The following is a 72089-nucleotide window of genomic DNA, read 5'->3' on the forward strand; positions in this document are numbered from 1 at the left end:
TGATTTTTACCAGTAAAGCAGCGGAATTACCTCCAGAATTTTGCTGAAGGTTTTTCCTCTGCCGCACCACCAAAGTTATGGTACAGTGGTGCAGTAACGTGGTGGTAATACACATGTAACCGAATTGCCACTCTATTACTGCTGTTTTTCCCCAATACTCTTGTACTTGTAATGAGGCCTTATATGTTTGAATGAATGTAACTTTCATGTTATCTTGCCAGATGTCCTCTATATAACTTAAGCCACTTTCCAACCAGTCTTGTCAATTAACAAGGTTACCGCCAAAGCATAATTTAATATTATTATTCCAGAGAGGGACAGGGTTGATAATGAAGGTGGGGATTTACCTTTGTTTTCCTGTGCAGACATTTCCAACAATATACAGCAGTATTTGTGATCATATGCTTAAGAAGTCAGGCTCTCTATAAAGAAATGTGGTTCTATGTGAAAAGACCTCTTTTTAAAGGTCTCAAGAGAAAAAGACAGATTTACATTGACTGCTTTTCCATTGATCGAAAAACTAGCAGTATTAAGGTAATTTTCTCCTGAGACCTTTAAAATGTGTTTTTCCTTTTTTCACCCCTGATCCCTCCATTGTTCCTCACTGCCCCCACCTACCCCAATCCCCCGAACCAAAACGCATACATTCACAGAGCACACACACCAACACACACGCACCCACAAACCCCCATCTCTCAGCCCCAGCCCCCCCCACCCACCACCCCCCATCCCTCATTACTCAAACAAAAACATATATACCAACAACAAACATACCAACACACACGCACCCACATACTTACCAGTTGTCCTGGTCGTGCGCTTCTGGGTCCTGACCTGCATGTTGTGTGCGGCAGGGGCGTGACAGTTCGATTTAGAAAGACTGCTCTGTGCGGTCACAGAGCAGTCTTTCTAAATCGGTCTTTTTGTGAAAAGATCTTTTTAAAAAGATCTTTTCACTTAGGACAAGTAATTCACTGGCTAGGGAGAAAATGTCAGTTCCATTTGCAACATAATGTGTGATAGGATTTTCCTCCTGGTATGCCTTGGTGGTAGGCACAATCAGAAACATTAAATGATATACTTCCTTGTTTGGAAGCTTCTGACCTCCAGGTCTTGTTACTGCATATAGTTTGTCAAAATCACGTCTAAGTTTGTCAAATATTCTATTGTTATTGTTAAAAAAGTGAATTGTAGGTCATAATGGCAACATTACAACTATATAATTGTATTTTGGAAGTTTTGTCACTGTAAACATTGCGACCTGTTCCTAGATGTAATGGTGTAGTTTGTCATCTGTCTAGTTCTAGGAGCAATGATTTCAATTTTGAGCCCAAGTAATCAGTGAGCATGGCTGTCAAACCTCTTGCGAGTTCAATTCCCAAGCATTTGAAATAATTAGGTGCTCCTTGAAAGAAATATTCAGAAAATGTCAGCAACAGTCATGCCAGTAGTGATAGGTGACTGTATCCCATGTTTAGGGAAAACAGAGCAACCAATCTCTTCAACACATGTATGGATTACATGGGATCCACTGGAGGTAATAAGATATCAGTGGAATATAGCATTACCTTTGTGACTTTGACCTTGATGTTGACATTGTGACCAGTAAAGATCTCCCACCACATCATAGCATCAAGAAAGGAAGTGCATTGCTTCTTATAAATTCATGAATCGAATTTAAATACTTTCTATCACGCACAGATGCCTGCACCAGAATGCCCTCTCCTACCTCATCTCTCGCATTTCTAGAAAACCAGTGACTCGTTCCCTCCGCACATCCTCCAGCCACACACTTCTTACTCCCAAATTTTATTTAAAGCGTGCGGGAGGCTCCAGCTTTTGTGCCACTGCTCCCACCCACCCTCTGGAACATCCTCCCTGGGCACATCAGAAATTAACTATCATACAATGGGGTCATTTTGACCTTGGCGGTAAGAGGTTAACAACGCCGGTAAAGGTGCCGGTGTCGTTATCCCCTTGCCACCGCATTACGAAGTCCTTTAGCGGGTCCCGCTAAGGGCGGCTGGTTTTACTAAGTGCCCTTAGTGGGAGCCGCTAAAGGACCAGCATGCTAATAACAGGCCCATTAACCTATTGGAGACCATGTAGTTGTGCAGTGCAATTTTCCTGTGGCATTTCTCCATTTGAAAAACTTGACAGAACTCCAAATATGTTTTCCTTTCATGTATGTTTGTGCTAGGAGACCTTGTGCCTAGTGAAATTGCCAATGCAGATTTGTAGTGCACCAGTGCAAAGTTTCTATAATTGGGAACCTGCTTGTTGTAGCACACCATGTACCAACATTGAAATAATAAAGATGGATATATACTAAGTTACAGTACAGTTTATCCAGTAGCAGAACATTAAAAAACAATTCTTTCTTTGAGGTGTCATTGATAGTAATATAATCAGGGTGAAAAAGGGTCACTGCGCTTTTTCCTAAGTTTCACTTTTTTTAATTTTTTGCTTCATTTTCTTTTCGTGTTCAGAATGATACTGACTTATAAAGGTTAGCCTTGCCATAGTCTGAATCTACACTACTTGTTCATATTTTAAAATATCGCTGAATCATATTTCTGCATTCTGTGAGACTAGTTTCCAATCACATGTCCTTTCCTTCACGTCTAAACCATAAAACACATTACATTCCAGAATACATAAATCATATATGTTGAAATCAACCGTTTAGGATTCATGACTATTATAGATGCATACTTGGTGTTTCATGTGTTCTAAAAAATAAAAAAGTGAGAAATGACAATGCTTCAGATGTGAAATGAAATAGTTCATGTGATGCAGCGAGCAGAGCGTGACGTGTTCCTGTACTGACAGGTCTTCCCTGGGGTGTCCACTGCGTGTTCAGATTATGCATAGTGTACATTTAAACGTGAAAAGTGATTAATGTCAATGAAACTAGCCTCACTCTTTTTTTAATATATTCTCTTCTCTGAGCCCGTAATGCGATCTTGAAAAGAACTGCAAATGCCAAATTCACAGTCCATAGAAGTGTCATTTAAAATTAGAAAAACAATCTTGTTTAATCAACGAAAATTGCTTTCCAATTTACCCATTACATTTTCTGTAGATAAGAAACTGTAATTGCACCGGGTGAAATGATACCATTTTTGTCTTCAGATATGTTTTCTAGTTAATTATAATATGTACTGCACAACTTCAAGAAATGTATTTGATGTATGTGGACTATCCGTAGGGTGGGTTTTATGCTTCCTTTGGCTGTGGATGCTTCTGTTACCACAGGGCGATGGTAGGACTTTTTGCAACAGAGACTGGCGTCATGGGAAAGGATCAATCAACTATTTTGTCATGCTGTGCATATTTCATGGCCTTGTTTCCTGAGAGACGATGATATTAAGCACTGGTGGTGCACTTTAAGGTTATAGTGTGACGAGCAGATGAAAGCATCTGTCCTAGTTTCTAGAAAGAAATCCTAACTGTGGACGCCAGACCACATGATCCATTGCTTTGATTGGCTGCAGATGTACATATGTAATAGGCATGGCTGATTCCAGGAGATTTGGTCTTAAATCAAAGGAGCTGACATTAGGAGCTTGAAGGTAGGCGTGGGGAAACAATCTAACACGTTCACCCGTTTGACCACGTTGACATTTTCAGGATTTTTTCGAGGTTTGACAAATGAGTTTTGACCGAGTTCGACCTCACATCGCTATAAATACATGAGTCCAAACTTAAAGCACTCTGTGTTTGGCATTTGAAGAGGCAGAAGTGGTTAATCGGATCTCTGGTTAGTTAAGGACAGGATTTTTTCTAGCTTGTAAGTAGTTGAGGATTATTGGTGTAGGTTAGTGCAGAATTAAATTGATATTAGGGCTAACTAGTGTTAGGGAGTTAGGTAGAATATTGTGTTGTGTTAAGGAGCATGATTTGTGAGTGTCAGGAAAGTACACCAAACGCAGCAACCCAGTGAGAGCCATACAGCTGAATTGACAGTACCTCTTTCCAGATTAGATTAGACACCAAGGACCATCCCGGAGCACCAATGCACTCAGTACGGGACTCGGACAGGGATGGATCCTTGCACTACACCCATTTAATTTATATTTATTGAAACTAGAAGAAATGTTATCACCTTGTCATGTTTTGCCACCAAAGATAAATAGTACTAGTATACCTGTACTATTAAATGCAGACGACATTTTGTTGTTAGATAGAACATCTATATAGGCTTGCAAAAAGCAATGATCACACTAAATATTAATCTGCACCAGAATAACATGATTCTGAATGTCAACAAAATGGCACTCATGGTGATTTCTGGGCGTACAATAAATATCCTAGGCGAAGTTGGAACATAGCAGGAACAGAATTAGGACTAAATAGAATGTATTATATTTAGGGTTTCCACTATAAAAACAAAGTTAGAAGAGGCGCAATAACAAATAAATAAAATCAAAACGTTCTCCACTATACGCTCAAATGCAGAAGATCCTATTTAAATTCTTGAAGTTCACATGAATGCCCGTAATAACATTTTATGTGGGGAAATTAGCCCCAACAACAATTTGATACAGTCTAAAAATATTGAGCTAATAAATAACCAAGCAAAAGTATAAACTTTTCACAGAAGTTGCTAGACATCAATGACGATACAACACCATGTTGGGTTATGTCCATAGATCCCCGAGCCCTAAATACAGATTGGTAAACATATATTTTTGTTTTAACCTCTTGGGTACCTTACAAAGGAGGGGTCACGTTCAAGGTTTAAAACAAAATGAGAAAATGTGCCACTTATGTGAAAGACTTGAGGCAGTAGAGAAGTACTTGCTAATAGACTGTACTGAAACAGCTAAAGTAAGGAAATTAATACTCTGAAAGTTTTTACTGCCTAATGAGAGTTTGGATAGTGAGTGGTTCTGGGACAGGTTGATGAGTGACAACTCCACTGTTCTCTCTACTGTACTGGTGCAAGTTGTAATAATAATCCTTTCGGAATTGGGGGAATATGTGTACAACATTTACCAGAGACACATTATGTGTTTTGTTTTGCAGAAAGAAGAGAAGGCAGATCCGATGAGGAACCTACATGTGTTTGTAGGCAGAGGAGAAGGCCAACGCATTGTTAGGCATACTTTGTTGTTTGAGAAGTAGGCTAAACTTGTTTTATGCATGCATACATTTTGTAGTGAGAGAAGAAGGGCAGAGCAGTGAGAAGCCCACATGCATTTAGTAAGTGGAGGAGAATGCCAAAGCTGTGTTGGGCACGAGTGTGCTATTCAGGTGAATGAGAAGGCCAAAACAGTGAGGACCTTACTTATGTTTCACCAGTGGAGGAAAGGCACTGGTCTCCATGAGCTCCCACATCTGTTGTTCATGGAAAGTCGGCAACACTGTAAATTCAGGCCTGCAGCTGGCTGATGTGCCTCAGATAATGTCCAAATTTGTCTCTGGTAGGTCTGCTGCATGCTTCTTAACCCATCCACCTGCTGTGTTGCTAGCTTCTCCTGCAAATCCTTGCCCTTATCCATTTCCTGGAGTTCGGGTATGACCACCTGGTGTGCACCTGTGGATCCATAGTCATTTCTCTTTGCTTCTGCTTTTTCACCTCCTCTCCCCTGCTGACCTCCTGGCTGTAACCAGAACTGCACTTGTTACCTGGACACCCTCTGATCTCGGGCCCAGGTCTCTCCCCCACCAGTCTCACACACCTGCACTGCCTGCATGTAAACCCCCACACTTGGGGACTGTTTCTGTATCCTTAAAGCCCCCCTACCAGCACTTGACACCTGATGTCTGCACTTACCCTTGCACTTGCTGGCCGTTACTTTTACTTATTGTTATTATCTATTCCCATGTACTGAACTGTCCCTTCCCCCATCCCATGCTCTTGGGCGAACTGAATGACACCTAGCCTAGTAGGATCGTTGTATGTCCTCCCTTTGTTCCCCCTCCCTTGCCTCGTCGCGTCTTGAAACACTTGTGTATAGGCGCGTAATAAATGCCATATCAAATCAGTATCCAGGCCCCAGTGCCTGGGCCCCGTTGAGCATGCTAGAACTATTTCTGTATGGAGGTGGTATGTCTGGGAGAATCATATGATTATCGCATAAACATCATCAGTACCTGTTGACTACACATACAGATGGTATTATGGCAGAATGCCATATAGATCATGATTCTCAAGGCCAGCTGCCCTTTGCACCTCCTCCTCTTTCAGGGCTGCTGGAACAGCCTCACCCGGTGATAGGAGGGACAATATCACAGAAACACGTGTTATCCATGCAGGAAGATCATCAGGTAGAAAAGTGATGGCAGAAGGAGGTTCTGGTGTTTTTGCAAGCAGTTTTCTTTCAGCATCGTGTTGTATATTTTTGTATTAACTGTTTGCCAGGAACAGCAGTACTCTATGGAGCTGTAGTTGAAATAGTGATGGTGGTGGAGGCACCTGTGCTGGTAGCAGAGGCAGCAATGTTGGTGACAGAGGCTGTGGTGCTGGTGGTGCACTGTGTTGTCTGTGTCTGGAGCTACAGGAAGAGGTCTCTTCTTGCTCCAGTTCTCTGCCATGGTCTTGTGTTGGAGAACCACACAGCACACAAAGACCTCCTATAAAAAGCAAATTTTTAATGTGCATGCAAGTCATGCCACACAAGGTCCATGAGTATGATCTGTCAATGGGAAGTGAGGCCGTACTGGTTCTCTGAGTTGTCCCTCAAAAAGGCGATGGAGGTGTCTGTGGACAATGTCATGAAGTGGAACTGCAGCTGACTACACATGCTTGTAATTTGGCCAATGCATGCTCATGTGATGTGTTCCCATGCTTACTTGCTGTCATGGTGCCATGCACATGGGTTTATAGAAATAGAGGGAGGTGAGAATGTGCCGCATATGTAAAAGTCCTGTCGCAGTAGAGAAGTACTGGCTAACAGACTGTACTGAAACAGCTAAAATAAGGAAATAAATACTTGGAAGGTTTGTACTGCCTAATGGGTTTGGATTGTGAGTGGTTCTGGGATAGGCTGATGGGTGACAACTCCACCCTTCTCTCTATTGTACTGGTGCAAGTTTTAATAATCTTTCGGAATTGGGGGAATACGTGTATGACAATAGTATGTATAGAAAATGATCTTGCAAGTGTAAAGTTTAAGGCCATTTTCTCTTAAAAACCGTGGATAATCTTAGGACTTTTTAGATATATTGTTGAAGATTAGCTCCTAGTGATACTCCTTTGATCACGCTCCCCTGTGCGGCTCCTTTTCGTAGGGCCTTTCATTCTCGATTTTGGTATTAGAATCGACAACACGCCTGGCAATCTCCTTGACCAATTGTGTTTTCTAACTAATTAGACCTGACTATGTGTTGAACGTACTCTGCATCTAGCTGAGATTTACTACGGTGCTCTTCTCCGGCTATGCTCTTATAACGAAGCTGTTTGGTGGAAACATTTTGTTACGTTCTGCGCATCACCGGCTATAGTGGCCATTGCTTTGGTATCTACACCCTGTCAAGCTTCCTGCATATTGCTGCTGGAATACCCCGCTGGTCACTGCAGATTTATTTCTTTGAGCCGGCAGGGCTGCTCACTTGTTGGGCATGTCAGTACTGTTTGTACTGTGTCACCATTTGGTGGTGCATCTTACCTCTACAGCACAAACCACAATATGAAGCTCAGAAGTAAGCTCAAAAACAATAAAAATAGTGAAAAAAACTCTAATAAGGGAAAATCCTCTGGGGCATCCGAAAATAGCCCACACAACTCTCTGGTTAGGGATAAGAAGATCACTGATTTCTTTGGTGACCAAACTGCTGTGGTAAAAATTCACCCTGAACCATTAGCTACTATTATTACCATGAGTGATGAGGCTGGTATCCCGGCGGAGTTTAACAACAACAACTCATTACTCAATCTATATTACAGCTTGGAGGGACACATCCTTCACCTTGAGAAGTCTGGGAGGCCGGACCTAGCCAAACCCAGGGAAGTTGTAATTGAACCTGACTCTCGTTCTGTTAATATTTCATCAAGTACTATAACCAACACGAACAAGGAAAGACTTTCTTGTTCTCCTTGCCTGACTAGCCTCATGGATGGGACCAACGTGGACGCTTGCGCTTCACATGATAATGTATCATTGACTCTAAATCATGATTGTGGTAAATGTAATATTGAATCCAAACTTAAAGATCTGGATGCTCATAATTCTGTAGCTAGCTTTGCCCGAAATAGTTTACTAAGGCTTTGCTATACTATCTCTGCACAAGCCAGGAATAATGCTGATTTACTAAAAGAATTATCTAAGGTCAATACTACTACTAAGTTGGCAGTAACTAATATAAGACCTGAAGTGCCATTAACGACTGTACCTATTGTAGATATGTGCAATGCCATCTTAGAATCCACTTTGGTTGAAATACTGGCGGGGAGCGAGTATGAGAGTGAGGAGGGATGCCCTCTATCCAAGAGAGAGAAACGTAGGCGATGCAGAGACCCCCAGAAAGCTTTAAAAGAAGGGGAAGCATTGGTAGCTAAGGAAAGGGTGGCCAATGCAGAAAAGAAAAATCGTACGAAAAGAGAAAGAAAGGGGGCGGCTAGGAATGCAAGAAGGTGCACCCTTGAAAAGGGCACATTAACATCATGGGTGATTGATGCTAATAAAACTAAAACCAGTGCCATGAAACCGCTTACTGTACAAGTGGGGGAGAACATGTCTGATGGGATCAGTGACAGTTCCACTGATGATGCTGATGTTTCAGTGTGGCTGAATCGATAGATATATCAATGCCCCTGACAAAATCAAAGGTTAAATTCTCTAAGATGGTTAAGGATACCTGGGTGACCCCCGGTAAAACTGAGAAGAAGCCTAATAGGCTGAGTAAGATTTTGAATTTGACAAATTATTCTCTACACAAAAATCAGTTTAATATCTCTTGTTTGAATAAAAGAAATGCTATGGCTATTAATAGAAATATGATGCTGGAAGCCCTACATATGCAACTGCAGCTAAGAATATTGAAAAGTGGGGATTTCAAATTTGTAGAGCCTTGTAAGGGTAATTCACAGGTACCCTGAAGCAGTGGTAAGTCTTGTGAGAGAATATAAAGATGAACTGAAGTGCAATGGTTATCTCCTACATGTCAAGTCCGATGAAGGGAAAGGCCCTGGTAATAAGCCTGGACATGCTAAAAATGATATAAATGATATAAATGACAAGCGGGTAAAAGCGTCAAAGTGGGTAATGATATAAACAAATCTCACTGGAAATGGATGTGCTCCTTTCTACCACCAGTATCTAGTAGTGGATGATTGGATTACACTATTATATCCTAGAATACCAAAGGACATTCTCACCTTTTCTCTGAAAATGGCTCTTTCAATTACTGAATGATGCACTGTTTGTTTTTCTGCAAGAGACGTGGCTGATGAAGAGTGCTATCTTTGATGAATTTACAGCATATCGAAATGTGGCAAAAAAGGTGTTAATGGTAGACCTTTTGGAGGCCTTACCACTCTGGTCTCCAATATACTAAAATCTCAAGAATGTGCACTGTCTCTGGCTAATTCGAATGTTCTAATGGTGGAGGTTGTCCTGCATAATGCCTGTAAAATGTTGCTGATAAATATTTATGATCCCCCAGGAAATGATCATACCTTTACTATTCAACAGACTATTTATGAATTTCTGGTTACTTACTGTGTGGTGGAGAGTGAAGTGACTATTGTACGTGGAGGGGATCTAAATGCAAACTTGCTATCTGATGATATAGGAATATTTACTAAAGCAGCACGTTGGAATACATGTATATCACTGATACTGAATTAAGGGTAGTAAATAGAAGTATTTATGACACATCTCCCAATACTATAACCTTGGCCAACAATGCCTATACTTCCTCTCTTGACTATATTTGTCTGAGTGATAAGTTGTTTGGCCAGACAAAAGGCTTTGAAACCTTGTGTAATATCTTTAGTGATGATCGTCTTCTACAATGTATGATCATAATGGATATTACTCCTCCTGTTCAGGATGGTGCAGGCAAAATCTACTCATGCGGTAACGGTACCAGAATTGGTTGGTCTGACACTAATTTGGCTAAGGCAAAAAGATGGTGTGACAAAATTGTAGTTGAACAAATGTTGCATATGTCTGCGGATAATATAGTTGATTGGATCTCTAATCATCTCTCTGATCTTATGCCTATTGCTGGGAGTGTTTGTCCCTTAATGAATTATGCTATTAATAGCAGATTGTTTGATAAAAACATAAAGATCTGAAAATGGAGATGCATTGGAAAATGTGACATTGCATTATGCCTGGTCAGAGCCCTGAAGCAAATCAGAGGGCTAGAAAGGTGATTCGGAACAAATATATAAATGAGATCAAATGTTACTGGGCCTCTGATAGGAACGCTGGTAGGCAACGTCTGGTTCGGCTGCTTAATGAAGATGATTATAGGAAGTTCTGGGCCAGCTTCAGAACCATCAATAATGCTGGTAGTCCAGAGCTCCTGGTACCCATTGACAACTGTACTTGGGCCTATTTCCTAACTGAAAAATTTAAAGGGGAACCCCTAAAGTTTGATATATGTCCGATATCTAATATGACCCTAAATAGGGACTATATTCTGTTAGTAATTAAGAGCTTAAAATGTTCTAGAGCCCCAGGACCTGATGGTCTTTGTAACATAATTTTAAAAGAAAACCCAGAAATTTGGGATGAGATCCTGCTAACACTATTCCAAAAGGATATTGAAACGGGGAGGATGCCAGACTCTTGGAAGACCTCCAATATTATACCGATCTTTAAGAGTGGTCCTCGTAAATCTCCCAGAGAGCTGTAGACTCCTTACCCTCACTCATGTTCCCAGCAACATTTTCTGTACTATCATTTTACAGGAAATTAACAAGTGGATTGTGAAGGATTATATTCTGGACAAGGCTCAGACTGGCTTTCGGAAAGGTTGTGCAATGGTTGACAATATTTGTATTCTAAATGCATTAATACAACAGACTAACTGCGATAAAAACCTACCATTGTATGTATTATTTGTCGACTTCTTCTCCGCATTCAACTCAGTTGAGCGGGAGAGGCTGTGGATGAAACTCAAATCCTTTGGTATGCCGGCTCACCTGTTGTACTTCTGTATGATGATTTCTGAAGATAGCAAGGCTAGGATACTTCTCGATAATTGTGGCACGTTATCTGACCCCATTTACATTCGAAAAGGAGTAAGACAGGGCTGTGCACTAGCCCCCATGCAATACAATCTGTTCATGTCTGATTTTGGGGGCATCTTTAAAAATAAAATTAATGCTTTTCCTAAAATTGGTCCACATAAGGTGGTATGGATCTGCTACGCAGATGACATCATAATTATGGACAACACATATGTGGGTATTTGTAATAGTGCGGCAGCCCTGTGTGATTACGCTAAAATAAATGGCCTTACCATGAATTTAAAAAAGACACAATTTATGGCATTTGGACCTCACTGTTCTAAAAAATGTCCATACCTTGCTCCCTTGGAATTATAAAGAAAGTTAACAGCTATAAATATCTGGGCCAGGAGATATGTGGAGAAAGAAAGAAAATTAATCCCGTAGTTCAACTTAGCAAAAGTACTAAAATAATGGCAACACTAACAGCTGTTGTGACCTTTTCTAACAAAACTGCTGGCTTTAGTTTACTGGGAGTCATTAATATATAGAATCAAAAGCAGGTTTTTCTGTATGCATTGGAAGCCTCCTTCTCTGATTGGTCTAACTGGGCGGATGTGACGGAGGGTCTGATTTGGAGAAGACTTGGATTTGGTTTCTCTAATTACATGCTGATACAGACCATTCGGTTAGAAATGGGGCTGATCTCTTTATCTGCACAAATTGAATATAACAGGGTGAAGCTATATATTAAGATAATGTATGCACGTCAAGGCACACTGTTATATATCCTACGTGAAGGACTGAAGGGAGGAAATATGATGGCTCTAAATACCTTTCAGAAGAAAATCCAGGATATTTTTGAAAGAATTGCGTTCGCCCCAAAATGGGAATATGGTGAGTGGGTGGTATTGAAGGCCCTGAAAAATTTCCTGGAAAAGTGGGATTGGGCCAGTAGCAATGACAGGGTTGCGGAATTTAGCTCCCCATGTACATTTGCAAAACTACAATTTCTCTATAAGAAACCACAGCACTATCTAAAGTTGTTGCCCTGCAAGGTAAACCAGAAAATATTTCTGGACATGAGGCTTAACCGTCTTAATGTTCTGGGGGTACGAGGGACCTGGTCAAAAATACCTGTTGAAAGGAGATTCTGCAGACTGTGCTGTGATGAAACGGAGGTTGAAACAATCATACATGTGCTTACCTGCTGCAAAAGTATGAGCCCTATATATGAGAAATACTTTGCAAAATATAGGTTTTGTCCTATATTGCCAGCGAAAATCTTTGGCTGAGATGCCTAGCAGGATGGAATAGGAGCTTAATAATTGCAACGACTCAGATATGGAAGGTGGTGAATCTTCACCTTAGGGAATTTGAAATAAATGTGAAACTGTTAGCGGAGCTATAAGCACATTGCGCCCCTCTTAGGATTCTGTAGTATGTCCGTATTTTTGCTTCTTCTTTTGACCGGTGTGAAATAGGCAAATTAAGTGTCTGTACACTAAGGGGCCGATTCATGGAACAAACGTGCACCGAAAATCTTGCCGCAAGCAGGCGCAAGCAGGCGCAAGCATGAAAAAACAGGCGCACGCGCACTCGTGCGATTCATGGAAGTCCATGCGCGTGTTTTCCTTGGGTTGGGCGCCAAACCCGAGCGTGGCGCACACGGGCGCACACGTCATTGCAACAGCTCAAACGCCATGCGCGACGCGCACAGGGAAATCGTACAACGTCTGCGCACACATGAAAAAGGGGGCGGGACACGGGGCGTAACACACGGAATGGGGAACAACGCGTGAAAAAGAAGGCGTAACTGGGGAAGTACTGCTGCGAAGTACACAGAATGCCCACACGCACGCGAACCACATGTATTCATAGAATCGAATAGGGCAAACCCGTGCACGGTCAAAGACACGCACAGGCCTAAACACGTCCGCCACACGAAGGCAGGCGGTAACATCCCTGCGCATTACAAAAGTGTGCGCAAATAAAAAGCACGTATATACAGCTCTGATGAATGTCCCATACTGTGGCCCCCTAGGATAAATGACGTGCACGCAACACACAGGCACCCCATAAAAAGAAGAAAAAGAGACAAGCGCAGTACAAATAGTACGGTGTGGCAGCCAGGAGCCCAAAAAAAACATACGCGATCAACAGGCAGGCCAGTATGGCCGTAAAAAAAAGGGGTATGCGACAAACACAACACCCGCTGTGTGAAAAATAGCGTGTGCATGTATTTCGGGGGTGCACGGGAAGTTTTACACACAAAAGGGCCCTGTGCGAGTGGGGTACGTGTATTACTGGGGTTTAAGGGAAGTTTTACATGCAAAAGGGCCCTGTGCGAGTAGGGTACGTGTATTACTGGGGTTCCCGGGTAGTTTCACACGCGAAAGGGCCCTGTGCGAGTGGGGTACGTGTATTCCTGGGGTTCGCGGGAAGTTTTACACGTGAAAGGGCCCTGTGCGAGTAGGGTACATGTATTACTGGGGTTCGCGGGAAGTTTCACACGCGAAAGGGCCCTGTTCGAGTGGGGTACGTGTATTCCTGGGGTTTGCGGGAAGTTTTACACGCGAAAGGGCCCTGTGGGAGTGGGGTACGTGTATTACTGGGGTTCACAGGAAGTTTTACACACGAAAGGGCCCTGTGCGAGTGGGGTACATGTATTCCTGGGGTTCGCGGGAAGTTTCACATGCAAAAGGCCCCTGTGCGAGTGGGGTAAGTGTCTTACTGGGGTTCCCGGGTAGTTTCACACGCGATTGGCTCTGTGCAAGTGGGGTATGTGTATTACTGGGGTTCCCGGGAAGTTTTACACGCGAAAGGGCCCTGTGCGAGTGGGGTACGTGTATTACTGGGGTTCGTGGGAAGTTTCACACGCGAAAGGGCCCTGTGCGAGTGGGGTTCGTGTATTACTGGGGTTCGCAGGAAGTTTCACACGCGAAAGGGCCCTGTGCGAGTGTGGTACATGTATTACTGGGATTCCCGGGTAGTTTCACACGTGATTGGCCCTGTGCGAGTGGGGTACGTGTATTACTGGGGTTCCCGGGAAGTTTTACACGCGAAAGGGCCGTGTGCGAGTGGGGTACGTGTATTACTGGGGTTCGCAGGACATTTCACACGCGAAAGGGCCCTGTGCGAGTGGGGTACGTGTATTACTGGGGTTCATGGGAAGTTTCACACGCGAAAGGGCTCTGTGTGAGTGGGGTACGTGTATTACTGGGGTTCCCGGGAAGTTTCACACGCGATTGGCCCTGTGCAAGTGGGGTACGTGTATTACTGGGGTTCGCTGGAAGTTTTACACGCGAAAGGGCCCTGTGCGAGTGGGGTTCGTGTATTACTGGGGTTCGCGGGGTGTTTTACACGCGAAAAGGCCCTGTGTGAGTGGGGTACGTGTATTACTGGGGTTCGTGGGAAGTTTTACACGCGAAAGGGCCCTGTGCGAGTGGGGTACGTGTATTACTGGGGTTCGCGGGAAGTTTCACATGCGATTGGCCCTGGGCGAGTGGGATACCACTCACCTTCTGCCTTGTGTGTAGAAGAACGCGTAGCCAACACCCACCCGCTGTGAAGTAATAGCGTGTGAACCCCAACGGCTAGAAAACACACTCCCGCACCCCACGAAAAGCACATACAGAGCAATGGAAAGCCACGTGGGATCTTCAACCCGTGCCAGGGCACCACCCGTGCGCGACATGTCACAGACGTGCTTACATGCTAAGGGCCTTTGGCCCAATGAAATCACGTACATGTGCTGATGCGCTTATGCGCCAAGGGCCTTTCCTAGGATTTCACACTGACCTACACTTTTTTCGCGTGCCAATTCACTCTGTATCAAGCTGGCCACGTGTACACACATAGAAGACCACGCTCCTGCCCTGAAGGCCATTTTCCTGCCCCCCAGAACCCCGAGCACGCTCCCACCTGCCATCTGCTGCTGCCTGACTGCCTGCTGCCCACGTGCCCTGCTATTTGGTGCCTGCACGTCAGCCAGGGTTCCAGTTGCTATGTCCACCCCTGCTGGAACAGAAGAACAGAAGACTCCCGACTGGGATACCATCGCTCCACAGCCCAGCCCCAGGACCCAGTTGCCCACCCACACCTGCCTCGGGGGTCGCCATGTCGGGCAAACACCATCTGAGACCACTGGAGACCCCCAGCCAGAGAGGCAGAGGGCCACCAGCTTCAGTGTGAAGGAAGTTGGTGTCCTGGTGGAGCATCTCCTGGGGCATTATGATGCCCTCTTCAGAACATCACGCGCCAACAAGGAAGGACGGGAGAGGATCTGGGACGACGTAGTGGTTGCCATCAATGCGGAGGGGGTGGCAACCCGCGACATCAAGCACGTCAAGAAGCGCTGGCAGGACTTCAGGTCCAGGACCCTCCACAAGGCCCGGCGCCTCGCAGGGAGTTGGAACAGGCCATGAGTGCCTCCCTGCAAGACCTCGGGGCCAGGGCAGAGACCCGCCTCCGGGACATTGACATGGAGTTCGATGATGCCCTGGCCCGGGACACCACAGAGTGAGCCGCAGGACTTGCCCGCCGCCATTGTATATAGTTAGATATTGTTAGGTTTCCTTTCCTTTTCTTTTTTATTTTGGTTGCGCTTGGACAATGCACCACGTTTTTGTATATAGTTTTTTATTAGGTAGTATTTTTGGTAGGTTTAATTTCATCAGTTGGGCTCATGGACCCTGGATTGTTCATTTGTACATAGTTCACCATTGGATTATTCTAATTTTTTTTATTTTCACCATGGAGCAATGGATTTCACTTTATTTTTTCCCTTGGATTTGCTTTGTTGGACTGTGACTTTGGACACCATTTCTTTTGGATTTCTTTGGATTATGATTTCTTGTTTTTTATTCTTTTACGGACATGCAGCATTTCTTTAATTATTCCCATTGTTGTGTGTTTTCTTTTAATTACATTCATGTTGTGTTTAATACATTTTTTTCTTCATACTTCGATGTGTGGTATTATCTCATTGGTTTCATGCATGTCATGATATGGGTTTTCACATTCTCTTACACCCATTGTGTGTGTGTGACGGACATGTGTTCATTTACATACTTGCCTTTGGGGTTGTATCATGTAATTGCCTTTTCTATGTGGGTGGATGCAATACTTGGTTGGGTCTTTGGGCTGGGGAGGCTGGCCATAAGGGCCATGATTGAGGATCGTCATGACATGGGGGCAGGAGTGGGACATGAGTGTGTGCCTGCTGGCAGGTGCCCTGCACTGCTGGGGGTGGGGGTGCAGGGGGGCCTGAGTGGGACATGAGTGGGGGCCTGCTGGCAGGTGCCTCGCACTGCTGGGGTGTGGGGGTGCAGGGGGACATGAGTGGGACATGAGTGGGGGCCTGCTGGCAGGTGCCCTGCACTGCTGGGGGGTGAGGGTGCAGGGGGGCATGAGTGGGACATGAGTGGGGGCCTGCTGGCAGGAGCCCCGCACTGCTGGGGGGTGAGGGTGCAGGGGGACATGAGTGGGACATGAGTGGGGGCCTGCTAGCATTTGCCCCGCACTGCTGGGGGTGGGGATGCAGGGGGACATGAGTGGGACATGAGTGGGGGCCTGCTGGCAGGTGCCCTGCATTGCTGGGGGGTGGGGGTGCAGTGGGACATGAGTGGGGGCCTACTGGCAGGTGCCCCGCACTGCTGGGGGGTGGGGGTGCAGGGGGACATGAGTGGGACATGAGTGGGGGCCTGCTGGCAGGTGCCCTGCACTGCTGGGGGGTGGGGGTGCAGGGGGACATGAGTGGGGGCCTGCTGGCAGGTGCCCTGCACTGCTGGGGGGTGGGGTGCAGGGGGACATGAGTGGGACATGAGTGGGGGCCTGCTGGCAGGTGCCCCGCACTGCTGGGGGGGCGCAGGGGGACATGAGTTGGTGATCAGTAGTGCAAGCTGACATGTGGCGTGGCTGGGGGGCATGCCCATGGTGGATGGGCTGCCTGTGGGACATAACCAGGAGTGCAGGGTAGTCCCCTGTGGTGTGGGCTGCCTGCAGGGGCCGTTGAGGGTGTAGAGGGAACACCTGGGAGGACCCACAGTGCCAATTCATGTATAGGACTCCCTGCGCACCCCCGAAATACACGTACCCTGCTCAAATCGCATGTGAGACTTCACGCGAACCCCAGTTATACACGTACCCCGCTCGCACAGGGCCAATCGCGTGTGAAACTTCCCGCGCACCCCTGAAATACACTTACCCGGATCCAATCGCATGTGAGACTTCCTGCGAACCCCAGTAATACACGTACCACACTTGCACAGGGCCAATCGTGTGTGAAACTTCCCGCGAACCCCAGTAATACACGTACCCCACTCGCACAGGGCCAATTGCATGTGAAACTTCCTGCAAACCCCAGTAATACATGTACCCCACTCGCACAGGGCCAATCGCCTGTGAAACTTCCTGTGAACCCCAGTAATAAACGTACCCCACTCGCACAGGGCCTATGGCGTGAGAAACTTCCCGCGAACCCCAGTAATACACATACCCCACTCGCACAGGGCCTATCGTGTGTGAAACTTCCCGCGAACCCCAGTAATACACGTTCCCCGCTTGCCGTGCTGGTACAGGGTTAGGCGTTCTTGAAGGCGTAACTGGCGCTGCTGCAGGGTCGCTGCGCCACTGTGCGCCACAGCTGGTTTTGGTAGCTAAAATCCATGAATACGCAGTGTGCGGAAATGGATTTTAGTGCACGCGGCTGGCGCAGAGATTCGCACGCGCACACTGTGCACCAGCCGCGTCCGCCACTTGTGCGCTAAATTCTATGAATTACCCCCTAAGTGTCCTGTTGGCTTCCTTTTGTTTTAACATATATGAGATCTCTTATGTATCATTGTGGAGCTAAGTTACAAAGATTACGCTACTTGTTTTGCCACTGTTATCTTTGTAATTTCTTTTTTTAACAATTTTAATTTGAAATTGTATCATTGATATATGTATGTTTTATCTTTATTCTTTCTTTTAATTATTTTGATATATGATTTGTGAAAAGGTCTTTTGAACTATAACACAATAAAAAATTAACAATTGTTGATCATGAGCGTGATGAAATAATGATTGGAGAGATTGTTATTTGTATATAGATTTGCACATATAACTAGGTGGAATTTTACAATTGTGACACCTCTCCTAATTGTGTGATTGTGCGTTTGTTGGCAGGCAGTCCCACTCCCTTGGTTTTCTACACTTACAACCCTTACAACAACATCGTAGCACCACTATCAGCCTATGCTGCATCTACAAGCAGTGACTACAGGTTATATGAATAGATGACTACGAAGTAGGATATTTGAACACACCCAGATGGCAGACATGCCTTCATATTGCCCAGGCTGGCCTTGCTGTGTGGGCACAGGTCTACTCAATGATATTCTACCACTCACATCCACGGATTCTATTGACCATTCAGTCTGGAAACATTCCTATAAAAAACACGTATGGTCCAGCCAGCCACATGTCTGCAACCCAAAAGCATTACCCCTCGCTATTGTGCTCAGCACACACTGCATAGCCTTCTACATCGGTACCCCGACACCTCACCTGCAGGTATCCCACTGCCACACACATGATGCATGAAATGCAGGTTATTAACCCACGTCTGTGTGTACCAATCATGGAAACGTACTCACACTAAGGATTGTGACACTTCCCTCATGCTCTCACCAACACCAAGGGTTACCTACCAAACTCTTCCTTTACCCGACTTCACAATACTCCCCTTGCACAGTTATGTACAAAGGCATGCGGCATGAGGTGTTAGACACAAGGCTGAGATGCACTTTGCACATACATTTACAATTAAGTACCGCACAGAATAATACTTGGGAGCGGCTCTTCTTTTTGCCGCTGCACTTCATACGTCCATCAGTTACTGCATTGCATGCAAGTACCAGTACACACTGTGTACATGTGTCGGGCAGTCGGCTGTTGCGAGCGCTGCATGTGTCTGCATGTTTTTGTCCAGAATGCTGAATAACAGTGTAGTTAAGATGTGAATGTATCACAGTGTGCCCCTTTACATTCTGAAAATGCTTGTCCAATCAGTTGTCCGGTGTCTATTTTGGGATTGGTACTCTTGGCTGGACATGTGCGACTCCAGTTTTACCAGCCGAGTAATGTGTACAGATGTACATGATCAACAGGGCCATCTTCCGAAGGGAAGGAGCATGGCAGCATGTACCTGAATGAGGGGTGTGTGTGTATGTACTCACCAAGAGTTTGCAGGAATCCTGCACCAACCTCTTGAGTCCTCTAGGTCCAGAGTCCTTGCCTTGTCCTCCCTGCCAGGGACACCGGGTCAGCACGCCACAGTTACATCTATCTTGACCACGCGCTCTCCCCCCTACACCCGAGACAGGAGAGACCTGGCCCCTCCCCTCAAAGCAATTCACCTTTTTGGATGCAATCAGCTGCCTGGTGGAGGGAGGACAGTGCTGTCACCTTTTACACTATTCACTGCCAGAGTTATTTCTTTTTGGCAGAAGTTGTCTTTGCACTGATGGCTCCAATAAGGTGCAGAGGGGTCTCCTGCACTGTCTCATCCAAAAGGACTGTGAGTTTATCATCAGAAAACTTTAGTATCTGCCTCTGATCCATCCACTCCAAAGCCCCCAATCTACATGAATATCACATTTTTAGAGATGGCTGGAGTAGAGCTAGGTTCCGGATGGATCGAGAATTTCAAAATACCTGCTCCAGAATCGTTGTATTTGTGGTGGGAGACACTATTATTCCAGAAAGTTCTCCAGTAGTAATGGTATTGTCCACAGAAGTATATTGGTGGTGACAGACATTTAGGATTCTGCTGTGGTGGTAATAGTATTTGCAATACTGTTACTACCCCCATGGCGGTAAACTTATATTCAGGTGAGGCCAGTCAAAATACGACCAGTGGTAGTGCTGTTTGTCTCGGTGCAGTGTCTGCACAGGATACTGGCAAACTCAAGATGACGCCCTTAGTGGTTTATAAGTTTCCCAAAGATGGATTCCATCCACACCGTGATCTTAGAATCCATTTTGTTTGCAACCTGAAAGGCGACACAGCCAGCTTGTTAAGAAAATGTGCATCGTATGCAAGACTCAAACAGAGATGAAGTCATACGTAGAAACTTTATCTGTGTTTTCATTTCCTGCACTGTTGTTATTGTCTAGTTGAAATCAAGTGTACTATACTGTACAAATCACGGGGCTACTCATTGTTCACGTCATCCATTCTTCTTTTCCATTTTCTGTTCGCTTGCCCCATTTGAAATAAAACAATGTGTCCACAATCTCTATAACATGACGTGCTTGCAGGCAGTGCTAAACACATTCAATGCATCTTTACCTGCATGGATCCGAATAATGCACCGTTTTCTGCGGTATTTCCCTAGCTTCTTATCACGAGATTTAGGCTTTGAAACAGAGATTGCATCTATGTTCTTCATGTAGGTGCCTGCACCCTAGACTGTGCCTGCACCCCCTCATGAAGGTACCGGCACCCCAAAGGTGAACAAGCCGCACCAATGGCCCTGCGCGAGGTCCCTCAGATGTAAACATACATGTTAACTTTCTCTAGGGTACACATACCATAGATATTCCGTGCATGCAAATATTAAATAAATGTGTACCGTTTAATTGTAATGTGTATTTTGCAGGTCAGGAATATTTCATGAAATGAATGCGTCATTGTTTAAACACGAGTGATTACACTGTGCCCCTCTGGCAGTGTCTCTACTAAGCTTGTGGTCAGAAATTCTAAAGTTTGCTTACCGATTTTTTTTAACAAAGTGTGCATAATGCAATAAGGGAAATGATAGGCACATGAATGCACGTAAGCAATCAGGCTGGGGGTGTGCATGATGAATTTGCACCGTATGTGGCCCATTTAGAGGATATCCCATGGGAACATTTTGGGGGGAGAAAGGAGTTTTGTATGAGAGCCTCTGCTGGCCACATTATGCGGGAGCAGCCCAAGACTTCGCCCTCCTGTGGAGGGAAAAGGCACTGCTCCCCTTGAAAAGAAAAGTCCACTAGACCTGCACTAACGCTGACAGCACAGCTCATGCTGCTCGGCCAGTGGTAGTTCGGGTGCTCCATTCACAGACTTTGGCAGAGTGGTTAGTGACCCTGCCACCCAGTCACATTATGCAATGATTAGGCTTGGGAATAGATGTTTTGTAAAATGGGGTGCTCGGGCGATGTGTGCACCTTTTTGTAACATGTGTCAAGGCTGTGCCAACTCATAATAGGATGCCGGTAATCTGGACCTAGGGCGAAGGCACCCTGAACAATCTGAACTATCAGATCAATAGGCGGCCAATTGCTGGCCTACAGGGTTAGACTGGGCATCACATTTGCCCTGACACCAACACAAAAGTGGCCTACTCTCGCAAATGGCCATTTGATCCTTTTGTGAAAAAACTGCTTGAGCATTAGTATCCATGGAGGGGAGGGGTAAAATGTAAGGCACATTGTGCATTTTAAAGAATGTGGGCCTCATTCCGAGGTGGGCGGTAAGGGGTTAACGGCGCCAGTAAGTGTGCCGGCACCGTTAACCCCTTACCGCCCTAACCAGGTGCCCTTAGCGGGTCCCGCTAGCAGACCAGGGAGCTAACAACTGGCCCTTTATTAATGGGCCCGTTGGTAGCACCATGCCCATTCCCATTGAGCCCTATGGGGGCTCAAATGGAAATGGGGATGTACTGGGTCCAGGTTCCTCGAATGAGGAAATACCGGGTCCTCCAAGGTTGGAATGGCCCGGTAAGTCCTCATTTGAGGAACCCGGACCCGGTATGCGGTAAAGAGGTAACCATGCCGCCAATTGTGGCATGGTTCCCTCCAACCTCGGAATGAGGCCCTCTCTGTTGAGCAGCACTGGTCAAAGCTAATAGCTGCAAACTGTGAGTAATTCATCAAATTGGACCCCTTTGACCAAAACACAGGCCCACCTTGATATGTTAGGAATTCACTTCAGGTATTGCCCTAGCACTATATAGGCCAATCCGAGCCTGCTAGCTAGAGGACGCCAGTCACTTCGAAGAGTGTCCTGCTCAACAGGGCTCCAGCACAAATCAGCACACAGCACAAAGCACCACATGTAGACAGCATGCAACAGACAGAACCTTGAGCAACAGATGCAGAGCACACTTATTACAAAGCCCATACACACAAAGACATGTACTTCTTAGTTTTACCTTTAAGAAAACAAATGATATCCTAAAACATTTGAAAGCAGAGTAGTCATAGTAATACTACATTTAAGAGATACAAAGAAAACAGAATATACTGGGCCTGATGTACAAAGCGTTTTTCAATGGGATTGTCCAATTAAAAAAAAGCTTTTGTAAATCAGGGCCACTGTATCACTCTGCTGAAACTACTGCAGATCTGTAGGATTCTGGCATTTGAAATAGTTCATTTCGTGATGTATAACTTCATGGAAGTAGGTAGAGAGGTTGCTAAGGCAAGGGACGCTTGACTCACACTGGCCTCCGAGGAAAAGCACGTGCTTAATTGCCCTGATTGAGATGTGAATTTCTTTTGTGAAAACTTGAAGAAAAGATTTGAAATGATCTGCATTAATGAGATTTCTAATTAAATTGTAGGGTCCTTTGAGGCGCAGTTGACTCATCGGCTTCTGGAAGAAAAAAATGAAAAGCTAAGGAAGCTTTAGCAGGGCTTGAAAGTACCAATATCCTACAAGAATTGACAAAGTGGGATGGTCAAGGGAAAGACATAGTAAACTTTATTGGGATTTGCTGAGCCAGAGGTTTATGTTGGCAAATGATTGATTGGATTGGACCTGTAAAAGTATGCCCTTGATCGTCCATAACTAGACTTCAAGCAACTCTTGAAAACATGGGCCTCATTACGACCCTGGCGGTAAGGGGTTAACGCCAGCGTTAGCTGCGCCGACCCCTTACCGCCAACTACGAGGTCCCTTAGCGCCATGGCGCTTTTAACACCTGCTTTTAGCAGGTGTTAAAATCCATGGCGCTAAGGTACCATGGAGTTAATTACGCCACCGTAATTTACGGTGGCGTAATTAACGCCTTCCCCACTCCCATTATGCCCTATGGGGCAAAAATGGGAATGGGGAAGGGTAAATGGGGATTGGGGACTTACCGCCCCGCCGACCTCGGAATGGGGCGGTAAGTCCGCCAACCACCATGGCGTAAACGTAGTTTACGCCATGGTGGTAAAGTCACGGCCCAGGCGGTAACTTACCGCCTGGGTCGTAATGAGGCCCACTGTGCAAAAAGAGCAATCTTGCTTTAAAACAGCTAGTGATTGAAAATCATCATAATCATTGATTTGAAAAAAAAGATAATTATTAATGAACTTTGGCTGGGGTCTCTAAGAGTTGCCACTATAGAATCTCCACTTGAAAATCTGCCTCAAGTCTCTAGCACCAACAGAAGGTAATGATGCAGGCAATGTTGTCCTCGGCTCATTTACCCAGAAACCACCTAGCAACCCATGGCCGCGCATGCTGAGGCATTCTACCTGGTGGGCGGGGCATACAATTAGGGCCATCAGGGTTAATTGTGACTTCTGTGACTAATTCGGGGTTTGTATCTATAAACAAATGGAACAAATGACTTCATGTTTGTTATAGATTTATTTCACCCGCCCATGCGAATTCGCTGACTGGCTGCCTCCAAGCTGGAGTGGAGAGAGTGGAAGGGGCTATGTTATCTTCAAGTACATCTGTGATTTTGGTGAAAGAAATATCATTGTTATTGAATGACAAAACGAGTAGAGATTAGTGTCCCACCTTGTAGATGCAGCTCATAGTTTGTAGTTGTTAGTTTGTTTTACCACAAAAGTCAAAATGAAAGACGACATCTATTTCTGAACTCAGAAGAATCGCGATAAACTCTTAATATTGTTCCAGTCATGGGTTTTTCAGATGTAAAACTATTTGACTATTACCTTGTGTATCTAAATTGAACACATGTTCTTTTTTAATGTTTTGAAACATGTGGGGAGAACCATTTTTATTCATCATAAACGATCTGTTAAACAATACAATAATGGTAAATATGATGCAATGTAATGTATAAAAGAAAAAAGGCATCGCTTTGCAAGAAACCAACATCCCATGGAATTAGATATGATAGCATGGATCAATGTAATGCAGCACCAGGAAAATCAGTTTCCTAAATGCATGACTCATCTGTCTAAAGGCCTGTGTTCCGATGAAAAATGTCCTATCTTCAAGTTAGGCACCAACGAAGGAAGCCTAAAAGAATCAACTTGCACCACATAAGTGCAACTGGTTTGATCGCCAATAAAATCAGGGTGCCACCAGGCAACAATTTAATATAATTTGGGAATATTTTCAAAAAGCATTCTTTTTCAAAAGGATAACTTTTGACTTATCAATGTGCTGATTCTGGAAATACAAGCAATTCCTATATCATTATCCAGACATATTTAATGAGATCAAAGTAAAACATCATTTTGCTTAACATAGCCTTGAATTATTGTCACCGAATAGCATGTAGATAATTTAAAAATGTTCCTCAAATAACCATCACAACCAACTCCAGATTAGGAACCATGGAGGGGTACTAAAGTGTATGGTAGAGTGCTGTATATTTTCCTCAATTCTACTTTAAGCTCTTTCTGGTGTGATACATTCCATGCAACAGACATCTTAGTCACACGTCCATTCATACTTTGTAGGACAAACACCAACACAAAATCTGTTGAAGCATGGTAGGTATGACTGAAAGTAATTTCAGTAAAGCTTACTGGTGCAATAAAATGTGATGTGTCTGTTCACCTTTATCTGATTATGTATTTAAGCCTATTTTGTTTGAACTCTTCCTGTATTAAGTACTCCAAAGCTCTTATATTGGTCCATAGATTTCAAAACAAATACTAGAGCAGATATGAATAACTGTTTAGTTTCGATGCTTAAAAAAACTCAGAAGGTTATTTTTATGACTACATATTTGAGACCAGGGTTGACTTTAATGTCACTGTACGTTTGTTGCATTCCATGATCATGCTGCCATTGTGTTCTATTTCTATATAATTTAAATGTTTGCCAACTGTACATCCTGTAAATAGAAACTCAATTTCATAACCAAACCTTGCGCAATCATGGCAACTCACTCAACGTCATCTTCACCTCCTCATCCCTCACTTCCACTCCTCCCTGAATACATTACTCTACCTATCACTACTGTGATAAATCTGATGATGTCAATAATCCTTTCCCTGAGGTAGCCTCTGCTCATGCAGCCAGAGATGACAGCCACTACCTGATCCTGACCCTGGGGGCGGCTATAAGAGAGAGGACCACATGGGGGAAGGTGACCCTCAGTGGGAAGGGGTGTCCGTGATTTAAGTGAATCAGAAATGTCAGAAGGAGGAAAATCTGAAAGCCATTTGAATGAAAATGACTTTCGGTTATTTCTCCCATTGACATTTCTGGTAATCTGCACCTCCCCACCACCTTACTGACCGTTTGATGGCACAGTCCGATGTGTGTCACCAACTCCTCCATCCCTCTGCGATGCCGGTTACCTTCACTTACGTGCATGGGAACCGGCACCACAGGGTCCTTTCTTTTTCTTTTCTTTTTAAACTTTCTTTTTTACACAGCGGGGGACTCTAGTGAGCAAAGGTGCAGGGGACACCCCCGCAACACCCACTCTCCTTGTTCGCTGAATGGGATATTTATCCTACATTTTCTTTTTTTTTTCTTTTTTTTCTATGGATTCCAGTGGGATGACATGGCATCATTTGAAAAAGTCAAATACCCCCATTCCCTTTCAGGGATGTTCCCTCACTTCTTCAAGTACTCATGGCATGTTGTAAAACTCTCCCTCAAGCACTTGCCAAGTCTACTTCACGTGTTCCCCAATATCACCCAAGGAACCGTATGTTAACAAATGAGATGAGGAAAAGGCAGGGCGGTACAGCGATGATTACTCCAAATAGGGTGCAACATCAGCTTCCTCAATATCTGACAAGGAACAACATGACAAAAACTGAGACGAGAAAGCAGGACGGAGCAAGTAAGATGACTAAGACTGGTAAACCAACAAAGCAGTCTAGTTGTTTAAAGTAAGTTTATCATGCCGGTAAATTGAAATCTTCAACAGCTGATAACTGAAGAGAAAGGGCTGCAGAGACAGCGTTGTACCACGGCCTGTGCTGACACCGGTCAGAAGGCTGAGGGAAAGCACTCCATGGGCAGCAGCTTAAAGGCAAGTGCAGACGTCACGAGGAAGAACCAGAGAGCAGAAAGCCTGCAGACTGAGAGTACGAGGCAGCAGGAATCGCAAGCACAGAGAAGACATACAGGTTACTGGGTTGCCTGAAAGTGTGTGCCGTTTCATGAAATGAACTTGAGAAAGGAAAAAGGAGGTACGCAAAGAGATAAATATATTTGTGAATCATGCCACGAACGGGCCACAGAACCCATATTCCAAAATAAACTACAAAGTACATGTGAATGATCTTGAAAAAGGAGCAGAGACCCATCATATAAAAGAAGGAGCAAATATTTAAACAGTCTTTGCCAAACAAGTCGCCATTGGGGAGATATCATTTTGTGGACAAAGAGAAAGTAACTTCTTGCAACTCCTGGAAGGAGAGTATGCCAGGCAAAGTCAAGTTTTTCCAAAGAAATTGCAAAACAAGTGTTTGAAAAACTGCATAAAACTCCTGGCAGGAAAGTACACCAGGCAAAGTCAAGTGTGTGTAAGAAACTATAGCAAGAAAAGAATCTCCAGGAAAAATCATGCCTTTGAGATAATGAATGGCTGTAAAGGTGGAAAAGAGCCTGGCAGTAGAGTATACCAGGTGAGTCTGGCACCCACCCACAAATTGTAGCACAGTGAAAAGAGAATCCCAATGACGACACATACACTAAGGATTTTGAACTGATTTGAATGTAAAGAGAAACCTGGGAAGGGAGCCATTTTCCCTACAACTGTGAACCCACAAAGAAGACAGGGTTAACCTCTAGGGGTTACGAGGAACTTGGATTATTCTTTGTTGGAACTTTTCATTTTGCTGAAAGGAATCTGGGGAAGGGAGGCAATCCCTATAACTTTGAAAATTGTCCACGTGGAATATTCTGGTTGGAATTACCCTTTTGTGTTGTATCTGAACATTTGTGTATTTTGAAAAACAGAGGTAATGGTCCTAATTCCGAGTATGGCAGTCCGGAAATAAGGGTGCCGGTAGCAATGTACCGGCACCCTTCCTGGACCGCCATACGACAACGACTTTACTACAAATACTATGATACTACAAATGGTTTTTAGGCCCCACTGGCATGGTTGTCAAAGAAGCACTCTTACTGCCCCCTTTCACTGATAAACTCTGACGTCAAGATCTTTGCTAAGATTCTGACCATTCTGACCCGGGTGTTCAACAGCGCTCAATTTACAACGATTTTTTAACATTCTTGCTCAGATAGGTCCGACAGCCCTGGCCGTGGTGGCCACAATTGGCAGAAAAAAGGCCTTTGTCTCGGTTTCGTGGCAATTCATGTATGCTGTTTTGTACAAATGTAACTTTGGCCCCAGTTTTGTATTATGTATACAACTACTTTATGCTTCTCAATCTGCTAGGGTTAGTTCAAACAAAATGCTCTCAACCCCATTTCACATAGCCAGGGGTAGGGGATAAGCCTGCCCCTTATCGACCCTGCAGTTTGCCATAATTATAGAGCCACTGGCAGGCTTGATAAGACATAAACACAGACACAGAGGCATTTGGCTGACTGGTAAACTCGGAATCATATCCCTTTACACAGATGATGCGATACTCTATGTGAGGGACCCTCAGCTCCACTTGGCCCTGATTATGCAGGACGTTCGCGCTTGTGGGGAACTATCCGGTGTCAGTATCAACTGTACCAAGTCAGAAATCTTCCCTCTGACAGACGTGATGGCTGAGCCGCATGACTTCCTTGGCTTCTCCTGGTTCCCAAGGGAGATAAATCCCAGTAACCACACATCATACTATCTTGTCACTGACCATCGTGAGCAAGATAGCCTTGCTGAAAATAGTAGTCCTCCCAAAACATATTTATTTTTTCCAAAATATTCCACTATGGCCTGGAGTGCAGTTTTTCAAAGAGCTGGAAGTCAGTATAATACTTTTTTTTGGAACTCTGGGGTGCTGTGCCTCAAATGAGACACAGGGCCTCATTACATGTTTGGAGGTAGCCCTGCCCTTAATAAGGGCAGGGCTGCCTCCAAACTCGGGTCCGGGTTCCTTGAATGAGGAATTACCGGGCCATTCCAGCCTTGGAGGACCCGGTAATTCCTCATTCAAAACACCCATCCCCATTCCCATTTGAGCCCCTATAGGGCTCAATGGGAATGGGGAGGGAGCTAATAACGGGCCCGTTAATAACTGGCCTGTTATTAGCTCCCTGGTACCCTTGCGAGACGTTCAGAGCGGGTCCCGCAAGTGAACCTCGTAATAGGGCGGAATGGGTTTACCGGATCCAGCACCATGACCAGCGCTGTTAAACCCATTCGGCACACCTTGTAATGAGGCCCACACTGCCTAAGCCCCATGCACAGGGCTGGTTCACTGCCCCCAATTACAGGATATTATTGCTGGTCGCACAGGTGCAGTATGCAGCTTTCTGGTTTGCATACAATGTACTTAACCCGCATGTTAAGATCAAAAGATATTCTGCGGGTGTACAAGATATTAGATCTCCGGTGCTGACCCCACTGTTTTCAGAATTCTGGCCATTCGACCCAGCAAGTGTGACTGTCTTGGACTGGTGTAAAATGAGGAAACTCTTAGGTGTAGCCCATCCCTTTCATGGTGGATTCCCCTTATGGAACAACATTGGAGGTCATTACGACCCAGGCGTTAACCATGGCGCTATTAGCGCCATGGTTGACGCCGGAGTCCGCCTTGGTGAATGGCGGAATTACCGCCCCCTTCACAAGGTTAACAGGGCGGTAATTCCCCATTCACCATTGGCCCTTCCCCATTCCTATTTTTGCCCCATAGGGCTCAATGGGAATGGGGAAGGCGGTAATTACGGTACCGTAAATTGCGGTACCGTAATTGCCTCCAAGGTCCCTTTGCGGGCCCATTCCTTAACGGCTGGTAAAACCAGCCGTTAAGTTAGGGACCCGCAAAGGGACCTCGTAATTAGGCGGTAAGGGGTTAACGGCGCCTCCACCTTTTACGGCGCCGTTAACCCCTTACCGCCTGGGTCGTAATGAGGCCAATTATGTCCTTTCCCAGGATAGAGGCCGCTACAGAATGGCAGTGGGTACAAAATGGATTTAGCTTGTTGGGGAACATCTATATAGACGGGAACTTTATTGCTGCTGAAGATATCCATGTGGTCACACACCACAAATCTTTCCAATGACTTTGCTACATCGGTTTGTGCAGGGTGTTTAAGGGATTGTGGGTGGAATTTCTGGTTGTACCTGCCAACGGCTCTATGCTCAAATACATTATGGCTGTGCATGGTACCCGGGGCATTGTCTCTACTTTATATGGTCTGGTTTACAAGGCTGTGCTCAAGTGGTCCTCACCAAATAGCAGTACAAATGGGGGCGAGACATGAATTTAGATATCACTGACGAGATCTGGGCCGATATGTGTGCACAAACCTCTGAGGTCTCTTACAATTCCCAGTTACACCTAATACAAAGTAAAGTGCTTGGGCCTCATTACGACCCTGGCGGTAAGGGGTTTACGCCAGCGTTAGCTGCGCCGACCCCTTACCGCCAATTACGAGTTCCCTTAGCGCCATGGTGATTTTAACGCCTGCTTTTTGCAGGTGTTAAAATCCATGGCGCTAAGGGACCTCGGTGTTAATTACGCCACCGTAATTTACGGTGGCGTAATTAACGCCTTCCCCACTCCCATTATGCCCTATGGGGCAAGAATGGGAATGGGGAAGGGTAAAATGGGGATTGGGGACTTACCGCCTCGCCAACCTCGGAATGGGGCGGTAAGTCCGCAATCCGCCATGGCGGAATTGCACCCTCTGCGGCAAGGACCATGGTGCTAATAGCACCATGGTCCTCCGCCAGGGTCGTAATGAGGCCCCTTGACAGGTATCACTACACCCCGACCCGATCGAAGCTCTTCTCTGAAACAAGTGTGGGTTCCTGCCCAAGGTGCAGGGAAGATGATGCTGGTTACTTTCGCATGATGTGGAGTTGTCCAAAGCTTGATGAGCACTGGAAAGACAGATGATCAATCCTTGCTTATATGTTTGGTTGCAAGCTGGATGCCACCCCCTTGCAATGCCTTTTCCATGAATTAGAAGACATAGGGGGCATATACGTAAGCTTTCTAGTTTATGCTTGCTACTGGCAGTGCGCTGCATGCTGCTGCTTTGGCTAAGACCCACTGCACCGTCGACTGGCCAGTGGCTGCGTGCATTTACTTGGGCAAGTGATGATGGAAACCAATGTGCTTCTATGCAGTCGGTTGGGAACCTCCATCCGGTAGACATTTGGGTACCCTTCGAGCTCTTCTTACAGCGCACACAAGAGGACGCACCCCTGATTAGTATGTGACTATTGTTTGGTCCCCATTACGTTGTCCCTACTTGCTGTTTGCCGTTGCCTGATCATACTACCATTTCTTTTTACATACATACTTATGTCTCCTTAGGTTCTCTGTCTGTTTTCAATGTCCTTCCTGATTTGATTGACGGCTTCTATATTCGTATTTTGTTTGAATAAGATGTGACGCCAAGTGCTTTAATAAAGAAAGTTTTTTTAAAAAAGAAAGCAACCCGAAAACCAAGAAGAGATAAATAAAATCAATTCAACTGAGAAATTCACCAAAATGTTCTATTCTATCATCTGTGGGTTTTTCTTATGACAACACCACAGGCAGGGGCAGTGACTGTGAATGTGACGAGAGAATGGGAGTCCCTGTTCAATTTGTGACTTAAAAATGTATTGTTCTTCCTACGGAGTCCTTGACCAACTCATCTGAATTTTAGTTGGAGGAAGATGCCCACTTGAGAGTGGCTCAAGATCATTTCCATGAAACCCAAAACATCAGAAAGATAGATTTAGAAATGTACCTTGATTCACACTTTCTCTGCAAGTAGTACATGAAAGATGAGAGGTTTGTCATTCCTATTCAAGTTCATGAACAGTGTCACTTATTGACTCTCGTAGATACAGGGCCTCAGGTGTTCCTGATCTCTCAAGAAGAACTGAACGCTTTGAAACAAAGGAGAGGTGAAAATCATTGTAGTACCCTCAATTCCCTCCTGCAGGAACTAAACAATTTTGAAAGAAAGAAGATTCTAGTAGATAGAGTTACCATAGCAAACATCCATTCTCTGCACGGCTGACATGTTCCCAGGTTCGAACTTGCCATGCTTTGCTGCCTCCTTGTCGGTTATTGTCTTCTTTCAGTCCTTCCTCTGTGCTTATGTCCCCTAGCTGGACCCACCCCAGTGCACTGTCACAGTCTTTTGTTTGTTTCCATGAGGTACTCTTCATGCCTCTTCGTGGCCACCTCTTCCCAGTACTCTTAGAAAAAGGTTTGTCATCATTCTTATTCTTATTTGTCTCAGTGGTGTCAAGTCTCAAGGAAGGTCATGTTACAGTAAAACACAGTAGTACTTCAGTTGCACTCTCTGCAGACTGTAGGGTTTTTATGGGTGCAGGGGTAAGAGGGTTTGGGAGTTTGTTCATGGAACATGAGTCCTTTTTCCCCCGAGGGGAGTCTCTCTCTGTGAGGTTCCGATTTCCACCACCCCTAGGGGGACTTTTGGGTAGCAGTCTCACGTCCCTAGTCTCAGAGGGAAAGGCTCCCCCTTTGGGAGAAGTGACCGGATCCTGTTAATCGTCACAGTAGGTACCTTACTAGGACTCTGCCTTCTCTAGAATCTGCATTTTGAACTCCCTTCACAAACTATTCTCAACCACTGTCTTCTTGGTACCCATCACTGCATGCTCCATAGGTCTTTCACACATTTCCGTGTAACCCCAATATAATGAAGGACTAGTCGCTGAAAACGGACAACTGCCAAAGATAGCAGTCCACTCCAACGTACCTCAGGACCACTCCTCAAATGTATGATGCCTGACCCGAGACATTGCAGGTTGACTGCTCTCAGTTGCCGGCCAGCCCTCCCCTAACCTCCCCGCCCTCACTTTCGCAAGCGCTATTTTCAAACACTCTATACGTATTCCAACTAAACCACTCGCACTTGGCAATTTCATAAACCCCGCCAAGCAACACCATACAACAGCACTATAAACCTCTCCAATCAATTTATACATCACTGTCACAGTCAATGCATCCTAGCACCAGTGGCACACAAGGCCCCTGTCTGGTAACAGATGGATGCAGAGAGCATGGTAATTCCATTCTGCATGTGTCAACATAAAAGCAAAGCAATATTGTGTTTTCCCTCTCTCCCATCTCACCTAACTGACCCGCCTTTCTTTCAGATACACCAGAATGACTGGTGACCATGCAGATGGAGGCGGTGCATGATATGTATACCAATAACATAACATGACATCATCTGGTCTGCTTCTCGGTTGCCACCTCATCTAAAATGGTTATGGGTTCCACCATGACACTCCACTCAACATCTTTTTCTCTGTCAGATCAGACTAACTCTGCTTTTGGAGCTAATTATTATTCTGGATCTCTTAAACAAGGATTTTAACAGATCATGCAATATCAGACAACTCAAAGGAAACAGAAATATAGCTGGATTTCTTCAACCAATTGTGCTTGACTCTACCCATTCCTAGAGAAGCCCCCTCCAGTGTCCTGTTGTCATTTCTCCCCTGTATGGCAGTCTGCAAATAAGGGTGCTGGTAGCAACTTACCTGCACCCTTTCCGCACTGTTATACTACGAGAATACAGGTAGTGACCTGACCTGCTGGGTTTACGTGCCAATACCAGCAGGTCTCTCGCTGAAGCACCGGCACGGTTAGCAACGGTGATGGTGCTTTAGTGTTCCCATTACATTCATTCCCAGTCCTCAGGGACTCCATTGGAATGGGGATGTACCATTCCGCTGGCACTTGTGATATAGTTGTGGCACCGGGATATAAAGCGTCAGAAACAGTATTATGGGGTTGGCGGCAAACCCAGCGCTGGCGGGTTACCACCAACCTCTTAATGCAGCCCATAGAGTAATTTCCTTTTCTTATTGCAAGGTCAATGAGTGACTCGTTTCAAAGTTTAGAATTATAGGATATTTGTTTTATTTAGGGTCGGTCAGTTGAAGGATAATTCAATAGTAGACAGTCATCCAGAGCACCAACAGCAGGGTTGGGGTTTTGGAGTGGAATTGGACTTCTAGCATCACCAGTGACCTCGGTAACTAAGTATGAGAATGGTGATATTTCAGATGGCACGTGATGGCAACTATCCTTGCACCAGCCCTCCTGTCTGTAATCCCTCTAAAAAGTCCAGGTTACCTCGTTAATTGAGCATGTTGTATGATGTGTGCTTGCTTCAAGATCTTGTCCCTGTCTTTCCAGTAGGTTTACATATATGTATGACTCCTGAAGAAAACACTTTTATTTGCCCCTTGATGTGTGGGCTCACATGGCCAAATACCACCAGCAGTAGTAAAATACTACTATGCCATAATTCCTTTCAGCCACAGAATTAGACGTTATAATTTGTTGTTCCAGTGCACCACCCAAAAGTATGAAATACCACTTGAGTTAGATATCGACAGTGGCATTTCCTGTGATAAGAATAGCACCTAGGGAAACATGTCATAGTTGTCAGTGTTTTATGCAACACCATGAGTTCAGCCAGCAGTAAATATTTACTGTTGATCGTATTCTGTTGCAAAATACCAACAGAAAAACCAAATGTAAACGTATGGGGCTGTGGTAGTTCCCCTACAGAAAATTACATCAGCCCATGATTACATGTGTGTTGTGTGACACAATCAGGCTTGGTCCTACGCAAAAGGGGAAGTCGAACCCAACTGCTAAGTGACATCCTTCCAGCTTAAGACCACACACATCCCCAGACATGTTTCAGCCACATTGAGTAGTATCTGTGAGGTTTAACTATTTGTCTCCAAGTACAGCAAAATCAGGACTCACACCTCGGCATACCCATCTTACTTAAGGTGACCAAGGCGAAACTGAAGAGTGATGGATGGAACATTTTGAGTAATTATAAACCACTGCATTGATCTGGGCAACCATTCAAGCCGTTGATTTTCAGCCAGCTTTGCCAATACAGAAGTGCAAAAACTACAGGCAAATCAGACTTGCTCCCAACCCAGAAGGTACATTGAAGAAAGCAAGCAGAGCTACTTTTGGTCTCATATATTTGGCCCTTATGTAAATGAGGGTAGTCTACAACTGGCTGTATTTCCCACTTACCACTGGCAGTAGAATTAGCATATTAGCGTCTTTGATCACCGCACAAATGATTTCTACTGATTATGTTTATTCCTGTTAAGTAGCTTCATTAATGTTGTTTTGACACAAATGGCCGTCCTATAATAGGTTCCTGTGTCAAAGGTGTGACTCTTCGGTTTCGCATCTTCCCTGAGAGCTGACTCACTCGCCGACCATCAGAAGCCCTCCAGAGAAACCTCTCCTTAATTTCCCAGTTGCAAGAACTATATATGTGCTGTTTGCTCTGGCTAATTGGTAGCAGATGCGGTGCATGTGTTGTCTGAAAATGTGATCAAGCACAAACCCACTCCAGCTCTTCAATCAAGACCTGCTATTTACCCTTGAGCTTGCTATTACACTTCATGTATTGGAAGATGGTGCGGTACTATGTGTTGTCGAGTTTACACAGTTTATTATGGGATTTGATTATTATCAGTGTAGGTTTCCTCTTGCACGGAATTTTGCGCTTTACGTTCTTATGATGCTTTGTTGACATTAGGTGTGACAAAATTGGATGCCAGGAACAGATCTAATTCGTTGAAAAGCAAATCATGCTGTGCATCCATGCATGAATGATCTCTCAAAGATGCATTAGGTATTTATTAAGGCTGCTCATTGGGCCTCATTACGAATCAGGCGTTAAGGGGTTAACGGCGCCGTAAACGACGCCGACCCTTAACGCCTGATTCCGAGGTCCCTTTGCACCATGGTGAGTTTAACGCCTGCTTTTTGCAGGAGTTAAAATCCATGGCGCTAAGGGACCATGGTGCTAATTACGCCACCGTAATTTATGGTGGCGTAATTAGCGCCTTCCCCACTCCCATTATGCCCTATGGGGCAAAAATGGGAATGGGGAAGGGTAAATGGGAAATGGGGATTTACCGCCCCACTCACCTTGGAATGGGGCGGTAAATCCACCATCCACCATGGTGTAAACGTAGTTTACATCATGGTGGTAAGGGTACGACCCAGGCGGTAACTTACCGCCTGGGTCGTAATGAGGCCCATTAACTGCAGGATTTACTGCACAGCATTCCTTGTTACCCAATACTGATAGTTTTCACTTAATGAAGTGCATACATTTTGGGGAAAATGCACAATGATCTTATCTTGCAAAATTAAAGTGGCGGAAGTAAATTCTTGTCACCATCCTCTTGTCCATCCCAGTCTCTAAAATATCCTATCATTCATTTGAACCAAATTACAGGTCATTTGGCCTCTGCATCATCTGCCAGTATGATACATATATTTGAATCTGTCCATGTCCATTTATGTTAGTGTGGGTGTGACAGGGGATGGTGTCGGAGCACCCCCGCTCTCCCTGTAATTCGAGAATCGCTCTGGGTCATGGAGCAATGCGAAGGAGTAGGTAGGACCGATAGAGGAACGAAACACTATGTTCCGACAATATTACATTCTAGCTACTTCAGTGGCGACAAAAAGATATGCAGACTACACAGAAGCAGGTATACTGCTGCTTTAGCAGTGAATAAAATCCCGTTTCTAGCTCCGGCATTGCCCCTCATTGGAAGCAGGGACAAAGCCACTCCAGTACACCAGTGTATTTATTTTTTGCAAAAAGGGGTAAATACACACAAATATATTCAAATCTTAACTATCCCTATGTCAAAAGAGTACCTTTAACCAAGCAACCGAATACAAAGTTAAAAGAGGTCTTTAAAAGTATATCTAACAATAATAAAAGGCCAGATGTATGTTTGTCCGATGCCGTCTCGCACAGTAGAGGCTGCCCGAATACACAGAATGCTCTGCTAGAGGGAGATGTTGCCTTATGATAAACAGTGGTGCAATTCACAAAGCTTCGCCTGTTGTTACTGCTAGAGGGAGCTGTAGGCTTAGGATATACAGTGGTCCTAATGTGGGAATGAAAACCTGTGCTTTGGCCCGTGTACACAGGCCGGTAACCTAGTAGTTTATAAAGTGCACTTCATATTTAGACTGACAAGGGTCCTTAATTGATGCATGCATTCTGCCTGAATGTTGTCCCTCTTCTCTGCTGAGGTTTGGCAGTGGATTCTAGCAGTGGCCAGGCAAACACAACCACAGCAATGAGGGGTCCCTAGCAGTTGATTTCCTTGGTCCGTGTATGGCAGATGCAACCCAGGCTGTGGTGAGCTGCAGTGGGCTTCCGGAGAGAGTCTGGACCTAAGCTGCACCTTTTACAACATTTTCTTTGTCTTGATTTGATGTCTCACACACGTGGCACAGGGACTGGAGGGACCCTTCATCTTGTTACATCACAAGGAAGCAGTCCCCCCTTCTAAAGGGATTACATGAGCATCAATTAGAATTTGCAAATTAGATTAAAGAAATGTAGCTGAACCCGCTCACCGAAGGTACTTATCTCCTTGCAAGGAAACCACTATGTCATCGTATTATCTCTGTACATTGCCACGGCAGCCCAGCTTCTTGTGGTAAATGTTGCACACTCCAGTTGTATAGCAGATAGTAGGTTCATTGCTCCAGCAGCCTGACTCATCTCCATAGCATTCACCAATCAGCTATCCATGAACAGAGCATGGTCTTCCTCATGGCTGGCAAGTTTCCACATTTTTTGCATTGGTCATATATAATGTATTTAATGCCAGACTCCTCCAGCCTCTATGGGTGCACTGTGTATCAAACCCATGTTGCACTGCATTGTCTTGTTCCCTCTGCAAGCAAAGTGCCCCTAACCTCTCCTCCCTGCCCATAAACATGCTATGCTGACATGACTTTGCTCAAGCAACTTGATTTCTAGGATATAACATTTCCATTAACACCGCCACTCCTGTGTTCTCGGAGGAGGTGCAATTCATCTTGGCAGCACATTGGTAGGAGCCTGAGCAGACTTACTAGGTATGGGAACTCAATGAGACACTTCCGGGCTTTGGAGGTCTCAGTGGAAATGTATGAATCCTTTGAGGGTCTGAGCCTAAGGTGAACCCAAAATCTCAGTTTAATGGTACAATCTTCCTGAATGCGGGAATGGTTGGGGGAGGACAACATGAACAATCTGGTGAGTCCCTGTGTTAAGTGCAGTGATTTGCCTTATTTAGACACCAGATAGGGCCGTGTGTATGGGCTCTGCCTATTAGCTGGATAGCTGGATTCATAGAATCTAAGGTCAGGGAGCCAGTTCTCTGTGCAATAACCAGGGGCTTTATTGACCTTGAAATGAGTCTAGGCTACAACTGATTGGTCACTTGTTACATGGGATGTGTCTGGGTCATTGTGGTATCAGCAGAAAGTGGGAGAACTCTTTGTGAGAGGATCCAGATGGAGATTCATTTGGTGCTTTGTCCCCCTTCTCTATTAGACTGACCTATATCAGTTGAAGAGTATATGAGGTTTTCTGTGGGGAGTGTGAGGACAGTTTCTGAGGGTCGAGACTTTGGTAAAGAACCTCTGCATCCAGTCTCTCTTAATGGCTCTCAACCAGAAGAGTAACATGCTGGGACCACAGTGTAGATCCCTCCCACAGTGAAGGAACTGTGTGCCCTTCACATGTTCCGCTTTCACAAGGAATCTATGCACAAAGAGATCTGCTACCAGCACTATCTCAAGATTCATACATATCTACCATGCTGCAGCAGAAATCCTATATATGCATTATCTCTGATGTACATGGATGCATGCAATAATTTAACCAAGTGGTTAGCCTTAAGGCTGTCACTGCAAAATCCAGAAACAAAGTAACCCGGGGTTATTGGCTGTCCACACTGATCCCTCATCTCCCTAGTCTGCTTCATGTTCTTCACCATCCTGTATCCAGTGTGTGACAACAAAAACAGGTGCAATTGCCTGAGTTTTTTTGTTTTGTCACACAAAATCAAGGTGACTTTTCTGCCAGAAAAGAGTGCTCTGCTAAACATACCCACTTTGTACATATGTTCTGTGGTTAAAGGTGTTCGCAGCCATTCCACTTGAGATTATTTCTTCTGACTCACCCTGGTCAATACAGGATTGTTTCAAACGTATGTGGTAGGAATGGGGGGGGTGGGCTTGGCGAGCATGGAGGTGAGGTTGGAGGTCAGGTGGCACAGTACAAAGATATTTTCTTTTGCCTTAGCGCTGGTGATCCTGAAGATACAAGAGGCTGCCCCCATCGGTGCAGGGGTGGAGTCGTTTAGAAGAAAAGGAGTCCAGTGAGGGGGGTGATGCCTGACCTGGGCTAAGAAATGGCAGACATTTAACAGAAAATGGCATCCACTCTGACGAAAGGGGATGTTCCAGTAGAACTTTACAAGTATGCTATTGTTCTGTGGGGGTCTCTATCTGCTGCTGTTCACACAGTTATTCAGAGAAACTTTCAGAGAAACTCCACAATCATATTCAATCCCACTTTCATAGTAATGGAGGAAATGTCGAAAGAACACTGCACAAAAAAGAATTGATATAATTATTTGTGATTTATTTCACAGACAAAATCATTTATATTGCACTTATTTGTCTACCAGGTATATATACGTCATGATTGTTATGTCAATATTTATTCTCTGTCAGTGTACCCTTTGTACTATGATGAATGATAACATTACTGGTCTGTAGATCTTTCAATAAATTCCTAATTCTGTAGTGAATCTTATAGTTCCAACGTCCTTAATTCTCTTTATCATCGATTCTCATAAATGCTCAATTCTCTTGATTCTAAATTCCCTTGATCCTTGACACATGTTTCACCACATAAAAGTGTCTCATTAGGAGTATTATAGCTCAAAAATATTTCGGAATTCTTGAATGAACTTCAATGATAGATTAAAATCTTCTTCAAATGGTAATATTTCTGTTTGGGGACCACAAAAGTATAATTTGTGTTTCCCGGTTTCCCACGTTGCATGCCAAAATTTGCGTACCACTTCCATGGTAAGAAGGGTACTTTCTCAAGTTGGGGAATGCCTTGACTGAGGAATCTTTAGGACGAGGACTAGGCCCAACCAGAGAAAAGCTGCAGTTAAGATGCGCAGGGTTTGCTACCGAAATAGGCCTCACAAGCCCAAGGAAAGTTTCTATTTCTATTTGTATTTGTGTTTATTGATTTATACAAATCCCAAAGCTCTGCCCCAAAACCTATAAGGCACAATGTTATGCAAAATAGCAACAGATATCCATTACATACATCAAGTTACTGCAAAGACGAAAGCAGATGAGCTTTAGGAATAGAGGTAGAGAATTTAAATATAATGCAAAGAAAATCAAAGAATAGTCTGGATTCAAAGGGAAGCCAAGAAATTGAATATTGAGAAAAGATAGAGGTGTGAGGAGAAAGGTAGAAGAGAAAATGAAAAGCAAAATTAAAGAAGAATGTAGGGGAATAAGTGGCTAGACCAGACGACCAATTAACGCAGCAGAACAGTAGTCAAGATGAAGAAAACAAGTGTTGAGATAAGTAGTCTATTAGCATGGATAGAAAGAATAAAATGAACTTGGATATTTTAAAGTTACAAACGTCAAGAGCAGGAAACATAAGAAATGTGAAAAGTGAAGGATAGTGTGGAGTCAAATATGACTCAAAGGTTACAAACAAATTGTGAAAAGGTGATGATAGAGGAGCAAATTATTCAGTGAGGGTAGGGAAAAAGAGAATATCAGTTTCTGAGGCATTGAGGTACAGAGAGCGAGAATTCTTCCATTACTGGATGGCCAACAGACAAGCAGTAGGAATAGCATGGAGGGAGTTGGAGGAAGAGAGAAGGAGACAAATATCTGGGAGTAACCAGCGTAAAATAGCAGGAGAGGCTGCAAGAAGTAATAGTAGAACAGAGGGGAGAAGTATACAGGGGAAAGAGAAGAGGACTAAGAACGACCCCTAATGAACACCAAGTTTGCAGATATTATGGGCTTGTCCCTCCATTGGGTCCCACTCCTCCTCTGATCCTAAAGAGATTCTGACATTGTGGGTTGCTTTTCTTTCAGTTTAGGGTGACCTTGACTTTTATCTCATTGTTGCACTAATACATATGTGAGTTGCTTCGTTCATCTCTCTATTTTTGGTGCTAGTTTGAAAGTTTGTACACACATGGCACATGGCACTCTGGCTCTGTTGATAGCGGGACACTTTGTTGTTGGAGATTGGCGGTCACAGCCCACTTTTTCTTCATGGAGCTGCTTATACTGGCTGCACCTCACCCTTATGTGAGCAACATCAATGGCGGAATATGCACTCTTCAGCTCTGGCCTTATTTTTTAAATGGAGTACAGTTTATTGGGCCTTGTGCTTTTCAACAATAGAAGCATGGCTCTGATGCATGGGCATGTTAAGTTGGAGGAGACTAGGGTGACTATGTGGGACCCACCAACCGTGAATTAAGAATGGTCACCTTTGGGAGGGGAAAGGCGACAGGGGTATTCCTCCGGAGGACCAGATTCACCTGCATTAGTAGGGAAGAGGATGGGAGCACAGATAATTAGGACATATAGGCAGGGACAGCATTGAAGGGTGTTCCAGAAAAAGTTTCATTACAAAAGAAGAACAGTTAATACTATTCTTGTCTGAAAGTGTTTTTACAGTATTTTCCATTTACTCTTTAAAATCGTTCTTTGGGATAGTAGGCACGCCATGTACATCAATGGATTTTCAGACAGTGAAAACTGTACAGCTTGAGAGTCAGTCCTTTATGACTGTCAGGCTAATGAGGGCACTGAGCATACCCCCATAGGAAGTCCCCACATGTATGGAGATTCATTAATTATGTTACAGTATGCCTTCTTACCATGATGCAATCTCCCCAATTATGTCCTGGTGATGTGAAGTACATTTTAATTATAATTGTGAATATGTTTTGTACTCACTGGCTTCTTTAGCTGTTGCTAGGTTACTTTCTCAGAATCTGTCTCCATGCGTATTTACCCTGGGCTTGTGTGCTGCTGGATTAGTCGTTTCATTTCCTACCAGGTGTCCCCTGGGTTCTGTAGTAATGGGGTTCTACAGGTCCCACTCTTCTGCGGCTAACCATTGACTCCAATTGGCCCAAATTCGGTTTTGTGTCCACCCTTCCAGGATTTTTGGGGTCTTAAACCTAGAAATGGGGCTCTTTGTTGGTGCCTCCATTGATGTCATCTGCGGTTAGATGAACCTTTATCTGAAACCCTTAAACTCAACTAAAGTGGCTTTGGAAGGTACTCAACTAAACATTGAAATTTAACCGGGGTCCCCTTTGGATCCATGAGGTTTTCTACGAAAGACCAGACCTATCTTATTACTCTAATTTCGTACAAACGTTGAACGCACGTCATTACACTATTGCCTACTGAAACATCCATCTTAGTTCACTTTTATTCCTGCTTATTATTTGTGTATCCATTCATTTCAATTGGTGCAACAAGACCTTATTGGTCTTGCAGTGTGAGCCTAATCCTTTCCACTGAGCCTTGTTGGCAAAGTGATAATACATTTTACTCTCTCTAAGTATTGTATATCTTATATGGTCTACATGTGTAATATTCCCTTTTACAATGTGTTAGAGGTTATTGGGATTATGGTGACTATTTGGTTGTTGGCCTTTTGGGTCCTGATTATTACTATATGAATGTGTTTTACGGTTATTTAGGCTTGCCTTTCCCCCCACCCATTAGCCTTATATGCACTGTGCTTCCCACCATGTAGTGGGCATACATTTATCTCAGAAATGAGAAGAGTCTGCAATTAGCCTTTTACTGTTTTGATATATGCACTGTGTTTTACTAAATGTTGTGTGGAACTTGGACTTGTAGTTACTCTATGTAATTGTATAATAAAGTGTATATTTTTAAGTATACAAGTGTGACATATTCTATGAGGATATCTATTTTGACTAGTTGTACCTTATTACCAGCATATGTTATGGTAGAACGTTTTATATAGCACAGCTTACACCCTGAGGCAACATGCCACTGAGGGAAATCCAATCAACAATAGCAAGTGGTTAAAAGAAAAAAAGGAGATGATGATATTTAAATAGAAGTGTCTTGAGACGACACTAGAAAGCCATATGGTTGGCCGTCATTCGTAGAGAGAGAGAAAAAGCTTATTCCATAGGTATGCAACCGCAACAGAAATCATTTGACTGCCAGTTCTGGAACGGTAGACTCTAAAAAAAGTAAAGGACAAGCAGGTTGGCCGCGATGGGACTTATCGACAGAGCTTTTGCTGCAAATAGTCAGCACCCCCGCCATTCAAGGCTCAATGGACTAGGCACAATGATTTGAACTCAATGCAGCGTGCCACTGAAGAAGAAATGCGGCCACGAGAAAATAGACCAAAGATAGCCCGGACAGCTGAATTTTGCAGAACCTGCTGTCTGTTTAACAAGTAGGCCAGCTGAAAGAGTTATAGTGCATTGCAATAATCCAGCACACTCAAAATTAGAGATGCCACAAACGGTGTGCATAGTGGGGATGGGAGAAAGGGGAGGACTTTGCCCATAACTCTTTGCTTAAAGTGGTCCTTGTTGGGGTAGTCAGGAAAGGTCCCAACGATAAAGACGGGTTCATGTTGTGCATGACATATTTGTGACTGTGGGTGCAGCAAACTCGGCGCGATGCTGCTATTTTAAATGCATCCAGTGTTGTTAAATGTGAATGGGATACGTTACTTTAGCGTTACCTTTTGTTTAAAGTTGATACATGTTAGATTTGCATGCACGTAGAAAGATAAAATGCTAACATCGCCAAATTAAATATAAACAACATTCAGACATGGTGTGTGTGACGTGACAAATAGTTTCTTAATATGCATGTGGGGAAGGGGGGCCTGTCTTGAAGAAGCCACTGTAAAGTATAGATGATATTCATTAAACATGCATGCACACGGAAGAACATACAAAAGGAATTCATACCTCTGCATGTAATCCAGACCCAGGAGTTTCAATTGTATTTTCGGATGTGCTGTGCATGATGAAATGGTCATCATTTAGAATAGAATGTTTCAATGGAGCCAGTAAGCTGGGAAGGATGAGATAGCCATCACCAGTTCAAAGAGAACCTATTTACTTAGCTTTTTCCCATGTTGCTAAATTATCCATGCAGACCATGTGCAATTATGGTTAAAGGTTAAAGGGTTCAGGCCAGTTGTTACTTCTAAACAAATATTCTTGCTTGTTTAACTGTGTGATGATGTCATGACCTACCACAGACGAATCCTAAGAAGAAGTGTGTTCCACAAATGAGCTGGAGATGGTAGTTAAGATGAAAAGTGCCCAATGAGAATGGAAGAATTGCCGAAATATGGGATTTCTTTGTAGAGGTTTTGTTTAATCACATGTGGGGTGTGGATTGTATCAAAATATATGGGAGTGTTTTAACTGTTGGAATATATATAATTGCCAATTTATGTGTTTCAATGAGACTTGGGTTAGTTCGACTCTATGGTGTCATCTAGCTCCTCCCCGGACGATTGTACAATAAACTTGCTTTGCATACAAACCTGCACTAGTTTCTTAAGTGGGGGCTGTTAGAAACCAGAAGGTGTCTCACCCGCTAGTCGCCGGGGATTTCTCTCTCATGTGGCCAGGGCATGGCCATCGCCTTTGGATCCAGACCCTGGGGGTGGACCAGTGTGGGAGGATCACCTGGGTGAGGGATCTTTGGGGAGTGGCAGTGGGACACCTGATGGTGAGACGTGGTATCACCCTCCCTGTAACACCTTTACCACATGCTACCCGATAGGATATTTAGGAACTCAACCCTCAACCCCCCCTTTCCCTTCATGAATACTTTCACACAGACAGCCTGCTCTGGGAGAAAACAGACTCATACCCAAGCATTGTACCTAACATGTCCCATTACTATGCTCAGGCAAGGTCATGCAATTACTGGTAATCACTCTCACCTGAATTCTATTAAACTTCCCCACACAGATAAAAGGCGGAGCACACAAGCATACTCTAGGCAAGGCAAAACACACAAAGGAACAGTACTTTTCCAATGGCAGCTGAATGAGGGAAGAAAAATGGCACACCAAGAAGGGTAAGCAAATTAGAAAGCATAATTCCAGGAAACCAAACTTAGGAATCCTGTATTGTGTGTCAGAGATACCTGGGGACCTCCTGCATGGCTGACCGAGTTGGGGAGGACCAGCAGTCACTGTGGTACCGTCCTTGGCTCCAAGATCAAAGCAGTGCCTGAGAGATCAACACAGCTGGTAAATTGGGGAGACCACTATAAGACCGGTCTTTGTTGAAGTCAAGGTTGCAAGTGGCAAAATTGTATAAAGAGCATGTGAGTGAAGATTGAAACGCATGTAATGATAGAACCTAAGAACTCTTAATTGATGGATGTTTGAACATTTACAGGGAAAAGAAAAGATGCAATACCAGTGACAGAGTGGTTCCGGTGCTGCGTGGGTGCTCAATCAAAAGACTCTGTAAATATATTCAGCCAAGAAGTGACAGAAACAAAAGTAAGAACATTGTGTAAAGTGCATTTAAGTGGCCCTGCAAAACCCATTGCACATTTGAAAGACTTCAATTTTTGATATCAAGAGGAAAACAAGGAAAGTGAAATTGCATGGTCCAAGCCCGAACGAGAGAGACCAAATGTGAACATTGTGCTAAAGGGATACGAGACCGAACGGGGGAGATCCATGGTCCAAGCCCGAGCGAGGGAGACCAGTTGTGAACATTGTGGTAAAAAGGGCTCCAAGCCTGTGAAAATCCTGATAAGAAAGGAACTTTGGTGCTTGTTTGTTACCACAGTCCCTCTGCAGTAAGAGACTGTTATTGGAAAGGAGGCTTTGGCAAAAGACCCTGACACTTATGCTTTGAACTGTATCCTTGTGGCAGAAAAGCCAGAGTGTGTGCGAAGCTTGAATGTGCCGCCTTGATCCACGCTGAAAACATGGGGAAGGGAAGCCAACTGCTCAACTATCCTGACATATTATTTCTTGAACACTTTTCTTTTTGCATACACTATTGTCCCACACCATTTTGTATTTAGAAGTATGGATTGGCAATAGGTTTATTAGTATAGGCCCTTTTATTTTGACGGACTGGACTAGGACTGCGTTATTATTATTTGATGGCCGGAGGCTGCTCCCATCCTTAGATTTAGGTTTAGATAGGCATTCAACCAACCCATTGAAGTTTAATGAACACCCTTGAACTGTGATCACTTGTGTCTGCCTTCACTGTTTGATACCATGCCTTCCTTACAGGACCCACTTTAGGTTAAGGTGATTAGGGGCCTGCACCTACAAATTTGGTGACCACGATGGGACCCCAAGCTTTCTGAGATGTTTGGGGTCTCCTGTCGACACAACCCGGCTGTGGCACCTCACTGCAAGGACCAGTTTTCAGTGCACAGTGAAAAAGAGAGGTTTGCAGGCGGCCCCATCTGTTCCATCTGTTCCCCAGTGGCGTGGTACCGTGGCCCAGGTTCACATGAGTGCACTTTTGGGGGGTAAAGCCAGAGGGAAAATAGGGGTAGTAAAAAGTTGTTTCTTTAATTTAACGGGTATGGTAATGGAGGAACCGGAGAACATGTGTGAAGTTAGTCGACGTTGCAGGAACTGAAAGGGTGAATGCTTTGAAGGATTGAGTGAATTGTTTTACGTTGTAAGTCCTTTGTAGATATTTTTAACTAATTTGTTATTTTAGATGTGTGCAGTGGTATTCCAACCAACACGTGCACTGTGAGGTCCTGATACCCTTCAGTTTGCTTGTCTGGTTGGCTGGAGCCATTGCCTAGAGGTGAGGTGGCAGTTTATAGTAAGTCCACCCGTAGATACCTTCCTGAAGTTTAGGCATCTATCATTCTGTATTGAATGTGTGGGCGTAGCTCTCACCTCGCCTTTCTTCGTTCAAAGTGATGAAAGGGAAACTTCCTGTAGTCAGCGAAAGATGGTTTTGCTGTACAGAAGACAATACTAGTGATGAATGCACTGAGAGCAGCGGTGTTGTAGGGGAAAGCATTGCACTCCTTATATTCTCTCGTGAAGGAGATATCTCGGAAATATAGGCCAGTATTTTTTTTATAAGATGTTGTCTTTTGTGTAAGAGTGAGATGTAGAAATAAAGCAAGTAGTTGAGCGGAGTGATTGCGGTGAAAGTGAGTGCGTGAGTGATGATTAACAAACTGGGATGGAGAAAGAAGGGGGTTCTTTGGGTGGAGATTTGTTGTGCCATAGGTTTGGCTTTGGTGTTGTTTTTGTGAAAATGTTTTGGATAGCTTGGGTTAGAGTATGGAGACTCTTTCGAATCTTTTGTGGCAGGTGCTTCCTGATTGTAAGGCAAAGATTCTATAATACCATTGTTAAAGGCTGCAGGAAACTAAGTGTAAAATGCTCAATTCTTGGCCTATCGAGGTAAGGGGATATTGGAGAACTGGCATACTTTTTTTAGCTATGATGCACAAGGTTGCGAAATTAGAGAAGTGGTTGAACATCTTACAGCTCTGGAGGATGTGTGAAAAAGAAGGGAAGGTGTTAAACTCTCAGAAGAGGGGCTGGGAATGGAGAATGCAGAAATTCCTTCCACACCAACCCCTTATGGGTGCTATCCTTTATCGCATGCAGAAGAGTATACAGACGATGAGTTCAAAACCTCAATTTTCCGGAGCGACCACTGATGCGAGACGGACACAGGTAACACCATCATTGGCTATAATTCCTAGAAAATGGGACAGAGAGAAAAGTGATAGGGTATCTCCTTCAATGGTTAGGGACACAGAAAGTCTGAGAACGGAGAGCGGAAATGGAATAACTCCCCTGACTGCTAGATTAGCAGAGAGATTAGGATGAAAGAAGGAGAGAGAGTGAAGCCAGCAGCAGGGAGAGCAGTTGAAGGACTGAGAATGAGGAAGAAGGAGGAGGTTAGGCCTTTCCTGCTATGATAGAGGATCGCTGCATAGGGTGGTAGAGACACAGGAGTTAGATAAAATGAAAGAAGCAGTGAGGTTAGAGCAGGAAGTGGTAATGCTGTTACGGCAGCAAAGAAATGAAGAGCAGGAAGAAGTGAGGAGGCAGGCAAAGGATGTAGAGAAAGGAAAGTGGCGGCATGGACAAATTCTTGTTAGATTGGATAAATTGGGGATCAAGGAGGTCAATGTGGAAATGGAGAACAGAAATATTGCCATGGGTACAGGGTTTGAGCAGGGAGGACAGAAGCCAGCACCCTACGGTAGTGCTGAATTATGCTTCTGTGTTTGTAGGGGAAAGAATAACAACAGCAGGAGATGAAGAGGAATGGGAATCAGATGTCGAGCAGGAAGAGCAGGTTGTAGCAGCCCTGCCTCCCACTGCAGCAGCAGAAACAGAAAGTACGCCATGGGGTCTTAGGATGCACCAGGGTACCCGCATGGCTGCAGCAAGTAGCAGGGGAGACCTGGGGGAAGCCGCAGTGAAAGCAGGTGTAACTCAGTTTCTGTTACTTCAGAAGGGTCTGGGAAAGGTGTATTATGTCCTGTGGTCACACATGGACCAGAATATCTTGATGAAGACACTCCCTTCGCTCACTGCCGTGTCGTGGAAGTAGATTTATGCATTAGAGAAACACACTGCCAGTGTCATGTTGGCCATAGAGGACATGAAGAGCTTATTCACGGCCCTAATGGGGGAGCAGTCAGGTGAGCTTTCAAGGCATAAAATAAGCAGTGTTGCATAGCAATTTGCTATGCAATTCTGTAGGTTTGCTAATCAAATGGACATTTATGTAGCAAAGTTAGCTATTTAAATTGCCCTCTTCAATGAAGCACAGCTCACCCTTCGTTCCTCTTTTCTCTGGTCACTTCAAGTGCTAATGGAATGAAAGTGTATCTTCCACTCTTTGTATATTCTGCCTGGCAAAGACCAGCATGTGTCAACTTTATATTTTTTTAAAACAGTCATGCAATTCCATTCTTAAAATGTAAGTTGTTACAAAATGTATAATTACAGTATTGAAACTGTAAAACACTGCATCATCTCCATGCTTTTAGATTAGTGTATCTAGTGCCAACTATATTTCCTTTTGTTGGGCAAGATGCATTATATTGACAGGTGAACACTTTTAAAAATGTACATGATAAATGCTTTTGATGGCAAACCTATTTCTGTAACCTGCAGTTTGTATAAATCGTGTTACTGGCGGCCAACCCATGAGCGAACCCATACTCCTTGGCATTCTATATTATATTATCACCATGTTGCTTTATGCCAGGTAACCTGAAAGTGAGAGGACCATAAACTACAATATTAAACCTAGTTTGCCTAGTTCTCTTCCTGCTACGCAATCCACTCTACTTAGTTTCTTTCTTGCCTTTTACATAATGAATACACAAAGCAAACTAGATGTTTACGCAAAGCAATACTTCCATCCAGTCTGTACATCTACAGATCTACTGCAATACCAAACTTTGTAGTTTGGCTCCAGAGCTCACTTTGCATTAGGATTGTATTATGTATTGCCACCTGGAGGAGACAACTGGCTAAACTGTTTTCAGAGCCTTTTTGATCATATCTATTTATTTGTTCCCACACAGCTAACCTTTTACATTTTACAGACACTCATCTTTGACTCGCAAAGTCTTTTCGCCCACTCGCATAGTCAAGTAGATTTTATGAAGGGCAAGTAGCATTTACAAGCAGTGTTTGAAACTTTTATTTAACATTTACTTTGTTTGCACTATATGGCAAATAAAAGTGTCACTGTCCATGGCTGACAGCAGTGTGCCAAACATAGTGGTTTTGTAGTGACATGCACCATTTTACGGAAATAGCATTTAAAATTTGTTGTCCTCCGTTACTATGGGTTGAGTGCATTTCTCTTAGGCTGAATAGGTAAACTAGATTACCCGACCTGCAGGTCTAGCTGAAGTTTAGAGAATTTGTAAGGTGTGACTCCTCTCACTAAAGTCTTATTTCAGCAGTTTGCAAAACTGCCGTATTGTTGCTCATTTCATGTCTTCTGTACAAATAACGTCTGGAGACATTAATAATATTAGTGCAAATTTGCTAAACAAATGGGTCAGTTTGCTAATCAAGAAAATGTTAATTAGCAAACTCTGCTAATCAATTTTTGAAAACTAATTCATGCTTTGAGCTTTGGAGGAGATTGGGGTATCCTTGAGTTCTGTTGGATATAAATGCCCACGATGGAGCAGCTTTTAACAACTGCAAGGCGCAGATATGGGGGTGCCTTGCAGATTATGTATCCCGATAAGCCTAATTCTAGCCAAAACAATGAAATTGGATGATGATCCTGCCGCACACATCCCGTTAATTTAGGAGATGTAGAGGGCAGGGACGATAGAAGTGTGGGACACAAATGGGTGATTTTTGACCACATGTTAAAGAAGGGACTTCTGAAGGAAGTCCAGCATGATTTAGATAAAGTGGTAGGCATGGATCAAGCAGACATTGTGCCGCTTTGTAAAAGGAGGCAAGAAAAGAAAAGGAGAGTACAGAAGAGGCACAGAAAGCAGGGGGCAAGCTCGTGCAGATAAAATCGGTGAAGATTGGTTTGGAAGGGGCAGTAATTACTAACTCTATGGAGAGACAGCAGGGGCAATTGGGACAATGGTAAATGTGGTATGACATAGAGTTGGGTGGATGGGTATGCCCCCGGTCCAAGGCAAATTAGAGGGTTTCTGAGAGGCAGGGGAGGATTTCCACTGGGAAGTGGGTCATTCGCCAGCTTCAGAGAAATGGGGCCCCGGTTTAATGGGCCAATGGGAAATAACTATGGAGGGTTCTATGGGATTCTGTGTTGGTCATGCAGGAGGTTGGGACAAGTGTCACGAGATTGTTAAGACAGGTCACATTATTTTAACATGGGAGCTCAGCAGATGCAATCACAACCCTGCCATATGCATTGATACAGACATGGGAAAAAAATCCTTTACCCCAAGGAACAGCTACTCACTACACTGGAGAAAGTGTTTTTGGAGGGAGCCCTTTTTTGCTGCCTGGTGCCAGTATGTACCAACAGTAGGACAAGCCACAGGTGTCTCTGATTTGTCCGGTCCTGTCCGTTACCACCAATCTGGAAGAAGAACCTCGTATAGGTGTGCGGGTAGGTGACTGATAGTTCTCATTCATGGTCGACACAGGGGCAAAAAAATCTTGCATTAAGGAAGGTGAATTCCCTTTGTAAGTCAAAATGATGAACACACAGGGATTCTCTGGGGTTATCTTGTCTGTTCCTCATAGCAAAGATCTACGTATCAAGGGAGGTACACAAAATGTATCTGCTCCTTTGTTGTATTGTACATATACCCTGGTGAACCTTCTGGGCAGAGACCTCTTGTGCAAGTTACAAATGTTGATTGCTTTCACGGAGGAAGGTATAGTATGCACAACTCCAGGTTTGTATCTGGTAAGAGAAGTAATGTATTTTCATGAATACTGTAGCAACAGTGCAATAAGGGGGTGCATGTGCATTCAGCTTTGTTTCTTTATGATGTAATGGTTTTGTTGAGTTGGGTTCCTGGGATCAGAAACCGGACATGGCGAGTACCAATTGAGTTCTTGTTTTGGCCTGTTGTGCCCATGAGATAACACCAGGCATCATTGTTATGATTCTCTTATAGGCAGTCGTTATCAAGAAGAACATGGTGGTTCTCTCAGGCACAGATTAGAAAGGCAGACAGTGGCACACAGTGCTGTGCATCTATACAAACTTATCGCTGAGGGACTTGTCCGATGAGCAATTGTTCAAAGACACCAAAGACACAGGAGAGATGGTCTTTAAAATTGGGGTGCATTGCCAAATAGCGATAGAACAAAGGGAAGTACCACAGAACATGCTCATTGTTAGAAATACATCGCACATTGGAAGGTAGATTTGGAAAAGGTGCCAGACCATTTATGGACCCTCAATCCTCATGATGTGGGGCTGCTAAAGAGCACTGGAGCAGTGTGTATAAAATTGAAACCTGGTGCGATATTGCCACAGGTTAAGCAGCCAATGTCTAGATTGGAAGATAAAAAGATGTATGAGACCAATATGGCATTGTTAAAGCAAGGCATAATACAACCTTCTGTGTCCCCATGTAACATGATCATCTAGCCTGTGAAGAAAGCAAAAGGGCCCAGTTGGAGGATGGTCCAGGATTTGCGCCCCATCAATAACATTGTTGAGGCAGAATTTCTGGGGTACTGAATCCTGCCACCATTCTCCGTAATGTCCCTACTGATTCGACCCACTTCATGGTGATTGATTCAAAAAATGCATTTTTCTTGGTCCCCTTAGACCCTGATTCTCAGTACCTCACAGCGTGTATGTATTGTGGTCAAAGATTTGAGCACACAAGTTTTCCCCAGAGGTACTGTGAATCTCTGAGTGTTTTTAACAGGGTGGTTCAAATGGATTTTGGGAATATACATGTGTCCAATACAGTAATCCATTATGTGATGATTTTCTAGTCTGTAGCACTACAGAGGAGCAGTGTAGAGGAGATTCAATAACACTCCTCCGGGAGAAGGTGTACAAGGTGGACAAATACAAATTGCACTACTACCAGACAGAGGTACTATATTTCGGGCAAGTGATAACACCTGCAGGAAGGAAAATAACTCTGGAGAGGGCCACTGCGATAAAGAATACACCTCAGCTGGTCATGGTGAAACAGATGCATCAGTTTCTGGGGCTCTGTAACTATTGTAGATCATGGATATTTGACTACTCTAAGTAGGTGCGGCCCTTACTGCAGGGCCTTAAGTAAGCGCAGATGGTGAAGGGTCTGATAGAATGGTCTGAAGAAACAGCAACTTGCTTTTGAGAACTCTAGGCAGCGATCAGTAATGCTCCAGTCTTGGCGACCACAAATTACAAGAAACCATTTTCTTTGTTTTCTCACCCAAATGGGCAGATGATGACAGCAGTCGTGACCCAGCAGACATTGTTAGGCCGCAAACCTTCAGCATATTATAATGGAACCCTAGACCCAGTGATGCGGGCACAGTTCCCTTGTGAGCAAGCTTTAGTGGCAGTGGCTTTTGCAATCCAAAAGTCTTCAACTATTACCACGGGTTGCCCGGTGACACTGTATGTGGTGCATGCAACCTTCGTGACCTTAGAAAAATCCAAGTTGACGTTGACGACCCAAAGAGTTTCAGGATACAAGGCCATTCCATAAAACACATAGATACATCACATGCAGTGTCACCTAGTAAATCATGTGACATTTGTAGCTGAGCCAGTGAAACCTGATGATATTGTTCATGATTGCACAACCCATGAGGGAGAAGAGGAAGAAAGGACAAATGTTAAAGAGGATGCTTTGGAAAGAGGGGAGATACTTATTGTTGACGTGTCCTCAACAATTAAACAAGACACCAGTGAAAGGCATGTGGGATCAGCTGTAGTGGGCTTTTAAGAGGGAGAGTACTGGGTCATTCTGAAGAGACGATTGCCTTCACATTACTCCTCGCAAGCGGCAGAAGTAGTGGCACTTATAGAGGCGCTAGAAATCAGAAAAGGGAAAGCAGTCACTATTTATTCTGACTCTGCATATGTCACCTCCACTGTGCATTCCGCTTATCAAAGTGGCAGAGAAGAGGGTTTAGGGGATCTGACAGGACTCCTGTCCAGCATGCTGCACTGCTATCCAGACTAATCAAAGTGCTAACCCTGTCCGCAGAGGTAGACATAGTTAAATGTATCCCTCAGGAATTATGCCGCAGCCCAGGCAGCATAGGAAGCAGTGTACTTACAATGTACAGATTCCCAGAAAATGGAAACAGTGTCCCAGCAGGTACAGTTGCCAGACCCATAAACCGTAGTCCGGTGCTTCAAATCATAGAGATGTAAAGAAAAGCCCCTAGAGAAGAACAGCAACTCTAGAAAAAGAGAGGATGTGTTCTCTCACTCGCAGATTTGATGTGGTGACAGGAGTTGATGGGGAAAGTAGTAATGCCCATAAAGCTGCAGCAGAGCTCCAGGAGGAATGGTTTATACCGAACCTCTGGGCCATTTAGGGAACTACATATAGACTTTGTGGACATAATCATGAGGTGCATCAATTATCGGTATCCCATCATAATTGTTTGTCCATTCTCCCAGTGGCTTGAGGTTGGTCCCTGCGTACCTCCTGATGCTAAATCTACAGCAACATTTCTGTTAAGAGATATATTTCCACAGTGGGGACTGTTTGCAGAAATTACCTTGTTTTGGGGAATAAATCACAGGTTGTGCTCGGTATACCCTTACAACATCCAAAAGACTGGAGGAAATATTTCTCTAGACCATGTGTGAACAGCGCTCTACACTTTGGTACAATACATTATATTCACAGGGTCACTTGTTTCCCCTGAACCATTTGTGTCTATTCACTTGTATGTGTATATTATACATTAAATCATCACATACTATTTTTTATGTATCAAAAATATATTTTTATTTGTTTCACTCTAAAACATAGAATCATAAAACAGTGTATACACTCCTATTTTATCTCAGAGTGTGTATACAACAATCTAAAACAGACATTATATATGCTGGTCCGATAGCACAGCGAGTAGAGTGCTCGTAACGCAGGTTCGAATCCTGGCAGGGCCAAACTCAGCCTTTCATCCTTCCGAGGTCGATAAATGAGCACCACACACCGTGGGTAATAATAAGCAGCGCTCAGATACCTGAGGGTTCGTAGCGCTACATAAATACTAAATTATTATTATTTATTATACTTTCCGCATTTAGGCACTGTATTATCACAATTTTTTGTGGTATCTTAATTCATCAATGTTTTAATTCTCTTGTTAAATAAATTCACAACAAGGATCATAGAGTAGAACCCCCTCTAAATGAGACGGCCCACCTTAGTCCATACCACTTAAAACTTCTCAGTGCTCACTCCACTCATTCCAATCATTCACACTGCATTCAACCATAATCCCAACATGTTTCTTTCCTTTGACTGTTAATAATTGTTTATCGGAAATTCATCAGGGGTAAAAACCACATTCATTTGTGATATACAATAGTCTGTTGACTTCTTGGAACCATCGAGGGATCCACACCTAGTCCCTTCTTGTGTTCCTATCTTCAAGCTAAAACACTGAATGGATATCTGTGGGAAACAAGTAAAGGACAATCGACTTTTATTGTTCGATACATCCATGTTGTATATTTTATTACATACAACTCACTATGTGTAACTTCACAGCAGGAGGGAATAATTAACTTGTAAACTCCTTCTATACATCTATCAATGACGTTCCCACACTTGTTACAAGTAACAGGCTTCAAATGATTCAGTCTCATTAATATTTCTTTCTTTTTATCGCTGTTCAGTTCCCTCTTATCAGGTCACCTACTAGTTAGTATGCATTAGACAACATATATTGACACACCAGCACTCAACATAGCAAGATCCCATTATGCCTCAATGATGTCCTAGAGTCCTAGGTTGAAATGGATCTATTACCTAGGAGATCTAGCTTCCTCATTACCCAAAACAAAAAAAATGTCTTCTTACCCAGATGTCCAAATTTCAGTTGCCGGGTTGTAGCTTTAATACTTTCTCAAATTATTAATTCTCAGGAGCTCTCCTCTTCTTCCAGTTATTACACCTTTCCCAATCTTCTGTGGGCTACAGAGGACAAATACCAAAATAGTCGGGCTCAGATTCTTAGCATAGTTGTATTTCTATATATTCAGCCGAGGCCTTAATTTTTAATGTCCATCTAATTAACTTATACTTGAAGGCGGACACCTTAAGGCCAATCAACCCTTACCGTCTTTGGACTGTTCCAGGACTGGGTGTTGTCCCCTTTGTTTCGCAGGGCTATGAACTGTAATTCTTCCTCTAGGTTAGAGAACACAAGTCTCTATGTTGTAACTGACTCAACTGCTTTGGCTGATCAGCAGCAGTACTAGTGAACACAAAAAACTAGAAGTTAGGCGGATCAAAAAACACATCCTATTCACTACAGACGACATGTAGGCGCTGCTGTTGCATTTTCTAATTTTCATCACAGTTTTTACCTTTATTGTCTTTTAGCAGTTCCCATACCGGGTGTTATTCCCTGCCTCTAGCTGGGCTGTGGACTACACTACAGCTTCTCCTCTGAATCTGAGATGTCTCAAACTTATTATTGATTCCACTGCACTGGCTGATTCACTATAAAAGGCAGGGGACATAAAAATGACATCCAGAGGACAAGAATGTCCTATTTGCTTTCAAAGGAGTTGAAGATGAAAAAAACGTTCTCCCCCTCCCGAGGTTGCAACCCTTCCATTTCCTGACCGCCCATTTTCATTTATATTATACCGCGGTGTAGTCTCTTACCTTTTTCTTCTTACGTGACCGTTATGCCACGTGATTCTTTTAGCTGGAGGGAGGTGCGTTTTTCTATATACCAAGCACCAGTATATAATTCGCCTTCGGCCCCCTGGCTATGAGCCAGTTTCCGAGGCGTACTTCACAACGGCTCCCCGCCATTAGGCCAAATGCCGTTCACCTTGTGCAGATGCCAATTTCAGCGACCCTGCTTTTCCGCAACATCCACCAGACAAAATGATCTCAACTTTGCCACGGCTCCATCAGGCGCGGCCAAACCCACAGCTCCACCAGTCCTCGTCCAACTCAGTACAGCCACCAAAAATGCTGATGGGTACAACTTATTGTCTTCAATATGTTGTAAAAATGGCGATAAATATTTTGATGATGTGTTTATTTCACTGTACACACATTTCTAACTAGCAGTGTGGTTTAAACTTTTTATACATATCCATTTTTCTTAAATTATCTTGTCGCTACACATGATTTGTGTTTATAATCGACAATAGGATATTTGCCATGATCCTCAATCCTCCTTACTAAGGTACTGGCTCCTGGGCTTCCTCGTCTGCAGATTACTGTGTGCCATGGCATCATTACCAGCCATCTATGCTTGTCGGCTCTTGGGTTTATTTATCTACTAATCATTGTGACCCATCAGATTTTAAAGGCTTTTACACGTTCTCCCACCAAGTGTCTTCTTAAATGAGTAAAATAGCTATGATCTACCCATAGCTCCGGTTTACCTATATGGTATGAACTCAATTATCACCATGTTGTCAAAAACAGATCTCACAGTATTCCAGTTCATTCGACTCTTTCATTTAGTCCCAGGTCTGTATTGTTAGTTAGGAAAATGAATTCTTTCTCTTTCAACACCAGTTTTTTACGATCCAAATTAGTATCATTACTGGTCTTTACCTGACAGACTATGGACCACCTTAATTCTTCAACCTTATGTATGTTTTCTATAAAATGTCCAACCAGTGGTGCTGAGTGCACTATTTTTTATGCAACTTTTGTGCTCTGTGATCTGGGTCTTGACCTTTCTTTCTGTTTTCCCTATTTATAATTTCTTACAGGTCCACCAGATCACGTATACACAAATATTCACAATTTCAAATACGATCATTCCTAAAAAAACATCATTTATACAGGGATTGATTTTACTGAGTTAACACAGACTATTGATATTTTATACTCTTTTCAGATTGTCAACATGTTTCGGCCTTTACGTTACATTGGGTACTATCTCCAGTGTCTGTTCCAACATCAACTTTGTAGCCTTCTTCAGGACAGACTGATTTCTTTGATTCAGTAGTAATACTTTCTTGTACCCCATTACTATTTTTCAGAATAATATGTGGCAGGTTGTAATAGATCTGACCATAGCTCATAAGGATACTAGCAAAAAGTACACATCCTCCGAAAGGGTTCTGTTGACAGACATGACATTAGTCTCATCAATTGTTGAAAATCAATGATTATGTAGGTCGCTGTTCCGATTCACTTATCTCTTGATGTGCTTTGCACTCTGAAGTAAACTGCACTGAGAATGGGCGTGTGTGCTGACATACCCCAGAGCAGACGATGAGGGGAGATGAGAGTTGGTGTGCTGCTGCATACAGGGACCTATTATACTCTCTCCCCACCTGTTGCCTCACCGTGGTGGGTTGCAGCCTGTGGCGGTGCAAATGTTGACAGACATAACATTAGTCTCATCAATTGTTGAAAATCAATGATTATGTAGGTCGCTGTTCCGATTCACTTATCTCTTGATGTGCTTTGTACTCTGAAGTAAACTGCACTGAGAATGGGCGTGTGTGCTGACATACCCCAGAGCAGACGATGAGGGGAGATGAGAGTTGGTGTGCTGCTGCATACAGATACCTATTATACTCTCTCCCCACCTGTTGCCTCACCGTGGTGGGTTGCAGCCTGTTGCGGTGCAAATGTCCCAGTACCTTGTATTCTAGGGTTGTTGACAGGTCCTTCTACGACCACATTGATGTTTCTCCGATTTCAGGCAACCATCTCATGTGTGATGGTGCTGAAATCTGGGGAAAGGGGCAGGGTGTCCAAATGTTATGTAGCCAGTAATTTCCAGAGGGTCCTTACTGGTAACTATGCAAAATGTGGTGCAGATTGGCGAAACGGTATGAAATTGTATAAGGAGCAACATATTGCCAAGCCGCATAGCCACAAACAAATTTAGAGTTTTGCTGAAATCTGGTTAAAGGGGTGGGGTGTCCACACGTCATGTAGCCAGTAATGTCTAGAGGGTCCTAGCAGGTGAGAAATCTGATGCAGATTGGTGAAACAGTGTAGAATTGTATAAGGAACAATGCTCCTCCAAGCCACAAACACACAAACACATTTTTACTTTTGCTGACATACAAGGAAAGGGATGGGGAGTCCAAATATGTAGCCATTATTGGGCCTCATCACGAGTTGGGCGGTAACGCCGGTGCTATTAGCGCCGGCGCTAATAGCCCTACCGCCAAACCCCCCGGCGCTATTAGCGCCGGATGACGGATTTGGTGGAAGGGTTATTGCCCATTCCCCATTGGGCCCATTTGGGAATTCCTCATTCCCCATTGGACCCAATGGGGACCCAATGGGGGAAATTCACGCTATTACCGCCGGCGGATTTGCCACCGGCAGTAATAGCGCCGAAAAATGGCAATTTTGCTGCGGATTTCCCCCCAGCTTAGAGCTGGGGGGAAATCCGCCAAGGCCATGATCTGGCGGACCCTTAAATGCGGCAGTAATAGCGCTACCGCCGCATTTAAGGGTTACCGCCAGACTCGTGATGAGGCTCATTGTCTGAAGGTCCTTTGGTGCAGATGAGTGAAACGGTGTGGAATTGTATAAGGAACAACACTTCACCAAGCCACAAACCCGCAAATGTTCATTTTTATAAATATAGAGTGCAAGCCACCAAGGAGATCTGTGACGAAAGACGAGGAATAAAGCTGAATGCTGAGTTCCTTTATAAGGTCCCAGAAAACCTTGTTGAATTGTAGTATCCTTCAAACATACGGTAGGCAATATTTAATTCCTTATAAAACACGACCATACACTGTCTTCCCATTCAATGCATGGCGTCATGCTTAATGCAGTGTAAGAGATCTTCCAGTTACTAGTGCATTTTATTAATGCAGAATATGTTAGGATTGAAACAAATATTGTGTAGCTTCTAACATGTTGCTCAGAAATAGCTTAAGACATTTAATTAGTTTTCTGTGACACTTTACAGTAATTCATTGATAAGATGCTGTTAATGGTTTTATGTGTGTTTGTGCACAGCTGGAGTTTAAAACTACAGAGTAGCTGCACACTACCATGCATTTTAAACCAAACAAAGATGGTAGATGCATTTTCTTAAAGAACTTAAAATATTTGTTATGCAAAACATTAAAAGCTACATATCAGTGTTTTTTAACCAAAATAGATTCTGCATTGATTATATGTATCTACAACTGGAAGATCTCTTACAGTAGATTAAACAAGATACCAGGTATCAAAGGGCATGACAGTGTGTCAATGTCAGGGTTTGTGTCTGTAAGTGTGCGTGTGAATGATATGTGAATTTTTTGTGTGTAAATGTATGAATGAAAGAGTATATGTTTTTCGGGTGCACGTGGGAATGAGAGTGCATAGTGCATGGATGCGTAGGTGAACGAGACTGTGTATATTGTATGGGTGAATGAGTGTATGCTATATGAATATGTGTCCTTGCATGTGTGCCAAGCTTGGGAGGAGGCCAAGATTTGCTGGTGGGTTGGTAGGGGAGCTACATTGTAGCAGCAGCAGTCAGTCTGGACATATGTTCTTGCTGTGGAATGGTAATTTGTACTGGAATTAAGGGTAAAGCCAACATGATGTGCATTCTTGCGTGGCCATACTTGCCTAAATGGGTGCAGCCAGTTTGAACATATTTACTAACATATTTACTTACAGTGACAGGGAATTTTTTTCTGGCGTTTAAGGTAAAACCAACATGATGAGCGTTCTTCGGTGGTCACACTGGCCTTTATTGGTGCAGCCAGTCTGGACATGTTGTCCTACTATTGCATGGCATTCTTTACTGGCAAAGCCAACAGGAGAATGTTCTTAAGCGGGTATACTACCATTCATTAGCAAAGTTGGCTTGGACATGTTTCCTTACAGAATTATTACTGGCCTTATGGTCAAAGCAAACATCAGTATGTTCCCATATGGGAATACTAGCATATATAGGTGCAGCTAGCGAGAACATGTTTTTATACTACCATATATTGAAGGCACAGGAATCAAGAAAATGCATTCGAAAATGCTCCTGTGCGCAGTTGGTGACTTGGCAGCTACTGGATTCTTTCATGTGTTACTGTACAAAACCAATTTCAAACTGTGTGGCCTTTTAGTGAATTTTTCACAGAAATTGTGGTGTAAAATGCACCATTTTAACCCATTATTTAAAAAAAAATTCTCAGGGAAAGTACCTGCCCTGATCCCATCTTAGCTGGTTTGGATTCCCTCGCTCCACTCGCTCATGCTTTTTTTTATTGGCAACAATTATGCCCCTTCAGTTAAAACATTCACCACTCACAATGCTTTCATTCCTTGTTTTGGTTTCCAATGAGCTTTACGTGAAAGCTACAGTCTTTATCATATGTATTGATAAATGTGAGAAATACTTCAACTTAATGTTATTCCAGAGAAATACTTGTGTATGAGTCTTACACATCGAAGGATAGAAGCAATGAAGATGGGGTGATGTCATTGGTGGATGAATGCTGCACGGCATCTGGAAAATCTCTACTATTTAAAATTAAAAGAAAAGCAACGTATACAGTGCAAAGAAAAAGGCACCAAAAATATATAACCGTTATACACCTATATTGGAAGTGACAGGACTTTTGCATTTCATTCTAATTGGGCTAGAATACATGCTTACAAATTGTGAATGAATTATGCATGTTCATATTTTATTAATCATTCCTGTGGATACTCCTTGCATTCAAGACACTTGATAATGCTCTCCAAGTTGTTATATTACCGGTTACAGAACTGCAGCCTTTTAATAGGCTAATGGCATTTGATTGATTTTAAAGGAAGCACATGTTGGAGTACCTTGTCATTCCAGGATAGATGGCCATTCAGAGAACAATACAATGATTTTAAAAATGTATATTTTATTTTAATGATGTCCCATAACCAACTGCCTAGCTGTCTAGCTATATTAGGGCAGCTAGTGTAACTCAAGTGGTTACGCAACAAACTGTTTAACAGATTCTTTTTTAGCCCTATCTCAGACACATATCAAGCCCCCTGGATCCCTCTCCCCTGAGCTTACAATGAGCCAAGAACCAGGCTGGTTTATGAGAAATATATTGGTATTTATTTAAATAAAAGTAATACAAATTAGCACGAAAATGTCAAACACAACTTCATTCGTGGCATAACACAATCAACTTCTCTAAGCATAAATAAATCACAAAAGTGAAATTAAAAAGAACACAGTCACAATGTTTCTATTTCTGCAAATTCCAATTCATGAAATAATTACACTGATCAGTCACAAAGGCAATTATTGTGTAATGTTGTGCAATTTTGATTTTCCTGCAGGCTTCAAATGCTAGCAGTAGGATTTCAAGATTGGTAATTATGATTTTGTCCACACTTTTGGTTTAAAATAAACACAGGGTGATGTATTGGTTTGTTTTTCAGACCCTACCTTGCTTTGGTGTATGTGGGGAAGTGCATAGTGCATAGATGTGTGGACAGAAAAAATGGAATGCTTTGGGGAATTTTGGATTTCAGACCCCTTCTTACTGAAAGGCCTGTGTTGGGGAAGCTGGATAGAAAGGTTGGACGGAGTTAAGAACAAAGACACCCCTCCTCCTTAAAGAAGTCTGGGTCAGCTGGACAACAATGATTACCCAATTAATGTATAGGCTATAGTTTTCAGCACACACTGGGAAGTGACAGTTGTTAATTTTGAATTTTAACAAAATTCACCCCGTAGTATTATGCCAAATGGGGAATAGATTAAATTAATATTTTTGGTCAATTAGGCTAGGGATCTACACAGTTTTGCCCCCACACCCACTATAAAGGGAAAGGATTCAAGGCAAGCAGGCTCCCCTACCTTTTGGTTTCCCATGGCTCAATTCTACTTACATAGCAAACCTCTGATTACGGTTCAGGAAAGCCAGCTGCATCACAGGACATTCTGGAAAGATAGGGCATGGGTCTGGTCACTCTACTCTCAAAGATGTCCTCCCGCTCTCCACCATACTACCCAGTCAGCTTTGAAGCCTTCCTAGGAATAGACAGCTCCATCCAGATGCACTCTCAGTAATCTCCTCCGGTGTCGCCTTACAGCTGTCAGATGGCAAGTTTCAACAGCCTTCTTGATGGTATGTCTCTTCTCTCTGTCTTCCTGTCTTTCTCCCCTTTTCTCCTGTCTGTTCCTCTCTGTGTCTTCTTGTGCTGACCTTTTTCGTGCACCCTGTCCTAGTGCAGTTCCCCTTATACAGCAGTGATGACACCACCAATTTTACAATCTTGGGCATGTACCCTGCAATAATCACTGCCACTACGATTGCACAGTTACCCTTCTCTCTCCTCACAAATCCAGCCTCAAGTCAAGACTGATTTAGGGGTCTGGAGAAACATATGTAAATTCCCATTTGTAATCGCCCCTTTGTTCTCCTTTCAACTTTTTGGCAAAAACTAGTTATGAATCACAACTTCATAATTTTACTTGCAACTGCCATACTAAACATATTTTCTGTTTCAGCTAATCATGGTGAATTAGATAAGTCGACCACCAAATCTGTATCATGTAGCACGGCCATGTGGCATGCTTCTACCATTTCCATAAAAAGCACAACAGTTATGAATATGTAAGTTATTAAGCATATCCCTACACTGAATTTCAACACCTTTAGCAGGAAATGTTATTGCGTTTGGTCATTAGATGAGAGATGTGACATCCAGGCTGAGAGTGGGAGTTTTCCTTATGATGTTTTGCCCACAGCCAGCAAAAGGGACTGTCTTGGGCTGACATTTGCCATGAAGACAAAGTGGCTCTTCAAATGTCACTGGAGTTTTGTAGGTGAAACATAATTTACATTGCTTTTGGTCAACCCGCAAATCATGTTTTGTTTTCCTGACATTTTTCTGTGAGCAGTGATATTTTTTTCACTTTTTCTTTTTAAAACCGTTTTTATTTGCACACACATGTGCAGGCCATTTTTGTTTACAATGTTTAAAAATCCTGTTTTCCATATGACAGGGATCTTTGATTCCTCCTTCCTTTGGAATAAATGCTGCTTATCAATTGGTAAAGACAGGTAGGCCCCTTTCCACATGGCTCTTTAATTTTACTTGATAAAAAACAACACAGTTCAGGCTGTCTTTGTTTCAGTGTTTAAAATGCCTGCCATTCATGGGAAAGGGACTTCTGTTTGGGGCATTTAAAAGCACTCACAGCAGACAAGGGAAAGAGTGCAGCAACCGGAGCTGTTCCTGCCGGTATGTAGGAGGGGTTTGAGAGGGGCGTTCGGGATGAAGTGGAGGAGCGGGGCCATCAAAGGAACTCCGGGAGGGACTAGGGCCACAGTACTGAAGCGCCAAAAAAAGATGGTGGAAATGAATTAACGGTCTTTGTAGGTTGATGAAACACGGACGGACACTGACAGTTTCCGTTTGCATTTTCCTTCCTTAGGTGCGATTAAATCAATTGTGACTGAAAGTGCTTTAATTATCAAGTTTGACTTGCTGTGTCTGGATGGTGGATCTGATAAGCCCTTGTCAAGTTCTCCTGGAAGTGGATGTAACACTTTCCATCACCCCAAACGTTACCATGCATCGTTTGAAAAAGACATCATGTGAGCAAAGAGACCAGTGAGGAGGATCCCTTAAATTTCCTCTGATGTCCTTATTCATGCTATACATGCATGAACAATGCCAACGACATGCCTTTTATCCATCCATCAAAGGAAGGTATGTGTGCATTTGAGCTGCTGGAGGTTCACATTGTGCAAATCGCTTATTTACCTTTATGGTTCCCAATTGCATGACTGATTTCAACTAAACAGGTGTTTGCTTTGTTGGAAGTTCTATAGCAACATACATATGTATGACAGAATCGTGGTTGGCTCTAGGTATGGCAACAGCCTGTGCTAGGCTCTGTTGTTGTCAAAGTCTAATAAGTGGTTCTTGTGTTGCAAGATCACAAGAGCTGTCAGGGTTTAGCCAGTACCCCAAGTTGTAAAGTAAAAAAAGGAGGACGTTTTCTCCTGGTTATCTTGCTTCAGTGGTTGAAATAATAGTTCTAACACAGTAGTTGTAGCGATACAGGTTTTGCTTTTATTGTACCAGTGCTGGGTTGTTTCTATAATTCAATTTGTATGCATTTAGTACATTTACGGGCAATTATGTCCAATTGTGTGCCTTGTTTGTCAGCCGACACGTGTTTCAACCCTTGGGTCTTTATCAAGGCTATTGTCAATAGTCTCTAGCCCCCTATGGGGTCCTGGTCTGCGGTATTGGTGCTGTCCTTTGGTGAACAGTGGCCCGTGTTGGGCCTGTGGTTACGGCTTGGATCTCAGGTCTGTCCCGGCTCCTGTATCGCTACAACTACTGTGTTAGAACTATTATTTCAACCACTGAAGCAAGATAACCAGGAGGAAACGTCCTCCTTTTTTTTACTTTACATATGTATGATCTGGTAGTTCAGCAGATATGGCACCAAGCTTAGGAATGTCCTTCTCCTGTGTCTTGGTCATATACTGAGCGCGTGTTACTGGTAATGTGAAATACTGAACTTGTGCTTAAAGGTAAGTGTTAAACATTCGCTATTTCACATCTACTTTGTAATTACTGAGAGTGTCTTGTTTCCTGCGCTGCCTGAGAACAGTCATGATGAAACCCAGAAGATTTGGAAATGAGTTCCAATCCCATGTCTTCTGTTTTCTAGTGTGGCTCCAAGATATTTATGAGATCATATAGCTGTAGAAATATGGTATATAATGTATATTTGGTTATTATATAATTGGTTATTTATAATGCACTTCACACAGAAGAGGTTTCTAAGCTTGGACCCGTAATTCGAACTTTTGTTGCTCTGTGTCTTCTTGCTTCCACGACAAGCTCATTGCCACTGAGCTATACTACCCTTGGTCAGAGGCTGTGACGTACACTAGAATTGCTGCGTTGCATGGAACTTGTGTCTCTGCATTCTTTCAGGATGTAATTACAAGAACATTAAAGTACATCTACCATATTGGTTCCTCCCCCCCGTGAGTAACCACAAAGGGGAGTTTAAAGGCAGTTCCCTCCTGCTTATGCCAAATTCTTGTAGGCAAAATAATTATAAAGTTATTCCTGTGGCTAAGTCCCTAGCCAAACACTTAAATGACCCTATCTGTATATAATCTCTTGCCAATTGTATGGGGACCCTAGTTGGTGCTGCTGGGCCGACTGCAAATGGTGTCGAGATCTAGTCCCTAAACTCTCTAAAACACTTTCCTAGTGTCTAGTACGTGCACACAAAATGGAGGACAATTCCTTTATGTTTAATTTGTCACCCCCAAAGTGTGTGTTTTATCATTAAAACAAAAACAAAAACAAAACCAAAACAATTGATTCTATGGGCAGTTGTCGATGGGAAAAAGGAATTTTTTTTAAAAAAACGCATTTCTTGCCAACCCAAAATTTAGGTGAAAACAATACGTGTGGATAACAATTTCAATTTCTTTAGGCAAGACCTCAATTTTCTTTGTAAGGGAATGGAGGTCTGGGTCATCCACCAGGGCAATTAAACAGTCAACCGGTTTCAGCGGGATTCTCAAGTGGCCGCTTTCTTCAGGACGAATACTTTTTTCAATTCTTGTATTCTCAACAATATCTTCAGCACTGTGAAGTATTAGAGGGTGTCTTCTAGGGTCCAAAAGTGGATAGGGTGAACAATTCCTGATCCTATATGGACAAAGACAAGAGAGACAGTCGGGCTAGTATCAGTCTCAAGTACTATAGAAGTCTATTAAAAATCTATTAAAAATGAAAGATGAGAACTTCTGGTGATTCTACCTGCTGGAGATAATGTTTTTCATACCTCTGTGGTAGAGTCCCAGTATCTGTAATACACTGTGTGTCTTCAATGATTTTCACTGCAGCAGAAAGTCTTTTAGGGGGAGGGTCTGTTCTGTTGTCTCTCCTCACTCCTATAACCTGTAGTTGAACAATAGACATATACAAGTTCTTAGATTTCCGACTGATTTCAATTTTTTAGTTAGCAATTTTTCTTGTTTCTTATCTATGACGTAGTTAAGAAAGCTCCTCTTCAGGAGTGTCCTGTCTGCATCTTTTTCTCACTTAAGAAAACTCAGGTTTCATTGTGGGCTATATTAATCCCCTATGGGGTTGGTGCTCATTAGCTTGTAACTAAATAGCTCCCCAACTCTAGGAGCCTGCATCCTCTAGAGTTTGTCCCTAGAATCTGAAGAGCCCCAGTATGGTATTTGCAGCATAAAAGGCGTTGTTCTTACCGCTTACCTCTAAGTGCTGGTCTGTCCGCTTTCAAGACGTATCCGGTACTGCGCCATCTTGTTTGTTATGTGTTTTTATATGCTGAGTCATGAGCACGTGATCAACGGTGCTGCATTACGTGATCGCGGGATCGCGTCACGTGTGCGTAATCCAACTGCAATGATTCACTGAAAGGATGTGTTTCCTACGAGTTAGCAGTTCAGGGTCCATGTATACAGGTGCCGCTTCTGTGTATGTTTCAGACATTGTTCGTGGTTACCTGGGAAATGTAGTGAATCACTATTCTGTTACTTGATCAGGTTATGTCACGTGTACATTGTCACGTATGTCACTGATAGACTGCAGTACGTCCGATAAACGGACTGTAGTTCCGGCCGGCTAAAAGCCAACATAGTTTAACTACAGACCGAATTATTGAAAAGATTGTAGTTATTGTTGAGGGGGGGAGGGTTTGTGACATGGCCGCATGTGTGTTGTGGACGCGACCAGAAGTTACTTGGGAATTGTAGTGCATCCAAAGAACGAGCTGCAGTTCCGGCAGGGAAAAAAAAACAAAGTGTTTCAACCAAAACAGATGTTGTTTTTATTTTTAAGATGCCGCAATGGCCGCGTCTGTGCGCCTATGAACCTTGTGGCGTTGTGGAAGCGACCAGAGGTTACTTGAAAGTTGTAGGTTAAATCTTACACGGGCCACAAGAGTAACCACAAGACACCTTTATTATCTATAAAAAGGAAGGAGGATGATACTTAACCCATCAGAAAATGCTGAAATCGATGTCTATTTGTTGCTGTTTATTTCTTAAGGTTGGTGACTGGATGAGCCCACCTTTATAGAACCGCCAGGGTTTGCCAGCAAATCTCCTCATTTAGGCCAATCAGGTGGCTACGGGTTCTATATATCCACTGTTGTTCTCTTTTTAGTAAGAGGGCTGTGATATTACCGCCTCTTTTGAGTACTCTCACTTTCTCTATTATAGTCCACATAAGATCATCTTCAGTATGGTGTTTCTCAATATAGTGTTCCACCAGAGGGGCCGTTCTTTTTTGTGTCCTGATGTTTGAACGATGCTCGCCTATCCGTGTTTTAATGGCCCGTGTCGTCATGCCAATGTATTTCTTATTACAGGGGCATTGTATAAGGTACACTACATTAGTGGTGTTACAATTGGTCAAGTTTCTCTGTTCCCAAGAATACTTCCAGCCTATGTCTATGGCTGTAGTGCGTTGTGTGTATTTACACACAGTGCAAGTTCCACATGGTGTGTGGCCCTGGGGTTTAGATGTATTCCAGAGTGTGTTTGTGCCAGCAGTGGGAGATGGTTCTTTGTAAGTATGTACTAGTGAATCTCTTAGGTTTTTTCTCCTCCTTATAGCAAACTGTGGTTCTGGTAGTTGCTTTTCATCCACATTGAGTATGTGCCAAGCCTTCCGAATTTCTTTCTTTAAACGGTTGATTATGGGTGAATGACTGAATACTGCTGTGATGGTTTTGTCATCTATTTTTCTCCTCCCATGTTGGTTGAGGGTTATTTCTCTAGGCATGTTTCTTGCCCGCTTTTTTGCTTGTTTGATGATTTTGTAAGGATAGTTTCTCTCCTGTAAGTTGTTCGAGAGCCTAGTTGCTTGTGTGTCGTACTCAACTCTTGAGGTACAGTTCCTCCTAAATTGGAGTAACTTCCCAAAGGGTAAGTTCTCTTTCAGGGACCTTTGATGAAAACTATTATAGTCCAATAGAGAGTTTCTGTCAGTGGGTTTTTGAAAAACCGTGGTTTCAAATGTTTGGCCTGTCCTGGTGATCTTTAGGTCAAGGAATGTGGCAGAGGTTCTGCTTGCCTCAGAGGTAAATTTGAGGAAAGGGTTCAGTCCGTTAATCCACTCAATGAACTTATTTAGAGTTGCCTTGTCTCCATTGAAAAGTAAAAAGACATCGTCAATGTATCGACGCCAATTTATTATATCCCCCCTCCTGTGAACATGGCAAAGCGGATCTAAGCACACCACAAATTAGGGTGTCAACACCCTATTTCCCAACACTGAAGTAAAATACTGAAAACTGTGTCAAGACTGTCAGTTAACTAGAGAGGATCCAAGTTACAACAGCAAAGTGCATTAAGCACATGCTGGAATCATGTGTAGCACTATATCAGCCGCAGATGCCCATGATGCCATTAGAATTGGGGTATAACACAGACGCCTTGAGCTGGTGCAGTGCTTCATGCACATTTAGAAATGCAACGTCCAATTTTACAATAACCTCAGAATCAGGCTATAATTAGTACCAAACACTTGTAGTTCTGTCAAACATGATTTTCTAGTTCAGTAAACAAGTAAAGTTTCAATATTGTCCATATTTCTGATCACAGCTTAAACACTGCCTTTCAAAAGTGTTGTGTTTCATTTTTTTAAGATGGAGGACGGAACTCTGAGCGTTGCATGGATTCCTGGCAAGGTTGAGCATTGTGGAGTGATGTGAAGCCACGTCTTCATATGATGAAAAGTAAAGTGCTTTTCAAAGCAGCTTCTGAAAGGAACGCTATAGAATGCCCATTCAAAACCTCACGCTGTACAATTTGAATTGTTTTGATTGTCATTTCCAATTACATACGGTTTTGAAAACAGTCTCAAGGACTAGATTGCTTTATAGTGAATGGTTTATTGTGTTCTGCACCATTCACATATTTTCATTCACTGTTGTGGTGGAGAATGGGATGGCAAGTGAAGCAGGTGCTCCTTGGAAATTAAAATGTCCTTTTCCATAATTTCCCCACTGACCACTTCATATCCTCTTCTATCAGCAACCGTAACAATAATATTACTTTGCTGCTGATGTTTTAAAAGCTTAACGTCTGCATTGCCTATGTGGACCATCTTTTCATAGTATGTGCAAGAATTCTCATTGATGTTCATTAATTTTCTAACTGGTTTGTTTAAAGATTTCATTCTACTAGTTCTCAGAATGAATATTGTTCTCTTTATTTCCAGGGCAGTACCACTGCGTGAATGTATCATTTACGCTGATATTAAAGAAGGAGGTACAGTTACATGGTACCATTTCTATCAAGTTTGTTGAAACATGTCTATGAAACACTGTGGAGCTCATTTCAATATAGCTCGTGATTTAACGGCGGGGCGCTATTAGGTGAACACTTGAACATAAATGGCAAATGGAGAGGGCAAGAGGTGGCATACAGACGTGCCTATTGCCCTCCCCTTTTGCACTCCGCCGTGCAAATGAAGTAAACGCTGCCTGCCATGTACGCATGGGGTCCGCCTGCTTTTTGCTGATGCATAAAGCAGGCATACCGCATAGGGATCCCCAGCATTTGCACCCGCATGAAAATGCATGCAGGTGCAAATGCTGGAAGATTTGTATGGTGGAGAGCAAGGGAGCAGCGGGAACGCAAGTATCGCTCTGCCCCTACTCAACCCATTAAAATTAACAAAAATGGGTTGCACCGTTAATTGAAATAGTAAAAGTCCTACTTTAACACTATATGTCTTTATAAGTTGCAGGTACTTATGTTTTGTAGCAGCATGCGGAAGGCACACTAAAGGAAAACCGGCCTGGGCTCATCCAGGTCTTGACTGGATCTGCTGAGAGGACGCCCTGGGCTCTTCTGGCAAGTATCTCTAGTTGCACTTACTCTCCCTCCTTGCTCATGGAGTGGGCTACCTCCTTTAACTAAATTTCATGTTGATGTTCCTTTTAGTGACAAGTCCCTATGTGCCGGTTCTCTTATTGTTCATGCAACACACTGTCATGATTTGCTTCTCGACAATTGGTCTTATTTTACTTGCATTAATGAGACCTGTATTGGTGACCCCTGCGGCCCTTGCATGGTTCAGCTTACCACATTCAACTTCGATATTTCCATCAGGACCGCACTGCAATTAATCCTGGAGGAGGAGTTGCTATTGTATTTAGCTCCCGCTTTACCGGAACTATACTACCCTTGACCCATAATATTAAAATGGAGGCACTGCTTGCTCATTTTGCGTTGCTGTGTACAATGTTTATTTATTTATTTATTTATTTATTTATTTATTTATTTATTTATTTATTTATTTATTTATTGATATCTTAATTGTATATCATTCTCCTGGCCATGATTGTTGTTTTTGTGATTATTTTCTAGAATTAGCTGCTGACTTGCAGCTATGTTTTTCCAATCTTTGCATTGCTGGGGATTTTAAGCTTAGGCCCAATGATCCCATGGAAACAGAAGCTCGGAGATTTGTTTCAGCTATGAGTGTTCTGTCTCTGATTCTGTTGGTTACAAGTCCAACCCATCAGCTTGGTGACACTCTTGATCTTATTTTGCCCATTAAAACCGACATCTCTTTTTACCCTGCACTGCCTGTGTTGTGGTCTGACCAGTTTATCACACCTTCTACTTGGGAAGTCAAATAAGCAAATTCTAGTCGTAAACCCTGATCTACTCCTTGTCGCAACTGGAGTTTACACTCTTCAGATGTGATTACCTCTGAGGTGGGGACTTATTGTTCGGACCACCCATCAGCTGATTTGAATGTCTTCTGGCAGGCTTTCTCTTTGTCTGCCGACCATCTTGCTCCTTTAAAAAATCCCAAACCTAGGGACCAGATGTCTGAGCCTTGGTTCACTGACCATCTTTGTGCTCTCCAGCTACAGCGCAGATAAGCTATGCACAAATGACGCTTGGCCTATGGCCCCTTGGCCAAGACTGCTCTGTGTCAAATCACATCCAACTACCATAAAGCTATCTGGGAGGCAAAATCTACTTATTTTTGTCAGCTGGTGGAATCTTCGATGAATCAACCTACAGAACTTTTAAGGTAGTGTGTTCCCTTTCATCAGTCTCTTATGGGGCCATTCTTCTTTCTCAATCTTTGTGTGACTCCTTGTCAAAATATTCTATTGACAAAATGGTTAAGTTCCGAAATGATATCTTTTACTTGGATCTAGCATTGGTGAAAACTCAGCTCAAGAGCTCCATCACTCCTAATTATGAGTCCTGGCCCCCTGCCCACTATTTACCCATCAGGAGGTAATTGCTGCCACAATTAGATTAAAATCGCCCTCTCCTACTGATCCTATGCCCTTGTTGACAGTGAAGACTATTATTGCTCGATTAGCTTCACTGCTCACCGAAGCAATTAACTCCTTGCTTCTTAGTGGTCAAATTCCTGCTGTCCTTAAAAAACCGCTAGTTATACCTCTATTAAAAAAACATTGGCTGGATCCTACTTTTCCCACAAATGTCCACCCTATATCACTCCTTCCATGTTTGATGAAGCGCCTGTAATGCCTGGTCTGTCCTCTACTAAGATCTTTCTTGGAGGCTACTTCCTTTTTCGACCACTCCCATTCTGGCTTCCATCCGGGACGCGGCCTAGTGGTAGACGATCTTGCTCGGCTGAGGGATCAAGGCGGCCAAGGACATGTCATGGTGCAAGGATTCTTAAAGTGTGATCAGAAAGACTGCATTCATGGTATTGTGGAGTGAACTTGAAATGTAAGATTTAAAACAGACAATTTGAAAGCTGGGTGTGTTTTGCATGTGTAGTACTTTACACTAAGTCCGACGAAGCTCATAGATATACTTAACATACCATTATTGGATTCAAAGAACAGTCTCTCTAAACACAACTATTTCCACCTCTAAACTTGAATGGTAGAATATGGGCTATATTACAAAAGCTTTGCATTGGTGGAAGTGCAATAAGCACTGGGGTATACATTGCCTCAGTGCAAACAATGCAAGATTTCAATACATTTCGTCCTTAGGGGAATGTTTGCCCTAGTCCTGAGTAAGGAAGGGAGGAGTTTTCCCTAGTGTAATAATGCTTCAAAAGAAAATCAATGTTTTCATTAAGGCAATTATTGCAC

This window comes from Ambystoma mexicanum, chromosome 11 (assembly GCF_040938575.1).
Source record: "Ambystoma mexicanum isolate Mex_15411 chromosome 11, UKY_AmexF1_1, whole genome shotgun sequence".
NCBI lineage: Eukaryota > Metazoa > Chordata > Amphibia > Caudata > Ambystomatidae > Ambystoma > Ambystoma mexicanum.